General features: G+C 38.6%; 1 protein-coding gene across 2 annotated transcripts; it reads right to left on the reverse strand.

The window, feature by feature from the left end:
- Positions 1–4,419: 4,419 nt before the first annotated feature.
- Positions 4,420–59,993, reverse strand: cln5 (CLN5 intracellular trafficking protein). 2 transcript variants are annotated; one of them, XM_062533719.1, is made up of 5 exons: positions 59,642–59,993; positions 8,113–8,181; positions 7,825–7,999; positions 7,260–7,485; positions 4,420–5,412 (listed from the first exon to the last, which is right to left on the reverse strand). In XM_062533719.1, the coding sequence occupies exons 2-5, from the start codon at positions 8,139–8,141 to the stop codon at positions 4,925–4,927; spliced, it is 918 nt and encodes a 305-aa protein (XP_062389703.1). In that variant the 5' UTR covers positions 8,142–8,181; positions 59,642–59,993; the 3' UTR covers positions 4,420–4,924. The 2 variants fall into 2 exon arrangements, with proteins under 2 accessions (XP_062389703.1, XP_062389702.1); XM_062533718.1 differs by lacking the exon at positions 8,113–8,181 and having other exon boundaries at positions 4,422–5,412.
- Positions 59,994–72,089: the final 12,096 nt, after the last annotated feature.

Consider the following 72,089-nt stretch of genomic DNA (forward strand, 5'->3'; position numbering starts at 1 on the left):
GTGGTTGACACAAACATTCACGAAAATTAACCAAATTTGGTGGGCTTGTGTGTTATTGTTTTTGCTAGTCAGAGACAGAGCTCTGGCCTCGGGTGTGGCTTAGGGACTCTATAGCGCCACCTAGCACATTGCCTGTTGTGGTTGACACGTACATTCACAAAAATTAACCAAATTTGATGGGCTTGTGTGTTATTCCTATTGCTAGTCAGAGACAGAGCTCTGGCCAAAGGTCTGACTTAGGGACTCTATAGCGCCACCTAGAGCATTGTTTGTTGTGGTTGACACAAACATTCACAAAAATGAACCACATTTGATGGGTTTCAGTGTTATTGCTGCCGCTAGATAAAGACAGAGCTCTGGCCTCGGGTGTGGCTTAGGGACTCCATAGCGCCACCTAGCGCATTGTCTGTTGTGGTTGACACATACATTCACGAAAATAAACCAAATTTGGTGGGCCTATGTTTTGCTATAGCTATTCAGAGACAGAGCTCTGGCCGAGGGTGTGGCTTAGGGACTCTATAACGCCACCTAGTGTGTTGCCTGTTGTGGTTGACATATACATTCACGAAAATGAATCAAATTTGGTGAGCTTGTGTGTTATTACTGCTGCAAGTCAGAAACAGAGCTCTGGCCTAGGGTGTGGCTTAGGGACTCTATACTGCCACCTAACGCATTGTCTGTTGTGGTTGATACATTCACGAAAATGAACCACATTTGGTGGGCATGTGTGTTATTGCTACCGCTAGTCAGGGATAGAGCTCTGGCCTAGGGTGTGGCTTAGGGACTCTATATAGCGCCACCTAGCACATTGTCTATTATGGTTGACACATTCACGAAAATGAACCACATTTGGTGGGCATGTGTGCTATTGCTACTGCTTGTCAGGGATAGAGCTCTGGCCTAGGGTGAGGCTTAGGGACTCTATAGCGCCACCTAGCACATTGTCTATTATTGTTGACACATACACAACAATTAGGTACGCTTGTGTGTTATTGCTGCCACTAGTCAGAGACAGAGCTCTGGCCTTGGGTGTGGCTTTGGGACTCTATAGCGCCACCTAGCTTGTTTTCTGTTGTGGTTGACACATACATTGATGAAAATTTACCAAATTTGGTGGGCATGTGTGTTGCTCATGCACATGCCCACCAACAAGTACGTGTTGCTTTGTTAGATTCCGCAAATGTCACGGGTCCGCACCGCAGGTGCTCGGGCCCGCCATCGCCGCTTGCGGCTATATTTCTTCTTATTATTCTCTTTTCCTCTTAGCCCGTGCGGCCCTTTTTCACCAACTTGGTATGCTCCAAAACTCTTGTAATTTGGCAGCTACATGTGAAATTACAGTCGCTACTCAGAGACAGAGCTCTGGCCTAGGGTGTGGCTCAGGGACTCTATAGCACCACCTACCGAGCTGTCTGTTGTGGTTGACACATACATGCACGAAAATAAACCAAATTTGGTGGGCATGTGTGTTTCATTAATCTAAACAACTTTTACGTTTACACTCTATAGTAAATATTAGAAGAATTTGAGTTATGATTATCATTATGAATTTTGCACATCATGTATTTTGAAAAACTTCTCCTAGACGGTTTATCGAAATCATGTCATATAAGCACTAAAAGTATCTTGAGGGGTTGCCCGAGAGGAATTGCGAACAGATTTTTGAATTTCAAAAGTATATTGAAATGGCGAAGGTTTGAATCTAGGTGTCTTATAAAATAAACAAAAAGTTGGTGTTATAGGCAGAAAACAGTGACTAATTTGGATGAAATTTGATGGAGTATTAGTTAGTGTGTTTGTAGTGACAGTCATATACAAAGTTTTGAATTTGGTGTTGTTTGTGATTTTTAAAAGCGCATTAATGATTGTGGTGGATACAGTTTTAGCTAAAATATTTTGAAGCGAGTTGACGAATAATTATAATCATATCAACCTTATTGCAATTTTGACATTTTGACTTTAGCCATGTTCACAGTAAGTGAGTATTTAGGTTTATTTGTGTTTGCATGTGTCTTATACTCCATCCATTTAGCTGAGCAGGAGTAGGTGCTCTCTCTCTCAGCTGCATGTCTCTCTCGTCCCCTGCTAATTCTCTACACAGACTCACAGACACTCTCTCACCCCTCCCCCGTCATTCTCTCTCTCTCGCACACACACACGCACACGCACACGCACACGCACACGCACACACACACACACACACACACACACACACACACACACACACACCCTCCCTCCCTCCCTCCCTCCCTCCTTTCCTCTGGGCAGCCGTGGCCTACTGGTTAGGGCTTGGGGCTTGTAACTGGAAGGTTGCCGGTTCAATCCCCAACCAGTTCACCACTAAAGTGCCCTTGAGCAAGGCACCTAACCCCTCACTGCTCCCCCAGCACCGCTGGTTGGGCAGGCAGCTCACTGCTCTGGGTCAGTGTGTGATTCACCTCACTGTGTGTTCACTGTGTGCTGTGTGTGTTCACTAATTTGGTTAAATTGGGTTACATGCAGAGAAATAAATTTCCCTCACGGGATCAAAAAAGTGTATATTCTATTCTATTGATCCATTTGTCTCTACCCCCTCTGTCTGTGTCTGTCTAGCGTTATTGCTATCGATAGTCAGAGATAGAGCTCTGGCCTAGGGTGTGGCTTAGGGACTCTATAGCGCTACCTAGCATATTGTCTGTTGTGGCTGACACATATATTCAGGAAAATTGACCAAATTTGGTGGGCATGTGTGTTGCTCATGCACATGCCCACCAACACGCACATGTTGCTTTGTTAGATTCCGAAATGTCACAGGTCTCCGCACCGCAGGTGCTCGGGCCCGCCATCGCCGCTTGCGGCTATATTTATTATTATAGTTTTTTCCTCCTTACCTGTTTGCCCTTTTTTCACCAACTTGGCATGCTCTAAAACTCTTGTAATTTGGCAGCCATTTGTAGAATTGCAATCAAAACTCAGAAACAGAGCTCTGGCCTAGGGTGTGGCTCAGGGACTCTATAGCGCCACCTATCATGCTGTTTGTTGTGGTCGACACATGCATTCACGGAAATGGCCCAGATTTGGTGGGCATGTGTGTTCTATTAATCTGAACAACTTTTACATTTACACTCTATAGTAAATATTAGAAGAATTTGAGTTATGATTATGATTACGATTTTTGCACATCATGTATTTTGAAACACTTCTCCTAGACGGTTTATCGAAATCATGTCATTTCTTTTTTTTGGGCTTTTATGCCTTTAATTATAGGACAGTAGAGAGAGACAGGAAGTGAGTGGGAGAGAGTGTTGGGGTGGGATCCGGAAAGGACCACGGGGCGGGAATCGAACCCGGGTCGCCGGCGTGCGGTGCAGGTGCCCCAGCCAGTCGCGCCACGGCTGGGGCCGAAATCATGTCATTTCAGCAGTAAAATGATCTTGAGGGGTTGCCCAACAGAAATTGCGACCAGATTTTTGAATTTCAAAAGTATATTGAAATGGCGAAGGTTTGAATCTAGGTGTCTTCTAAAAGAAACAAAAAGTTGGTGTTAAAGGCAGAAAACAGTGACTAATTTGGATGAAATTATTTGATGGAGTATTAGCTAGTGTGTTTGTAGTGACAGTCACATACAAGTTTTGATGTTGTTTGATGTGGCGTTAATTCTGTCACTCAATAGCACATTAATAATCGTGGCTGACGCATAGTTTTACCTAAAATATTATGAAGCTAGTTTACAAATATTTATACTCATATGAACCTATGCTGAAATTTTGACATTAACCACATTAACAGAAAGTGAGTTATTTATGTTTTCATGAGTATGTGTCTCATATCCGCTTCTTTCAGATCCGCTCCTTCCTTTCCCAGAGACACGCACGCAGGCACCAGCCCCCTTCCCCCAGGCACCCCCCCTTCCCTCTTGTCTCTCTCTCTCTCTATCTTAGGCCCATCCCCCATGCCTCTCTGTATCTAAGCCCCATTCTCTCCCTACCTCAGTAAACATCATGAAAATGAATGACCAAAATTGAAATGAGTCAAGAATGACAGTGTGATGCAAAGTAAAAGATAAAGAAAATATCATAATGGTTTGTATGTTACTGCTACCGCTGGTCAAAGACAGAGCTCTGGCCTAGGGTGTGGCTTAGGGACTCTATAGCGTCACCAAGCACATTGTCTGTTGTGGTTGACACACATTCACGAAAATGAACCACATTTGGTGGGCTTGTGCGTCATTGCTATCGATAGTCAGAGACAAAGCTCTGGCCTAGGGTGTAGTTTGGGGACTCTATAGCGCCACCTAGCGTGTTGTCTTTTGTGATTGACACATACATTCATGAAAATTAACCAAATTTGGTGGCCATGTGTGTTGCTCATGCACATGCCCACCAACACACACATGTTGCTTTGTTAGATTCCGCCAACAACCACATGTTGCTTTGTTAGATTACAAAATGTCACAGGTCCGAACATGTCACAGGTCCGCACCGCAGGTGCTCGGGCCCGCCATCGCCGCTTGCGGCTATATTTCTATTTTATATTTAATCTACCAGTACAGTGCCGGTTCAAAACATGCTATTCATACAGAAAACCTGTTTGATTTAATTTGACTAATTTGATTATTTTTTGAGGTGACTGGCAAAAGGACACAGGCAAATTGTAATGGATTAATTTTTTTTCATGGCAACAATTCCCAAATCATTACAAGATACACAATTAATAATATGAACTAGCTTGCTAACCTTAGGTATTGCTTTGTCAGCACACCAACAGTAACACTACCCATGAATTGTGAGGCATTCTCGGCTGGTTTCAACACCTTTCAACTGGACAACAAATGTACATATCCATGACAGTAGACAAGGCTTGAGGTGGGGTTGGGGGAATACAGGGGAGTGAAGCATATTCACAATGCAAAAGTTAATTAAAAACAATATGATATGGATGCAAGTCACGGCAAAGGAATTTCCTCATATTTGATTTGAACATATGGTGGCTTCATGGGCAGGTGCCAATACTGAAAATTATAGAACAAATAGAAGCTCTTCCCCAAGATCAACTTTTCATAGGCATCAATGATGCTAATAATGGTATCCACAATAGACTGATGGGGCTGAAATGCATGGTAGAAGTTCCTTATGTCCCAAGCCAGAGATTTCATGGAGGCTTGACCAAAGATGGTATCTTCATCTCCCAAGTAGGTGGGCTCTCCACTGAACAAGTAGATCTTAGTATAGTTTGTTTGTGTTTTGCTTGTGAGCTTAGCACCCAACTCCGATAGCTTTCGATAACTTCGATGCACAAACTGGGAGCAGTCATAGGATTCAAACCATACAGTTGCATTCACACTTGGGTCAGAGCGTGCAGTCCAGGTTTCATAGTAAATCCCAGTCTCATTGTCCTCTTGGACCCAACGAGCCATGTCATTGAACTGGTCACCTGACAAAGTAAACAAACATCAGAAGTAAAAGCAAATCAGTCATTCACACAGTTTAAATCCCAGGGTTCCCAAGTCAAATGTAAAATTCCATGACTTTTCCATGGCTTTCCCTGACATGAACACCTGAATTATCATGACCTAATATAATATAATGAATAGTAAAATATTCCAACCAAAGATTTCAAAGCAGCTGTCTTTTACTTTTTTAGAGCAGGAGATAAAGAAATCTGAGCGCAGAAACCATCTTACGACGAGGCTCACGTGTGATTTATCACACTTTCGTATCACTCCAATTCTAGCGTAAGAATAAACGTGTGTTGATAAATGTGGCGGCTGGAAACAAGCGTAATTTAAATATCACGCCCATATGCTCGTTTTAATGGCCTCGCCCCTAGAATTTACAACATGAAGGTGCATTATACGTCCAAAAGAGATCATTAGTGATCTCGAGCCACAGTGACATCCAGCTGAACCTTGTTAATTTTGACAGCTAGAAGCTGTCATCAAGGAAGACCGGAAACTAGAGCGATTTAAGTGCAACAGATACTATAAATACATTCATTACACAACCATACGACACTGAAATTTACCCTTTGAAAATAATTTAAAATATATAATTCATAAATGTTGCGTTTGCCAGAGAAAGTATAATCATCTCCTATGGATATTAAGCCATCAATGTGTCAATATAATTTGATAATATAACATTACAGCAAATAGGCTGCACATGTACAGGAAAGGTGTTATGTCCTTGATAGTCGATAAATTCAACTCATCAACTTTGTAATCCACCGGCGATTTACTGCTGCACAGTGCTATGCCGCCTGAAAAACGTGCGTACGCGAGTTCAGACTAGACGTGAGATATGAGCGTATAGCACCGATCACGTTCACATTGATAAATGCCATACTTTGTGAGGAAACAAGCGTACGCCTGTTTTAGGTCGTACGCACGTTTCATAAATGAGGGCCACTGGCTCTAGCGCGCGGCGCAACTTTGATAGCACTTAGCTAGCCCAATGCATTCATTAGGATCCAAACAGAGATGAAGTTAGAAGCGACCAAACACCTCCATGTTTTCCCTGTATTAAAATACAGTTACACGAGTAGTCACACGACCAAGTATGGTGAGACAAAATAAAACGTGGTGCATTTCTAAGCAGGTAAGAGGGAAAACTATTTTGTGTGGCGCAGTAATATCCTCACTCTTGCACTTTCAGTTTCACCTTGGAGTGAGGATATTACTGCGCAGAGTCTAAGTGCTCCCAATGTTATTCCGCCACACAATGAAACATGAGAGGTATCAACTCGTCTTAATTAAGGGAATAACATGAAACGGTGAAAAAACGGTGAAGTGTTCCTTTAACGTTGGACTACCCACAACCATCCAAGAAAGCAGTAGCTAATAACCTGATATACGCAAATTCTGTGTGGAAATTACAAACGGTCCACAATGCAGCAGCTAGGCTCTTAACTGGTTCAGAGCCAAGTTTTATATTGTTTGGATAAGAAAGGCAAAATATATCATTAAATACAGTATATTGGTATATTGGTAAAAGAAGCACACATTGGCTTTTGCCGCTCTAGCTGTTGGCCTGGCCACTTCCCTCTCACACAGCACAGCGCAGGACCAGAGACAGAGCATTAGTAGTTTAACATGGGTAGTCAAGATGCAAGATGTTGATGACTATCGTGTCAACATTAAAGAGTGCTTCTAAGCGGTTTGCTTAAATGATTCTGCGGAACATAGTCACTACATAGCTTACAAACATGGGTAGGCTATCTCTTTTTATGTGCAATTCTACATCCATGGGTTTGGTATAGGTATAAAGAATTATAAAACCAACCTGTTATTTCACCCACTTTCTCCAAAGTTCCATTCTGTTTCCAATGCATATCATCAATCCCCTCAAAGAAGCATGCAGCACCTTGATTACACCAGAAGGGGGCACTGACACCTGGCCTAAGGTGAGGAAAGGTGCAGTTTCCCAGCTGGAACATCTCATACCACTCCATGGTGTAGTTTTTCCCAGTCTCTATGCTGCCGAATCCAATTGCATCATGCATGATGTGCTGTGGAATACAATGGTATTAAAGTTTTTCACAACCTTAATTTAAAGAGCAGGGCCATCTCTAGGCTTTCCCCCCGAAATTGCACTGCTCCTACTCTAGAGGCCACAGCTCCCACCCAGTTTGGCCTACCATCAAATGCTTGACCTCTGGAAAGATAAGACACAGAGGCTTCAGTAGAGACAATCAGAATAACTATGTGATGTACTGACACAGGGCAAACAGCTTTTGGGCACCACCTGACATATGGTCAAAATGTGCAGAACTGCTAGATGAGGCACAGCGGCAGTCAAAATGAGGTACTACAATAACAATATAGGGGTGAATCGACAGGCTACTTACAAATTTCCCCAATAGGTCGCCGTACTTAAATTCCCACACAGGAGCTTGGAGTCGAAACACTGAGATAATGTCAGAATCTCGCATGTAAGGTATCCGACTGTCGCCGTCACCAGTGGGACAGAAGGGATATAATGCCTGGCAATATGGATCCACTTCTGGACGTCGATCAAAGCGCCTGTATGTCACACACATCATTATTGAAGTTAATGGCAGCAAGAATACATGAATCAATTACAGGGTTTTTTTAGATGAATCTCAAAATAACCTTTTGGTTTAACAATAGCCTACCGGTGTTGTGTGCCTTCTGGTTTCTGCATCTACTGGTTTCCTTGCGTGTGCATGCACTGTGCTCATAGCCTACCACAACAGCAGAAGTTGTCAGATATTCACAAACAAATTCTTCAATTCTCCATAATGAGCTGTTTAATATAAGGAGCCAATCCAAAAGTACATAAGTAGCCACTTCCAAACGTTCCACGTTCCCCAAACGCAAATTTGGCTGCCAACTGACTGTCAGGAAACATGACACTGAAGGTTCGTATTGACAATTGAAAATCTGTAGTAGAATTAAAGAAAATGGTGCATCCCAAGGCTTCAACCTGCAAAACTGATCTGACAACTGGAATCAGAGAAAGTTGGAGCCAGATTGATGAAGAGTACTGATTGTCACTCATTAAGTCCATGCCTCAGAGACTGTAAGCTGTTATAAAAGCCAGAGGTGGTGCAACAAAGTACTAGTGGTGCGTTGAAGTGTTCTTTTGTCAATTTGTTTTTCATGATTCCATATTTTTTTCCTTGGAATTGAGTGATTCCATATTTTTTTCCCCTCTGGCTGGTCGAAAACAAGCAACTGTTACTGATTAACTAATTTTTTTCTTGATTTCCTTTAATGTTTCTTAAAGCCAGAAAGTTGCCATTTCAAATGAACTTAGTTTTGTGTCATGTCTGTGATCTGGCATTTTTCTAAAAAATAAAACAACTGGATTAACATCCTCCAAGACTGGTGATTCCATATTTTTTGCCAGGGGTTGTACTACGCATCTTGCTGAACCTAACCAGGCTTTCTTTGTTTAACCTGGATCGATAAATACGAAAGTCGCAATCAGAGTTGAGTGGTATTACGAAACTCACTCACGGATGAATTAATCAAACTAGGCTTTCAGCTCAGATCTGTGCGCGTTCTCGTGGTTGGGGTGACTTTGACCAGAGAATGTCTAATAGGGGGAGAGCGACCAATCGCTAAATACTTCCGCATGGTACTGCAACTAGAGGGCAGGAACTGCAGGTACAATGGAGTCCCTGTGATCCATTTGTATCGTAAGCATAGACTGTAAAAAATATGGACAAAGCGTCTGTGACGTCACCCATAGATTTCTGAAGAACGCAAATGAAGCCGTTTATGGGGGGTATGGGCGGCGCCATCTTGGGAAATATTGGGAAATCCTAACCACGCCCACAGTCTGGCCAATCCAATCAAATGGGTGAAAGGGCGGGTTTTGTGCGAGAGCTAAGCAGCCTCAGATCCGTTACGAGACTGGCAAGCTAGGCTACTGCTATGTTTACTGCGAAGCCACCGAAGTCGAAGACTGATTCTAACCCACCTGAATTTGCTGGTAAGTTGAACCGTTAAGTTCATGTATGTCTCTTTAAGGCATGTGTTCAGACATCTTATGATTATGTATCCTGCAAGCTAACCGGGTAAACTCATGTGAATAGTTAGTGCTAACAAGTTAGCCTACTACAAAGAATGAGCGGAGTTGTGTTTGCACCTTCTAGCAGGTGAAATAAGCTAGCTGTTAACGTTACGTTACCCCATTAACAGTAAACTATAGAGAAAGTTAGACTCCACTACGTATGATCCTACGTATGAAACGTATGATCCTGTGACATTGAATGTGGCGGTCATTTCATTGTAACGTTAACAATGATTTATGTCAACATCAACTAGCTCGCTTTATTCTGTCAAGTTATTGACAAAATCCTTAGTCTAGTATTAGTTGTACATCATGGATGTTATGTTTTAGCAATAATCATGGGTTTCATCAGGTCCCTTTCCACAGACCGTATTAATCAAACACCATGCTGTCTGCATTCATAGTCAAGGTGCTTGATTTTATACACCTGTGGAAAGGGACCTAATGAAACCCATAAATATACAAGGGTGTTGTGTTATGGATTATGCAATGAGTAAAACTAAATAACATTTTAGAGCAATGATTTGCACAATATGTACAGTTAAGCCCAAAATTATTAGCCCCCCTTATGAATTCAGACATAATCCTTTGTTTATACATGAAAATTACCATTTCCAAAAATGTGCCTAGTTTATATGATTACAGAAGCGCAAAGACAGTATGCCCACAAAGTTTGATGATCATTGTTTACTCATGCTCTGATTTGTGACAAGAAAAGCAAGAATTGACATGTTCAAAATTATTAGCCCCCAGACCAGTAATAGTCAATAGTGTAGCCTTTCTTTGCTTCAACTGACCTCTTTGAATAGTCTTTTAATAGGTTGGCACATATCTCTTAAGCACTCTTTAGCTCCAGCTCGTCCAAACTGCATGGTTTTCTTGGATGGACTCTTGCTTTAAGTACGTGCCACAGATTCTCAATGGGGTTGAGGTCTGGTCTCTGTGTAGGCTATTCCAGCACCTTGATTTTGGTATCCTTTAGGGCAGGGGATCCGGATCCGGCCCCCGAGATACTTTGTAGTGGCCCTTGAAGTGTTGGCTGATGTTATATATGAGCAAATCCTTATGATCGGTAGAGACGTAAATAGCTGGTGGAAAACTCGATAATGGAGGTGCAGTGATGGGCTACACTGCGAGTAGCGCCTATAAATAATGTTCTGTGTGGTGCGTTGCCGTTGTAGGCTACTTTGTTACTGGATATTATACAAAGAGGTGCCTTGCTTCGTTTTTACGCAGCATCACCAACATGTTGACGTGCGCCAAATCCAAGCTGTTTTCCTCAAAACATGAAGCATTTTTGGTGCATGAAATCTCACCGGTAGTGTGCCTCTCCAGGCTATCAAATCTTCGTTGACAGAAATGTTTTTTTTTTTGTGATCAAATGTTTATTAAGAGTGAATGATCATATCACACACCGAGAAACATACACAAAGCGTAATGAGCATGTAATGGCAGACTACATACAAGTAAGTACCCCCCCCTCTCCCTCCCCCTCCCCCCTCCCCAGATACACAAAACACAAACAAAGCCCACCCACAACCTAAATACAACATACACTCAAAAACAAGGCATGATAAAAGAGTAACCGCCCAGTCGTGACAAGGGGACATAGACAAACAACAACAAAACAAACTAGACAAGGACACAGACACACAAACAACAAGGGGAAATAGTTATAGACACTGGGATGAAATTATGCATAGCACTGGTATATCACCCAAGTACTTCCTTAAGAGAGTCAGCTGCCGTAAGCCAGCTATTAAGGGTCTTCTCAGTAGCTCCATGGACCCGAGCTGTTGACAGTTCCAGATATACTACATCTAGAAAAGTAAAGAGCCACTGTCTGATGTTGAGCACCTGAGGGGGTTTCCATCGTAGGACAATCATCTTTTTAGCGGCTGTCAGGCCAGCTAACACAACATGCTTAGAAAGTCTATCAATATTGAGTTCTGATAGATCATTCAGTATCAAAACTGCCACATTAACTGGAACAGACACTGATATCAGGTTAGACAGCGTGGCCGCAACACCAGCCCAAAACTGTGCGACTGGAGGACATTCTCACATCATATGGAGGAAAGTTCCAGGTGAATTTTGTGTACAAAAGGAGCACAAGGGAGAGTCTCTCACACTCATGTAATAAAGCTTGCGAGGGGTTAGATAGGTCCTGTGTATAAAATTGAAGTGTATCTGCTGGTGATCTGGATTACGAGAAGCCTCCTTAATGTTGACCCAGACATCCCCCCAGTCAAATTCTACATCCAAAGCAGGATAGTCTGCTCTCCACACTCTGTCAAGAGGCAAAACTGAATAAGAACACTCTAAAATATACTTATATAGTGAGGTCACCAAACCCTTGGTTTTACTTTGCGTTGTAATCAGTCTATAAAGGGGGTGTACAGGTAGGGGCCGTTGCCAAGGAACACCATAGGCTTTGAGGGCTGACCTGATCTGCAAATAAAAGAAAAAGGAGGAGCTTGGTAGATTAAATGAATTCCTAAGGTCTTGAAAGGAACATAAAGCAGTGTCACTAAAAATATCTCTTAAATGACGGATGCCAGTATTACTCCAGTATGAGGGGGAGATAGGTCTCCCTCCAATCAACAAACTTTTGTTGCGAAACAGTGGGGAAATTGTGTGCCATTTACAGGAGACCTTACATTCAGAACATTGGAAACTATGGGGCCAAAGCGCATAAGACTTTGTTTGTCAGAGACATTGGAAAAAAGTACATCTTCCAGATTCCATGGTCTCACTATATTGTTCTCTAAATCCCGCCAAGACACCGGTGTAGTGACATCATGCCAAATCAAAAGTGGACGAAGAACAAATGACCAAAAATAATACTTAAAATTAGGAACTGCTAAACCGCCATCCTCCCTGCTCCTGTGTAAAGTGGAAAGTTTGAGACGTGGCCGTTTATTATTCCAAATAAACTTGGAGACATCAGAATGGAGTGTCTTCCAATAGTTAGCAGGAGGGCATAGAGGAACCATAGAGCTAACAAAATTGATTCTAGGTAAAATGTTCATTTTGACCATTGCAATTCGGGCCCGAAGAGAAGCAGGGAGAGTGGTCCATCTATCCATATCAGCTTTAACCTTCTTATATATCTCAGAAAAATTGTGGGATGTGATGCGGTTCAAAGAGGGAAAAATCTGCACACCAAGATATTGAAAGTGTTGGACTACAGGGATATCAGCTGGGAAAGACATTGCTCTTGCAGCATTATTAAGGGGCAGAAGAGCCGATTTGGACCAGTTAATCTTAAATCCAGAAAGAGCACCAAAGTCCTCACAGACTGACAACAGATTAGGTATAGATTGCATTGGGTTTTCCATGAAGACTAGTATATCATCTGCAAATAATGCCACCTTGTGAGCAGTATCGTGAATGGAAATGGGCCTAATGTTGGCTGATTGTCGAATCATCTGCGCTAGAGGTTCAAGGGACAATGCAAAAAGAGACGGACTCAAGGGGCAGCCCTGTCGAGATGATCTGGAGACAGGAAATGAGGTGGAATATAATTGTCCAGTCAGTAGCTGAGCTGTGGGGTTAGAATATAAGACCTGAATCATATGAATAAAATTAGTACCAAAACCCATATGCTCCAGTACAGACCACAAAAAAGACCATTCTAGCCTATCAAAGGCCTTCATGGCATCCAGAGAAAGTACAGCTAAAGGTGTATTAGAGCTAGATGCAGCGTCAATTACATGTAAAAGTCACCTTACATTATCAGAAGCCAGTCGGGATTTAATAAATCCTGTTTGATCACAATGGACTAAAAAGGGCATGAATTGTTGAATACGTCGAGCAAGCAATTTGGCATATATTTTAAGATCTGAGTTTAATAAACTCAGAGGTCTGTAACTAGTACAATCCACAGGGTCTTTGTCCTTCTTTAATAGCAAGGACACAAGAGCTGTATTAACGTCTCTTGAAAAAGAATTATTTTCAATTGAAGCTGTTATCATCTCTAAAAGTAAAGGGCCTAATTTCTCCCAAAATAGCGAATAAAATTCAGGAGGTATTCCATCTATGCCAGGAGATTTGTTTGTCTGCATGGAAAGTACTGCTTCCCGCAATTCCTCTAGCGTTATAGGTTGGTCAAGACTCAAGGAATCCCCCATTGCTAATTGTGGCAAATCAAGCTGCCTGAGAAAGTCATCACATCTAATCTTATCCGGTAGAACCTCTGATTTATATAAGGTGGAGTAAAAATCCTGAAAAGCCTGGTTAATTTCTTTAGGATTTGTTGTAATGTTCCCCCTAGCAACTCTAATAGCAGAAATGTCTGAAAAACGGTCGTTGGATCTGATTTTCATGGCCAGTAAATGACTGGGCCTAGAGCCATGAAAGAAATAACGTTGCCTGGTTCTATGTATCAGGAATTCCGATTGCTGTCTCAAAATATTATTGATTTCTTTCTTGGTAATATCATGTTGGGCTTCTATATGTTCAGAATAATTACTCTGTAAAATGAAACTAAGTCTAGATAATTCTGCTTCTAAAGTTTGCAATTTAGCAGATTTCGCCTTACGCAAATTGGAACAAAATCTTATAGAATTACTTCTAATAAATCCCTTCACAGCATCCCATAAAATCCTAGGATCCTGTACAGAACCAACATTGAAAGAGAGAAACTCGTCTAGGTCAGTAATGAATTATGCTGTATACTCCTCATTCTTCAATAAGGAGGAATTAAAGCGCCACCTAGCGGCCCGCTTAGCCACGCAGCCAAGAGTAGTATGACACAAAACCCCTTTGTGATCAGACAAGGCGATAGGAAGTAATATCGCCGAGTTTATGGTTTCAAAGAGTTGCGGGGAAGAGAAAAGAAAATCAATTCTTGAAGACGACTTATGTCTGTGCGAAAAAAAGGAATAATCTTTCAAAGTAGGGTTAACAGATCGCCATATGTCTATAAGACTCAAATTCGTCACCAAAGATTGCAAGGCAACGGTTGCCTGCACTTGGTCCCCAGAGGCATTAGGGTTGGAACGATCCAAATTTGCATCCAAAACAGCATTCATATCTGTCCCAACTACAATATGATAACCTGTCAATTCCAACATTTTCTGTAACAACTGATCATAAAACCCTTTATCAAATTTGTTTGGAGCATACACAGAAGTCAGAGCAATTTTCCGTCCAAATAAGTCTACTTTAGCAATCACTATTCTACCCGCCATATCTGCCCAAACATCTAGCACTTTGATCGGGAGACAACGCCTAGCCACCACTGCCACCCCCCTAGTCTTCGTGTTGTTAGACGATGATGCAATAACATGATAGAATTTATTTGCAAGACGTTTGGAATCTTGTTCCAATAAGTGAGTTTCCTGCAAAAGCGCAAGGTCAATTTTCTTACGACGAAGCAACGTTAATACACTAGCTCGCTTATGTGGAGAGTTCAAACCGTCACAATTCCAAACTAAAATAGACAGCTCACCCATTATCACATAACGTCATTCTCATAAGAAAATAAAATAACAATACAGACTGGTGACCTCGGCAACAACCCCTTTCAATAGGCCAACCTCTGCATAAATACTCAGACAGTATCCCTCCTCTCCCATGTACATCCCTCCATAACAGTCTAGCAACTCGTAGAAATCCCCTTCTAGGCAGCGACAATGACGAAACAAACAGACGAACATCGACGAAACAAATAGAGTACATAGAACATACAAAATAAAACTGGCGGGTAAACAATTTAACATTATGCAGATCCGTGATCATGTCGGATATGGGGCAGCAGAATCTAGAGCTCAACCCCGTAATTAACATCAGTAAACAGAACCGAAGCGAGGCTAACCTGCCTTGGTTAGCCCAGAATGGCTAAACTAAATATGTAACAGTTAACGTTGTCTTAAACTACTATAGTTACGCTGTCTGAAGTCCAGGTCCCGGGATGCATGCTGTCAATCAAGTCCAAAGACAGACAAATCCAAGAATATCCGGGGTAGTTAAAAAACAGTCCAAAGAAGATAAAAATAAAAAATAGCTCAATCCAGCGCAAAAAACGTCAGCAGTGAGATGTAGGCAACGAACATACCAAGCTGAAATAAAAAATACGACTGAAAAGTCCAAGAATGATGTAGGCTATAGAAATGGGAAAAACAATGGGGAAAGTGGCTAAGTTAAACCACAAATAGCCGAAATCAGTTAAGAGTTGTTCAACTCAGTTAGCCCTGTAGCTCCACCTTGATCTTCATCCATTGCAGTCGATGGGGGTGTGACGGGGCCTGGGAGAGAGTAAACGAACTCTTCAGCATCTTTAGGGGAATTTAATAATTCCGTCTGTCCGCCCACTTTGACCCTTAGTGTGGCAGGGTAGCGAAGGGAAAATTCAACACCTTTAGCCCTAGCAGCGTCCATAGCAGGAGAAAAAGCCTGACGCCTTTTAAGGGTGAAGCCGCTGTAGTCGGGGGAAAAACGAATCCTCCGTCCATCCACCGTGATCGGGTTTTTCTTTGCTGCTCGAAGAATACTCTGGCAGGTGGTGAAACGCAGGACATTAAATATCATAGTGCGAGGACCTTAACTGTTCTTGTTATCGCCATAAATGCGATGTGCCCGCATGATTTCACCTTGATAATCCCCCAGGGAGGGGAACCACTCTGACAGAGAGTTGGTGAGAAATTGCACAGCGTTAGATCCTTCTATCCCTTCAGCTAAGCCTATAACGCGTACATTGCACCGCCTGCTACGATCTTCCATATCCGCTAGCTTGAGTTGCATTTGGTCTAGCATCGACTCATGGCTGCTTAGCACTGTAGAGTTGTCCTTCACCTTAGTTCGTATCTTCCCAATTTCCGCATTCACAGTCCCAATACTCTCTCTCAATGTCATTAGGTCCGTCTGGATAGCACATAGTTTCCCTTCAGTGTCTTTACCCATTTCCTCAAGCTGGTTAAAGCGGGTTTCAAGGTAGCCACGTTGCTTTTCCAGAACCGACTCTGCTATAGCTTCGACATCTGTGCGTTGTCCTGAACGAGTCACTTTCGAAGAAGACGCAGTTTTCTTACTCGAATCTGCCATCCTAGCTAAATAGGCAGTATTCAAATCAAAATCACATCAAAATAGGTCTCGCAAAGGTAATTTAAACGTCGAAATGTATAAATCAGGGTTGAGGAGCGCAAAACTATGCCGCCATCTTGTCCAACCGATCACGTGACTCCTCCGTTGACAGAAATGTTGAACTTTAATATTCATTATGCACATTTTTACAACATTGGAAAATGTTAAGAATGTTTGTCCTAATACAGAAACCGTATTAAAACAAACAAACAAAAATCCCCCCATTCATTTTCATACATTTTTGAAGACGCTCCAGGGAGCCACCAGGGTGGCGCTAAAGAGCCGCATGCGGCTCTAGAGCCGCAGGTTGCCGACCCGACCCTGAACTATACGATCTTTGCCTTGATTATCAATTCAGGCTGCATGGTAGCAGAGAATGTCTCGCTAAATACTTCCGCATGGTACTGCAACTAGAGGGCGATCGCGAGCAAGTGGAGAATGAATGGAGTTTCTCCTAAAATCCACTTTTCTCTGGATATAAGTTTTTGTGTAGAAATCGGAATATTGCATGCGAAAGGGGGGGTCAAAGAAAATACACCAGAGGTGTGGACTCGAGTCATGTGACTTGGACTCGAGTCAGACTCGAGTCATGAATTTGATGACTTTAGACTCGACTTGACAAAATATAAAAAGACTTGCAACTCGACTTGGACTTTAACATCAATGACTCGGACTTTCACTTGGACTTGCGCCTATTGACTTGTAAAGACTTGCTACTTCCCATAAAAAAAACGAAAGAAAAAAGATAAAATGTAGACACGGACTATATTTATGTGTGTGCGCCTGTGCGTGAGACAATGCGCGTATTCGGCACAAAATCCAATCAAATCACTTACTGTAGCCTAGATTGTTTTGATTCGACAGCGGACAACCACGCGGAACAAGCTAGACAACACAGGGCCAGACAACGGACGTGAATGCGCCAGCAAAATGATACCTAAGATTATTTCGTTAATTCGTTTGCCTACAAAAATTACGTGGAGACCAACAAGAAACGAATGACTGTGTAGAACTTGTTAAATTCCTCCCAGCTTCATCGACATATGCCTGGTAGGCTACTATGAAACCAAACTGGTAGCCTACCCTACTGATTCTGTTGTCTAATTGATGGATTTAACCACGATTAGGATTAGGCTTTTAAAAGGTGGAACATTTTCACCTCAAACGTGAGCTGTATCATATAGCCACTGCGTCTTTTTATGTACATTCACATTAAATCCATTCCACTAACATTATCAGGTGGAGAATAGGCTACCATAACGTTTTATTTTGAGCACTGGTTGTTACTCATTGGATACATATCAAACTCCATGTCATGGTAGAGTAAGTTAAGCACCCACCCAATTAAACATGACCAAGGAAAAAGTGAACGGGACAACAATGCCATGCCACGGTCACCTACCTAAATCATAGAAGTTAACATTGCTAGATATTTTCTATGACATCAGACATATTTTCTTTACATTGTCAGTTTTTTGAACATTCATTTTATTTAATGAAAACATATATCCTTGAACTATGTGTGACTATTTTTCTAACCGAATGAAACCTAATTACGTTAACGTACTTCTTAAAGTGACAGGCACTCAATTAGACCTACACACCACCCTGTAATATCATTAAAGACAAGTGTAATCAATATGAAGTATTCAAATTACTGAATATTTTTAGTTAAGAGTAATTATGCAGATCCTAAAATACTATAAATTGTTAACAAAATATGTCAAGTTTATGAATTCAAAATATGAAATAGACACAAGACAAACCATTTTCTGTGTGTGTGGACTGGAGGTTTGAGCAGAGACTAGGATTGCCACTGCTGTGAGTTATCTGTATCCCCCTTATGGCAATACGGTTTTGCCTACATTTTTGTAATGTAATAAACATGGTCACACGTTATAATACTATTTCAGCTTGTGTAGGCCTATCAGTGGTTTCTTAACAAATTGAACACATATTTTAACACATAGGGCCTATATTTCATTGAGAATGTGCTAGAGATACCATTTGACATTTCTGCTAGACAGATTTGCATCTCAATCTCTCCAGCACACACAAATTCAATTAACAAAATACCTGTTTCACTCGATTTTTAAAAAGACTCGAAAGGACTCGAAAGTCAGACAGTAGGACTTGGGACTTGACTTGAGACTTGTTGGCCTTTGACTTGGACTTGACTCGGGACTTGCCTGTCTTGACTCGGGACTTGACTCGGGACTTGAGGGCAATGAATTGAGACTAACTTGTGACTTGCCAAACAATGACCCACAATGTCCAAACAATGTCCCACCTCTGAAATACACACAGCTGAGTATTAGATTTTTTAAGTCCCTTATTTGTTCTAATAAGCCTTTCAAACATGTCAATGACGTCATTCATTAGCAGGATGCTAGTGTGTTATGGGCAGCAACGACCAAGCCTGTGAAAAACCAAAGGGCTATAAGTAATTGTTCATTCAACTTTCGACCTACAACCCATATTGAGCTTGCAGAAACTAAAATCCAATCTTCGATTTTTCAATGACAATCAGGTGAAACAGACCAATTTAGCCGTCTAGCCCCATAGACCCCCATTGTTTGATCACTTGCTCGTGATCGCCCCTAGTGGAACTGCAACAGGAACTGCAGGTACAATGGAGTTTACACTAGAAGCGCCGGGCCGTTCTGACCCACTTATACCTAGAAACGCCGCGCCCCGGTCAATTGACCGCTTTGACGACCTACTAGAAGCGCCGTGCTGGTGTGAACTACTTAAAGCGCGGCGAGGCGGTCAAAAGACCGCTGAGTCCTTAGAATGGGAGGCTGTTACTTACACATAAGTCCCTTTCCCACATGAGCGAGACATCCGGATGTCAAACGGATATCAAACGGGTGGCTGTATGTGGGAACGCAAAACTCGGGTATTTTCTTACCCGGAACTCACCCTACTAGCCCCCTAGTACTACTTCTAGATGTTACCCGGGTGCGCTTAGGTGGGAAGGCAGCCGGCACAGTTCTGGGTAGAGATGGGGGGCGTACCGATGACGTATAGAAATGCGCCCTTGCAGCCTGCTTGCAGCGTGAGGCAGAAAGTACAAATTGCCATGGTAACGATAAACATTGCCCTACGTATGAACACAGACGAGAACACCGGAGTACAGAAAACAGTGACATTTTGTTGTGTACGTACAATAAAAATTTAAACTGCAATCACGTTGTTGTGTTTGTTGCGGGACAGGCAGGATTATCCTTGCAAACGTGAATAGCTTGATGTGTTGTCGATTAGCTTGCAACTAGCTGTTTATTACAGTGGTTAGCAATTAACAGCTAATAGTTAACGTCGCTGTTATTTAGCATTGTTGCTTTTTGTAGGAGTTGGGAAGGAGGCTGGAGCCTCAGACCTCTGTGTGCTGATTATATATTTTCCAGGTGTGTCATTATTTTCTATTAATTTGTTGTGTTGGATGTTTATACCAGAGAGGGTTGAAGTAGAGCTTTGTTTATACTGTGGTCCTGGCGTTAGCTATTTTTTCCTCTATGCTAGCTCCCGCTGACTAGCGAGCTAACTACTTCTGTTGTTTCATGATGTAAGTTCGCATCATCCAGGCAACACAGCACAACAACGCATTTATTTAGCGTCATCTCCCTCCCCCTGCATGTGCTGACATTGCCCCACCCCTCGCGGCTCCTACTCGGGTCTAGTGTGAACACAATTACCCGTATCTCACTCGGACATAAAGCTCATGTGGGAAACGTCCGTGTCGTGCCTCTACCCGGGTAAATATGTCTGGGTAACTTCTAGAAGTTATGTGGGAAAGGGACTATAATGATAGCTAGATGGCGCTTCGTGCACGAATCAAATCGTTTGGTCATAAATTCAGTTTGCACTAAGCGCGTCATTCGTGTCAGACCGTGTTGTTGATAGTCTGTAGTTGTTTCATTATGACATACAGCACGTTTGTGTTGATTTGTGTTGTTTGAGGTGAAAACTCTGGAAGAGTTCTTGAACAAACCTTAAGCAAACTTGACTTTCAACTTTTTCATAGTATTTCATTTTTTATATTTCGTTTTTACATTTTGTAGCCTATGCTACGTAGAAATGTTATTTTTTTTTTTTTTAAGTATATTTTTTGGCCATTTTATGCCTTTATTGATAGTGACAGTGGAGATAGACAGGAAGTGAATGGGAGAGAGAACGGGGGTGGGATCCGGAAAGGACCACGGGGCGGGAATCGAACCCGGGTCGCCGGCGTGCGGTGCAGGTGCCCCAGCCAGTTGCGCCACGGCTGGGGCCGTAGAAATGTTATTTTAAAATGGAGGCATGCGTTCTGCGATAGGAGCCTGACCCGACGGGAGGGGAAGGATGAAAAATGTCGACCCAACACCAATTTTCATTCATTTAGGGAGAAGCATCTTAGGGTCTAGCTACCTCGGAGGGAGGGAGATAGAGAGAGTTATGCTGAGCAGGCATATGCGCGAGTGAAAGATATTCTCCGTTTTGCGAATGTGTAGGCTATGTTTGCGATGTCTGCTGAAAAAAAGCTATAGGCCTATTGTTTCTACAATTTAAGCTAACTTCTATGTGAATTCGAGATTCAGGATTGAGACACACATTTAAACGGGGCAGCGAAGTGTGGGCGTAGCCAACTGGTAAGAGCTTCAGCCTCATGATCCAAGGATTGCTGGTTCAATTCCCGACCTATACAGGGCTGAAGTTCTTTTGAGTAAGGCATCAATAAAGTAGGCTATATTCTATTCTATTCTTTTCCATTCACACAACTACACGCACGCTGGCGAATTCGAACATTCTGAAACGCGCATATGCGATGAAACATGATTGCGCATTCTTCCACGAGTTGCCTAGCCAGCCTACAGCCTACAGGGGACAGAGAGAGGGGGTGGGGAGGCAGTTAATAGTCCTCAATGCAGCGGTGATGTCTGTAGCCTAGACGAGTGTATGGGGGAGGGGGAATGATAGGTTTCAAATAGGCTATTTGCAATGGATAGTGTGCTATGTATAGACCCCGAAGCCATTTGCTTTGAGAATAACCGCTGGCTGGTGAAGTTGTTGGATGGCTAGCTGGCTCAGCCAAAACCTAAATGGTGCCTGCAGCCGCCAAAGTTTTCATGACTGATAATGGCTTTAGTTGCCACTTCATGTCTACAGATGTCTATATTGTACTAGATCTCAACACACAATGTTATTGGATTATTTTGGACAACGTTCTGCACATTTCACTTCATTGTAGACTGCATGCGTTGTGAGCAGTGCAGCAATTTCTAGGGAGGAAACGGTGGAAGTCGCAGCCTAATAGCCTGGTCCTATCGCGTTCAATGCTGTAAATCCGTCTGTTCCAGAATATTTGGTTCATATCATCAATCTTTGGTTTGGTGTTTGTGCAACCGCGGGCCCTGAAGATTTTTCGCGTGTCTCTATGATATAATTATTTGTATAGATGCAAAAAGTCTAACTGGCTTAGTCAAAGTTTGTCAGGTGGCGGCTCAATTTGGCTCAGAAAATTATTGGCTGGCGAAATTATTTTTCGTTAATGGTAAACTCACTCTCGCTAATGGTAAACTCACTCTCGCTCTTCGGTCAGGTTAAGCAGCCATGGGCAGTGTGGCCACGAAAAAGAGAAGATGCACTTTTAATAGCGAATGGACCGCAACATAGCCTACTCTTGGCAAAGACCTAGAGGCGAAGCAGAGAGAGCATTTTGCATTTGCGTTTTTCTCTTTGGCATGGTGAAGAATACGATGTGAATACGGTGACCACCTGTCCCGCTTTACGTTGTACTGTACAACAATTTTACCCTTTGTCCCGCCTCACACAAATTGAGCATCTGTCCCGCTTTTTCATTCGACCCTAGCCAATTGAAAATAAATACACAGATACGTTCATAGGCGTAGTGTTAACTTAGGTCCAATAGTTATAGCGAATGGCGAATAGCGAATGGACCGGCCTACTTTCGTCTTTCCCCCGATAGGGAAATGCGTTCAACATATATTTGGTCTCAACGTCAGCAGCCACCCAGAATTTGATGCCAAATTTGTCTGGTTTATTGGCCATATATTGTGTAAAGCGACAACGCGCCTTGATCGGGAACAGCTGTGCTGTTTCTTACAAACTTATCGAAAATCTCTGATATCATCCAGACTCAATCTAAAGATGAGTTAAAAAGAGATGCCCCGGGAATCGAACTCCGGTCGCTCGCGTGGAAGGTCAAATATTTACCCCTAGTCCAACTGATTCACGTGTGTATATGAGCAATGAGAGAAATACTAGCATATTGAGCCACCCGCCGTCGCAAAAACCTGGAATGAATATCATAATATAAAATAGTTTGTACAATAGTAAACTATTTACAGCAAATATGTAAGAAAATGCTTAGCCTACATTAGTCTGAGCTTTAAAGATAGGCTACAACTAGGCCTATAGAAGATATACAACTTAGAAGATATAGAACTATGAATGTACGTAGGCATACTAAGTTAGCCTGACTCTCGCCAGACCCTTGTAGTTCTGCCATGCTCCACCAGAGGCGTTTCGCTGAGCTCCACACAAGGGTCTGGACGCGAGGGCAATCCAAACCCCTGGGCCAGTGCTCAAAAAATAAGCAACCAATCAGGAGCTCCGAAGCGAGTGTTTGATTCAAATAACAATGGCGGCACGCAGCGAGGAGTCTTGTGCTGACATTGATTCTGCTATTTCAACCGTTTTGTCGAATCTATCGAGTATTCATTGTTTAAAAGATTAACAGAGAATAGTTTTGAAGACATTTATTGGTGGCAAGGATGTTTTTACTCTTCTTCCGACCGGGTTTGGCAAGAGCTTGAAGAAGCCTAGCACGTCATTCAAGATAACAGGTAAGTGGTTTATCGAATCACATGCGAGGATGTTTTACAAGGACCCGCCTTCAGAAATACATCTCCTATCGAGAAGTCCCAGATCCTTGTGTGAAGCAGACAGCGAACTACAGGATCTGGCGAAAGTCAGGTTAATACTAAGTAGGCTAAGCCCAAATAAATGCATAAGAAAGGTTTGCCCACAGATGAATGATTTGGCCTAAATTAATTTAATAGGCTAGGCCTACGACGAATTTTATGACGAAGCTTTATGCCTAATAGAACAACGTCGCGCAACGTTTTCAAAACAAACTTTTTACCACTGTAAATCGCCTCCATACACTATGCCATGTAAAGGAAAAATAGTTATTAAAATAAATAACATATATAATAGGCTACATATTGCACATATATAAACTATATGTTTTATTATATTATCCTCATGCCCGACTGACAGGAAATTTATGGGAACCCTTGCGACATCTGCTGTGAGAAAAGAGAATAGCAGCCTGGAAAAACATGGCCGAACGTGAGACTCGCATTGTTGTGAAATAAGTAATACCAAAATAGCTCTAAACTAGCTTGTACCGGTGTGCTTTTGATCATGTAAAAATACTGGGTGATAAAACACGCATATTTAGGAAAAGTCGTGAGCGTAGGGTCCTGGAATGTAATCGAGTGAAAAGATTTTTTTTTTTGTAATCACTGCGGTCAAATGACCGCAGCCCGGCAGTTCTAGGTATATCTAGGTCAAACCTACACGGCGCTTCTAGTAATGCGCGTCAGCGGTCAAATGACCGGCGCTTGGCGCTTCTAGTGTTAATAGCGAGTGCACCGGCTCTCCATAAATGGCCTCTGGTCTATGGATGGTACTTGATTACACCTGTGGAGAGGGATAGCCTACGGTTGCTGCGCGCGCACCCAACCTCTGGATGTTTACAAATATTGAAGGGGTGTATAGATTATATACAGTACAGGCCAAAAGTTTGGACACACCTTCTCATTCAATGAGTTTCCTTTATTTTCATGACTATGACTATGAATATTGCAGATTCATACCGAAGGCATCAAAACTATAAAGAACCTAGAATATAAGACATGTTTTCAGTTGCTTCACATTTTTATGTTAAGTATATAATTAGAGTGCATGAAAATGCACTCTACTGTTATCCGGTTTCTTCTTATTAGAGTGCATGAAAAATGCACTCTACTGTTATTCCACTTATTAGAGTGCATGAAAAATGCACTCTATTGTTATCCGAATTATTCTTATTAAACTTCTTCTTCTAACGCTTTTTACGCGTTTAATGCAGCTTCAACGGTTTAACTTTGAAACTTCATTCAAACTGTGTTGCGTAGATCTCACTTAGGTGACTTCAGCTTTGTTTTTTTCAACTTTTCAACTTTTCAACTTTTTAAACTATTTAATTAAAACTATCAAAATTTCCCCATAGACTTAACATTGTGATTATGACATCACAATTCCGATTAGAATCCTATGCTAGAACTCTCTCTCCCAGGCTTTTAGAATCATATGCCAGAACTCTCAGGCTTCTAGAATCCTACTGTATGCCAGAACTCTCTCTCTCAGGCTTTTAAGCATGCAGTCTGGCTCTGATAAGACTACAGATCCTGCTCAACTGTTCCCTGTGCCCAAAACTGTTTCAAACTAAAAATCCTCACTACCATAATTCACTATCAAATCATTCAACCATTTAAACTACTCAACTATTTAACTGTTCAGCAATTTTAAATGTCAGTTGTCATCAACTATTTAAACTACTCAACTATTTAAACTACTCAACTATTTAACTGTTTGGCTATTCAAACTGTCTGTTTTCATCAACTATGACTCCCTCCAACTGTTTCTACTGCCTGAAACTAAATTCACTATTAATTAATTCAACTATTTAAACTGCTCAACTATTAACTGCTCTACTATTAAGTGTTTGGCTATTCCAACTGTCCGTTTTCATCAACTATGATTCCCTCCAACTGTTTTTACTGCCTGAAACTTTTCAAAATAAAAGTCCTCACTCAAATAATTCACTATTAATTAATTCAACTATTTAAACTGTTCAACTATTTAACTTTTCATCCATTTTAACTGTCAGCTGTCATCAACTATGACTCCCTCCAACTGTTTCTACTGCCTGAAACTGTTTCATAATGAAAGTCCTTACTACAATTATTCACAATTAAAGAATTAAACATTTAAACTGTTCAATTAATCAACTGTTCAGCCATTTTAACTGCCAGTTGTCTTCAACTATGACTCCCACCACCTATTTCCTCTGTCCACAACTGTTTCAAAATAAGTCATTAGTGTCCTTATTCCGTATTTAATAATGTAACTATTTAAACTATGCAACTATTTAACTCTTTAGCCATTCCGAATTACAGTTGTCATCAGCTATGTATCCCACCAACAGTTTCCTCTGCCCACAACTGTTTCAAAATAAAAGTCCTCACTACCATAATTCACTATCAAATCGTTCAACCATTTAAACTACTCAACTATTTAACTGTTCAGCCATTTTAACTGTCAGTTTTCATCAACTATGACTCCCTCCACCTGTTTCTACTGCCTGAAACTGAATTCACTATTAATTAATTCAACTATTTAAACTACTCAACTATTTAAACTACGCAACTATTTAACTGTTTAGCTGTTCCAACTGTCCGTTTTCATCAACTATGACTCCCTCCAACTGTTTTTACTGCCTGAAACTAAATTCACTATTAATTAATTCAACTATTTAAACTACTCAACTATTTCACTGTTTGGCTATTCCAACTGTCAGTTTGCATCAATGACTCCCTCCAACTGTTTCTACTGCCTGAAACTGTTTCAAAATAAAAGTCCTCACTCAAATGATTCACTATTAATTAATTCAACTATTTAAACAATTCAACTATTTAACTGTTTAGACATTCTAACTGACAGTTGTCTTCAAATATGACTCCCACCACCTATTTCCTCTGCCCACAACTGTTTCAAAATAAGTCATCAGTGTCCTAATTCCGTATTTAATAATGTAACTATTTAAACTATGCAACTATTTAACTCTTTTAGCCATTCCGAATTACAGTTGTCATCAGCTATGTATCCCACCAACAGTTTCCTCTGCCCACAACTGTTTCAAAATAAAAGTCCTCACACAATAATTCTCTATTAAATAGCTCAACTATTTGAACTACTCAACTGTTTAACTTTTTGCTCATTCCAACTGTTAATTGTCATCAACTATGACTCCCCTTAACCTTTTCTGTACTTCACCTCTATCTTTGTCTCAATTTTCATGCACTCGTAATTCCCTGGAATTGCTTTCTCTAGTTCTTATTATAGTTCTTATTCTTCTTCTAACGCTTTTTGTGCGTTTAATGCGGCTTCAACGGTTTAACTTTGAAACTTCATTCAAACTGTGTTGCGTAGATCTTACTTAGGTGACTTCAGACATGTATTTTTCAACTTTGTAACTTTTATACTTTTTAAACTATTTAATTAAAACTATCAAAATTTCCCCATAGACTTAACATTATGATTATGACATCACCGATTAGAATCCTATGCCAGAACTCTCTCTCCCAGGCTTTTAGAATCCTATCCCAGAACTCTCAGGCTTCTAGAATCCTACTGTATGCCAGAACTCTCTCTCTCAGGCTTTAAAGCATACAGTCTGGCTCTAATAAGACTACAGATCCTATTCAACTGTTCCCTGTGCCCAAAACTGTTTCAAAATAAAAATCCTCACTACCATAATTCACTATCAAATCATTCAACCATTTAAACTACTCAACTATTTAACTGTTCAGCCATTTTAACTGTCAGTTGTCATCAACTATTTAAACTACTCAACTATTTATACTCAACTATTTAACTGTTTGGCTATTCCAACTCTCCGTTTTCATCAACTATGACTCCCTCCAACTGTTTCTACTGCCTGAAACTAAATTCACTATTAATTAATTCAACTATTTAAACTACTCAACTATTTAACTGTTTGGCTATTCCAACTGTCAGTTTGCATCAACTATGACTCCCTCCAACTGTTTCTACTGCATGAAACTGTTTCAAAATAAGTCTTCACTAAAATAATTCACTATTAATTAATTCAACTATTTAAACTATTCAACTGTTTAACTGTTCAGCCATTCTAACTGCCAGTTGTCATCAACTATGACTCCCTCCAACTGTTTCTACTGCCTAAAACTGTTTCATATTGAAGGTCCTTACTAAAATTATTCACAATTAAAGAATTAAACATTTAAACTGCTCAATTAATCAACTGTTCAGCAATTTTAACTGCCAGTTGTCTTCAACTATGACTACCACCACCTATTTCCTCTGCCCACAACTGTTTCAAAATAAGTCATCAGTGCCATAATTCCGTATTTAATAATTTAACTATTTAAACTATGCAACTATTTCACTCATTTAGCTCAACTATTTGAACTACTCAACTGTTTAACTTTTTGCCCATTCCAACTGTTAATTGTCATCAACTATGACTCCCATCAACCTTTTTTCTACTTCACCTCTATCTTTGTGCTTGAATGATATTTGAAACATTATCTAACAATATTTTACTGAGCAGAAATGTTTGAATTTTCATGCACTCGTAATTCCCTGGAATTGCTTTCTCTAGTTATTAGAGTGCATGAAAAATGCACTCTATTGTTATTCCACTTATTCTTATTAGAGTGCATGAAAAATGCACTCTACTGTTATTCCACTTATTCTTATTATAGTTCTTATTCTTCTTCTAACGCTTTTTGTGCGTTTAATGCGGCTTCAACGGTTTAACTTTGAAACTTCATTCAAACTGTGTTGCGTAGATCTTACTTAGGTGACTGGAGACATGTATTTTTCAACTTTGTAACTTTTATACTTTTTAAACTATTTAATTAAAACTATCAAAATTTCCCCATAGACTTAACATTATGATTATGACATCACCGATTAGAATCCTATGCCAGAACTCTCTCTCCCAGGCTTTTAGAATCCTATCCCAGAACTCTAAGGCTTCTAGAATCCTACTGTATGCCAGAACTCTCTCTCTCAGGCTTTTAAGCGTACAGTCTGGCTCTAATAAGACTACAGATCCTATTCAACTGTTCCCTGTGCCCAAAACTGTTTCAAAATAAAAAAAAACCTCACTACCATAATTCACTATCAAATCATTCAACCATTTAAACTACTCAACTATTTAACTGTTCAGCCATTTTAACTGTCAGTTGTCATCAACTATTTAAACTACTCAACTATTTATACTCAACTATTTAACTGTTTGGCTATTCCAACTCTCCGTTTTCATCAACTATGACTCCCTCCAACTGTTTCTACTGCCTGAAACTAAATTCACTATTAATTAATTCAACTATTTAAACTACTCAACTATTTAACTGTTTGGCTATTCCAACTGTCAGTTTGCATCAACTATGACTCCCTCCAACTGTTTCTACTGCCTGAAACTAAATTCACTATTAATTCATTCAACTATTTAAACTACTCAACTATTTAACTGTTTGGCTATTCCAACTTTCCGTTTTCATCAACTATGACTCCCTCCAACTGTTTCTACTGCCTGAAACTGTTTCAAAATAAAAGTCTTCACTAAAATAATTCACTATTAAAGGAATATTTCGGTATTTTACACTTTAAGCCCGTTTTCTGTATTGCCTAGCATGACAACGAGTGTTTGACACCGAAATCTCGACGATTGAGCCTGTGTGTGCATTTCGGCACCTTTAAAATGTTCTCTGTATGGCCTTAACATTGCTCCCTATGTGCATAAACTATTCTGTCCTTAAAACACCCCTAAACGTTCGTTTTTTTTAATGTGCAGCTCACCGAGTGGTTATGGTCTTCAACGATCTTCTATAGCAAGTTTGACAGCGAAATGTAGCTTCAGTCATAGTTTATCAGGGATTTTCGAAATCCCGGAAGTAATTTTTCAGATAACTCACAACCGTGTTTGCCTAATATAACACAACATAATTTGAATTTCACTGCGAAACTTGCTATAGAAGATCATTGAAGACCAGTAACCACTCGGTGAGCTGCACATTTTTAAAAACGAACGTTTAGGGGTGTTTTAAGGACAGAATAGTTTATGCACATAGGGAGCAATGTTAACGCCATACAGAGAACATTCTAAAGGTGCCGAAATGCACAAACAGGCTCAATCGTCGATATTTCGGTGTCAAACACTCGTGTTCATGCTAGGCAATACAGAAAACGGGCTTAAAGTGTAAAATACCGAAATATTCCTTTAATTTATTCAACTATTTAAACTACTCATCTATTTAAACTGCTCAACTATTAACTGCTCAACTATTAAGTGTTTGGCTATTCCAACTGTCCGTTTTCATCAACTATGATTCCCTCCAACTGTTTTTACTGCCTGAAACTTTTCAAAATAAAAGTCCTCTCTCAAATAATTCACTATCAATTAATTCAACTATTTAAACTGTTAAACTATTTAACTTTTCATCCATTTTAACTGTCAGCTGTCATCAACTATGACTCCCTCCAACTGTTTCTACTGCCTGAAACTGTTTCATAATGAAAGTCCTTACTACAATTATTCACAATTAAAGAATTAAACATTTAAACTGCTCAATTAATCAACTGTTCAGCCATTTTAACTGCCAGTTGTCTTCAACTATGACTCCCACCACCTATTTCCTCTGTCCACAACTGTTTCAAAATAAGTCATTAGTGTCCTTATTCCGTATTTAATAATGTAACTATTTAAACTATGCAACTATTTAACTCTTTAGCCATTTCGAATTACAGTTGTCATCAGCTATGTATCCCACCAACAGTTTCCTCTGCCCACAACTGTTTCAAAATGAAAGTCCTCACACAATAATTCTCTATTAAATAGCTCAACTATTTGAACTACTCAACTGTTGTTGACTCCCTCCAACTGTTTCTACTGCTTGAAACTGTTTCTTAATGAAAGTCCTTACTACAATTATTCACAATTAAAGAATTAAACATTTAAACTACTCAATTAATCAACTGTTCAGATCAACTGTTATTTAAACTATGCAACTTTTTAACTCTTTAGCCATTCCGAATTACCGTTGTCATCAGCTATGTATCCCACCAACAGTTTCCTCTGCCCACAACTGTTTCAAAATGAAAGTCCTCACACAATAATTCTCTATTAAATAGCTCAACTATTTGAACTACTCAACTGTTTAACTTTTTGCTCATTCCAACTGTTAATTGTCATCAACTATGACAACAATTTTCATGCACTCGTAATTCCCTGGAATTGCTTTCTCTAGTTATTCTTATTCTTCTTCTAACGCTTTTTGTGCGTTTAATGCGGCTTCAACGGTTTAACTTTGAAACTTCATTCAAACTGTGTCGCGTAGATCTTACTTAGGTGACTGGAGACATGTATTTTTCAACTTTGTAACTTTTATACTTTTTAAACTATTTAATTAAAACTATCAAAATTTCCCCATAGACTTAACCTTATGATTATGACATCACCGATTAGAATCCTATGCCAGAACTCTCTCTCCCAGGCTTTTAGAATCCTATCCCAGAACTCTCAGGCTTCTAGAATCCTACTGTATGCCAGAACTCTCTCTCTCTCAGGCTGTCTCTAATAAGACTACAGATCCTGCTCAACTGTTCCCTGTGCCCACTATCAAATCGTTCAACCATTTAAACTAGGCTACTCAACTATTTAACTGTTCAGCCATTTTAACTGTCAGTTGTCATCAACTGTTTAAACTACTCAACTATTTAACTGTTTGGCTATTCAAACTGTCAGTTTTCATCAACTATGACTCCCTCCAACTGTTTCTACTGCCTGAAACTAAATTCACTATTAATTAATTCAACTATTTAAACTACTCAACTATTTATACTCAACTATTTAACTGTTTGGCTATTCCAACTGTCCGTTTTCATCAACTATGACTCCCTCCAACTGTTTCTACTGCCTGAAACTAAATTCACTATTAAACAATTCAACTATTTAAACTACTCAACTATTTAACTGTTCAGCCATTTTAACTGTCAGTTGTCATCAACTATTTAAACTACTCAACTATTTATATTCAACTATTTAACTGTTTGGCTATTCCAACTGTCCGTTTTCATCAACTATGACTCCCTCCAACTGTTTCTACTGCCTGAAACTAAATTCACTATTAAATAATTCAACTATTTAAACTACTCAACTATTTAACTGTTCAGCCATTTTAACTGTCAGTTGTCATCAACTATTTAAACTACTCAACTATTTATACTCAACTATTTAACTGTTTGGCTATTCCAACTCGTTTTCATCAACTATGACTCCCTCCAACTGTTTCTACTGCCTGAAACTAAATTCACTATTAAACAATTCAACTATTTAAACTGTTCAACTATTTAACTTTTCAGCCATTTTAACTGTCAGCTGTCATCAACTATGACTCCCTCCAACTGTTTCTACTGCCTGAAACTGTTTCTTAATGAAAGTCCTTACTACCATTATTCATAATTAAAGAATAAACATTTAAACTGCTCAATTAATCAACTGTTCAGCCATTTTAACTGCCAGTTGTCTTCAACTATGACTCCCACCACATATTTCCTCTGCCCACAACTGTTTCAAAATAAGTCATCAGTGCCATAAATCCGTATTTAATAATGTAACTATTTAAACTATGCAACTATTTAACTCTTTAGCCATTCCGAATTACTGTTGTCATCAGCTACGTATCCCACAAACAGTTTCCTCTGCCCACAGCTGTTTCAAAATAAAAGTCCTCACTAGAATAATTCACTATTAATTAATTCAATTATTTAAACTACTCAACTGTTTAACTTTTTGCCCATTCCAACTGTTAATTGTCATCAACTATGATTTCCATCAACCTTTTCTCTACTTCACCTTTATCTTTGTGCTTGAATGATATTTGAAACATTATCTAACAATACTTTATTGAACAGAAATGTTTACGTTTTCATGCACTCGTAATTCCCTGGAATTGCTTTCTCTAGTTAGAGTGCATGAAAAATGCACTCTACTGTTATTCCACTTATTCTTATTATAGTTCTTATTCTTCTTCTAACGCTTTTTGTGCGTTTAATGCGGCTTCAACGGTTTAACTTTGAAACTTCATTCAAACTGTGTCGCGTAGATCTTACTTAGGTGACTGGAGACATGTATTTTTCAACTTTGTAACTTTTATACTTTTTAAACTATTTAATTAAAACTATCAAAATTTCCCCATAGACTTAACATTGTGATTATGACATCACAATTCGATTAGAATCCTATGCCAGAACTCTCTCTCCCAGGCTTTTAGAATCCTATGCCAGAACTCTCAGGCTTCTAGAATCCTACTGTATCCCAGAACTCTCTCTCTCTCTCTCAGGCTGGCTCTAATAAGACTACAGATCCTGCTCAACTGTTCCCTGTGCCCAAAACTGTTTCAAAATAAAAATCCTCATTACCATAATTCACTATCATATCGTTCAACCATTTAAACTACTCAACTATTTAACTGTTCAGCCATTTTAACTGTCAGTTGTCATCAACTGTTTAAGCTACTCAACTATTTAAACTATTCAACTATTTAACTGTTTGGCTATTCAAACTGTCTGTTTTCATCAACTATGACTCCCTCCAACTGTTTCTACTGCCTGAAACTAAATTCACTGTTAATTAATTCAACTATTTAAACTACTCAACTATTTAACTGTTTGGCTATTCCAACTGTTTGTTTTCATCAACTATGACTCCCTCCAACTGTTTCTACTGCCTGAAACTAAATTCACTATTAATTAATTCAACTATTTAAACTACTCAACTATTTAAACTACTCAACTATTTAACTGTTTGGCTATTCCAACTGTCAGTTTGCATCAACTATGACTCCCTCCAACTGTTTCTACTGCCTGAAACTGTTTCAAAATAAAAGTCTTCACTAAAAGAATTCACTATTAATTAATTCAACTATTTAAACTACTCATCTATTTAAACTGCTCAACTATTAACTGCTCAACTATTAAGTGTTTGGCTATTCCAACTGTCCGTTTTCATCAACTATGATTCCCTTCAACTGTTTTTACTGCCTGAAACTGTTTCAAAATAAAAGTCATCACTCAAATAATTCACTATTAATTAATTCAACAATTTAAACTATTCAACTATTTAACTTTTCAGCCATTCTAAAGTCCTTACTACAATTATTCACAATTAAAGAATTAAACATTTAAACAGCTCAATTAATCAACTGTTTTAACTGCCAGTTGTCTTCAACTATGACTCCCACCACCTATTTCCTCTGCCCACAACTGTTTCAAAATAAGTCATCAGTGTCCTAATTCCGTATTTAATAATGTAGGCCTAACTATTAAACTATGCAACTATTTAACTCTTTTCCCATTCCGAATTACAGTTGTCATCAGCTATGTATCCCACCAACAGTTACCTCTGCGCACAACTTTTTAAAAATAAAAGTTCTCACACAATAATTCTCTATTAAATAGCTCAACTATTTGAACTACTCAACTGTTTAACTTTTTGCTCATTCCAACTGTTAATTGTCATCAACTATGACTCCCCTCAACCTTTTCTCTACTTCACCTCTATCTTTGTCTCAATTTTCATGCACTCGTAATTCCCTGGAATTGCTTTCTCTAGTTATTATTCTTCTTCTAACGCTTTTTGTGCGTTTAATGCGGCTTCAACGGTTTAACTTTGAAACTTCATTCAAACTGTGTCGCGTAGATCTTACTTATGTGACTGGAGACATGTATTTTTCAACTTTGTTACTTTTATACTTTTTAAACTATTTAATTAAAACTATCAAAATTTCCCCATAGACTTAACATTATGATTATGACATCACCGATTAGAATCCTATGCCAGAACTCTCTCTCCCAGGCTTTTAGAATCCTATCCCAGAACTCTAAGGCTTCTAGAATCCTACTGTATGCCAGAACTCTCTCTCTCAGGCTTTTAAGCATAAAGTCTGGCTCTAATAAGACTACAGATCCTATTCAACTGTTCCCTGTGCCCAAAACTGTTTCAAAATAAAAATCCTCACTACCATAATTCACTATCAAATCATTCAACCATTTAAACTACTCAACTATTTAACTGCTCAGCCATTTTAACTGTCAGTTGTCATCAACTATTTAAACTTCTTAAACTATTTAACTGTTTGGCTGTTCAAACTATCAGTTTTCATCAACTATGACTCCCTCCAACTGTTTCTACTGCCTGAAACTAAATTCACTATTAATTAATTCAACTATTTAAACTACTCAACTATTTAACTGTTTGGCTATTCCAACTGTCAGTTTGCATCAACTATGACTCCCTCGAACTGTTTCTACTGCCTGAAACTGTTTCAAAATAAAAGTCCTCACTCAAATAATTCACTATTAATTAATTCAACTATTTAAACTATTTAACTATTTAACTGTTCAGCCATTCTAACTGTCAGTTGTCATCAACTATGACTCCCTCTAACTGTTTCTACTGCCTGAAACTGTTTCTTAATGAAAGTCCTTACTACAATTATTCACAATTAAAGAATTAAACATTTGAACTGCTCAATTAATCAACTGTTCAGCCATTTTAACTGTCAGTTGTCTTCAACTATGACTCGCACCACCTATTTCCTCTGCCCACAACTGTTTCAAAATAAGTAATCAGTGTCATAATTCCATATTTAATAATGTAACTATTTAAACTATGCAACTATTTAACTCTTTAGCCATTCCGAATTACAGTTGTCATCAGCTATGTATCCCACCAACCGTTTCCTCTGCCCACAACTGTTTCAAAATAAAAGTCCTCACACAATAATTCTCTATTAAATAGCTCAACTATTTGAACTACTCATCTGTTTAACTTTTTGCTCATTTCAACTGTTAATTGTCATCAACTATGACTCCCCTCAACCTTTTCTCTACTTCACCTCTATCTTTGTCTCAATTTTCATGCACTCGTAATTCCCTGGAATTGCTTTCTCTAGTTCCAACTATTCTTATTATTCTTCTTCTAACGCTTTTTGTGCGTTTAATGCGGCTTCAACGGTTTAACTTTGAAACTTCATTCAAACTGTGTCGCGTAGATCTCACTTAGGTGACTTCAGCTATATATTGTTCAACTTTGAAACTTTTATACTTTTTAAACTATTTAATTAAAACTATCAAAATTTCCCCATAGACTTAACATTGTGATTATGACATCACCGATTAGAATCCTATGCCAGAACTCTCTCTCCCAGGCTTTTAGAATCCTATGCCAGAACTCTCAGGCTTCTAGAATGCTACTGTATGCCAGAACTCTCTCTCTCAGACTTTTAACCATGCAGTCTGGCTCTGATAAGACTACAGATCCTGCTCAACTGTTCCCTGTGCCCAAAACTGTTTCAAAATAAAAATCCTCACTACCATAATTCACTATCAAATCGTTCAACCATTTAAACTACTCAACTATTTAACTTTTCAGCCATTTTAACTGTCAGTTGTCATCAACTGTTTAAACTACTCAACTATTTAACTGTTTGGCTATCCAAACTGTCCGTTTTCATCAACTATGACTCCCTCCAACTGTTTCTACTACCTGAAACTAAATTCACTATTAATCAATTCAACTATTTAAACTACTCAACTATTTAACTGTTTGGCTATTCCAACTGTCCGTTTTCATCAACTATGACTCCCTCCAACTGTTTCTACTGCCTGAAACTAAATTCACTATTAATTAATTAAACTATTTAAACTACTGAACTATTTAACTGTTTGGCTATTCCAACTGTCAGTTTGCATCAACTATGACTCCCTCCAACTGTTTCTACTGCCTGAAACTAAATGCACTATTAATTAATTAAACTATTTAAACTACTCAACTATGTTTGGCTATTCCAACTGTCAGTTTGCATCAACTATGACTCCCTCCATAGATATATATATTGACTAGATGTCGCCTTGAGCTTCTAAGCATACGTCAACACCGGCGCCATCTTGGAGCGGGGATTCTGAAGCTCTAAACTAGTTCACCCGTGTTGTCCAGTGTTACATATCTAGCTACTTTTGGGCATCCCGAGTGATTAAAATCTTATCTATTAACTAGCGACAAATTCGGCGACTTTTCACAATGATGTCAAACTCCGTTTCTCAGTTGAAATGTCAGGAAATCACTGTTAAAGTGGCTTTTCCGTTTGTGAATTAGTAGCCTAAACTACATCACTCGCCAAACGCATCGCCACATGATTATAAAAGTAACGATTGGCCTATGTAGTATCAGACCGTGTTAAAGTACAGAAGTAAATGTTCAAACAACTTACCATCTAACAACAGCAACTTCTGGTGAGATTACAACCTGAGTCAACGAGACAAGCAGCAGCCTCAACCATAGCCCTCCATTGTAAACCTGGTTGAGTTCACTCAGAGTTCGTTTAGCGGCGGTCGTGAGCTAGCATGGTGAGCTAGCGCAGCATGAATGGGATTCAATGGGGCTAGACGGGTAAGTTTATCTTCGTCATTTTAAAAAGCTTAGTTTTTCTCTGGACTCGGCGTAAATACACGTTTGTCAGTTGAAACAAACCAAAACACTACGAAATCGCTTGAGATTTTGACGATTTATGGTGATTTAATGTTCGATAGATCTTTGCCTGTATTGACGCCAATGCATTTAAGTGGAGTAGAACCCCGCTGTACGATGGCGTCTCTATTGACGCATTCCTTCCTATGAACTGCAGCAGTCAAGGCGACATCTAGTCAATATATATATCTATGTGACTCCCTCCAACTGTTTCTACTGCCTGAAACTGTTTAAAAAATAAAAGTCCTCACTAAAATAATTCACTATTAATTAATTAAACTATTTAAACGATTCAACTATTTAACTGTTCAGCCATTCTACCTGTCAGTTGTCATCAACTATGACTCCCTCCAACTGTTTCTACTGCCTGAAACTGTTTCATATTGAAAGTCCTTATTACAATTATTCACAATTAAAGGTAGGGTATGGAATTAGCTTTGTTGGCCATTTTTGCAAAATCACTTGAAATCCTATTCCTAACCCACTTATAGCCACTAAGTTGGAAGCACTGAAATGGAAATTAAACACGTCAATCATCTGCGGAACGGGCAGGGCTCAAAACTCCAGCCAATAGTATTCCTCACCCCATACCATCATTTCACAGCTCGTTCGTCAATCTAACGTCTTCCTCTTCCTCACCGCGCGTGACCCTTTCGAAAGCTGGTGACCGCGAGTCAGTGCTGAAACGAAACCAACTGCCTGCTGCTTCACGTCCATGTTCCCCTCTTGTTGTATGTGTCACTTCATTTCTATACAAACTAAGGCAGCGGATACCTACGGAAACTCAATCACCCACGCAATAAAATAAGCTATGTAGCAAAAATTACATTTTACCGTGACAAGAAGAGTGTTGTAAACATGAAATCGAAACTTAACAGCTTGGAGCTACAGTGGAATAGGCGAACCAACGGGCCAGCACTAAACTCGGATATTTCAGGAGATAATCGCCCTGGGGTGCGTTTCTAGAAGAGTTAGCAACGGCGTTGTTAAACCACCGTGGTGCGACGCAACTTGCGATCAAACAACGACAGTGTTACACCTGTTTCCAGAAAGCATCGTACTTGTGTCGCAATTCGCTACCTCCGGTGTTCGAACACCGTTGTTCCAACAACGTTGTTGAGGATGCAACGGCACATTTCATTGGTGGAAAAAGTGTCAACGTATAATACCCCACCCACTAGAAATTCTCTGTCACTGGATGCCTATCACTTGTCTTTTATAAATCCTCCTTTTCTTCCTCGATCCTCTTCCTCACTGAATGATGGGGCGGCAACAATGGGATAGAGGACCGAGGATCGAGGAGGGATGTTGAGAGGCACCCTCTATGTGTCGACGTGCCTAATTTAAACCCAAAGTGATTCATGCTGGCATTATCATTGCTATCAGGAAAAAACGTAAACCTATGCAAGCACATAGCTGCTTAAGCTGTCCAATAGGCTATATGTACTTATTTGTGTGAAATATCTAAAAAATATATGTACAAAATATATATGGCCTAGACTAATTACAAATTATCACAATACTAAATCAGTGTCTGGTGGTTCAGCTGTTGCATGTCAGTACATTGCGCGCGCGGCCCAAGTTCGCATCTTACCTCTCCATGTCACTTTTGAGTAAGAGCAGGCATACCACACACAACAATAGGTTAGACCCTAAATATATTTAATTGCTTTACATCGAGTGGCCAGGAACACGACATCAGTTTAATAGTTCCACGACATTACTTATTAGGGTTATTTCCACGTTTCACTAGTCAGAAACAAAAGCATGTGTGATAAACCACCTGCCTTAACCACTATACTAATGAACGGTGTGCTTGACCCGAGGGTTTGTAACCTAACATAACAGCCTACCAAAACGCAAACCAACACGCAAATGAACGCAAGGTAACACACGTAGCAAGAATGAGCCCAATGGTATTTTAATTTATATAAGCCTACAGTATAGCGCAATCATTGAGTCACGAGAAAACAACAACTTAATGATTTTTGGTTGGGCGCTTGTGATTTTTGGTCAGGCGATCTTGCACTGACGACATCACCAACTGGAACTCCCAAGGTACGACACAGGTGCGACTGCCCAGGGGCAGTAGTTCAAACGACCAAACTTTGCGTCCTTGTTTGCGATTGAGAGTTTGAACTACCTTTTCTAGAAACACCAAATTCAAGAACGACGGAGCGAACTCCCAAGATTGCGACGCAAGTTAGCAAACAACGCTTTCTAGAAACGCACCCCTGGTAAGAACAAACCAGATTCTGTTCAAATATACACACCTATGGCTACTGAACCATATGTACTACAACCCTTTGGAGGTGAATAAAGAATGTAATTGGGGAAGTTGATGTGAGTGATTGTATGGAGACTAGAGCTCATAGTGCTGTAGACGCCAGGCATTTCATTTAGCTCTCGCGCTGCGCATTTGAATTGTCGCTCGTGCATGGAGGGCGGGACTTGAGGTTGTATATGTTCAAACTCTGCCGTCCGTTTTGCGAATCCCGTACCCAACCTTTAAAGAATTAAACATTTAAACTGCTCAATTCATCAACTGTTCAGCCATTTTAACTGCCAGTTGTCTTCAACTATGACTCCCACCACCTATTTCCTCTGCCCACAACTGTTTCAAAATAAGTCATCGGTGTCCTAATTCCGTATTTAATAATGTAACTATTTAAACTATGCAACTATTTAACTATTAAACATTCCGAATTACAGTTGTCATCAGCTATGTATCCCACCAACAGTTTCCTCTGCCCACAACTGTTTCAAAATAAAAGTCCTCATACAATAATTCTCTATTAAATAGCTCAACTATTTGAACTACTCAACTGTTTAACTTTTTGCTCATTCCAACTGTTAATTGTCATCAACTATGACTCCCCTCAACCTTTTCTCTACTTCACCTCTATCTTTGTCTCAATTTTCATGCACTCGTAATTCCCTGGAATTGCTTTCTCTAGTTCTTATTCTTCTTCTAACGCTTTTTGTGCGTTTAATGCGGCTTCAACGGTTTAACTTTGAAACTTCATTCAAACTGTGTCGCGTAGATCTTACTTAGGTGACTGGAGACATGTATTTTTCAACTTTGTAACTTTTATACTTTTTAAACTATTTAATTAAAACTATCAAAATTTCCCCATAGACTTAACCTTATGATTATGACATCACCGATTAGAATCCTATGCCAGAACTCTCTCTCCCAGGCTTTTAGAATCCTATCCCAGAACTCTCAGGCTTCTAGAATCCTACTGTATGCCAGAACTCTCTCTCTCTCAGGCTGTCTCTAATAAGACTACAGATCCTGCTCAACTGTTCCCTGTGCCCACTATCAAATCGTTCAACCATTTAAACTAGGCTACTCAACTATTTAACTGTTCAGCCATTTTAACTGTCAGTTGTCATCAACTGTTTAAACTACTCAACTATTTAACTGTTTGGCTATTCAAACTGTCAGTTTTCATCAACTATGACTCCCTCCAACTGTTTCTACTGCCTGAAACTAAATTCACTATTAATTAATTCAACTATTTAAACTACTCAACTATTTATACTCAACTATTTAACTGTTTGGCTATTCCAACTGTCCGTTTTCATCAACTATGACTCCCTCCAACTGTTTCTACTGCCTGAAACTAAATTCACTATTAAACAATTCAACTATTTAAACTACTCAACTATTTAACTGTTCAGCCATTTTAACTGTCAGTTGTCATCAACTATTTAAACTACTCAACTATTTATATTCAACTATTTAACTGTTTGGCTATTCCAACTGTCCGTTTTCATCAACTATGACTCCCTCCAACTGTTTCTACTGCCTGAAACTAAATTCACTATTAAATAATTCAACTATTTAAACTACTCAACTATTTAACTGTTCAGCCATTTTAACTGTCAGTTGTCATCAACTATTTAAACTACTCAACTATTTATACTCAACTATTTAACTGTTTGGCTATTCCAACTCGTTTTCATCAACTATGACTCCCTCCAACTGTTTCTACTGCCTGAAACTAAATTCACTATTAAACAATTCAACTATTTAAACTGTTCAACTATTTAACTTTTCAGCCATTTTAACTGTCAGCTGTCATCAACTATGACTCCCTCCAACTGTTTCTACTGCCTGAAACTGTTTCTTAATGAAAGTCCTTACTACCATTATTCATAATTAAAGAATAAACATTTAAACTGCTCAATTAATCAACTGTTCAGCCATTTTAACTGCCAGTTGTCTTCAACTATGACTCCCACCACATATTTCCTCTGCCCACAACTGTTTCAAAATAAGTCATCAGTGCCATAAATCCGTATTTAATAATGTAACTATTTAAACTATGCAACTATTTAACTCTTTAGCCATTCCGAATTACTGTTGTCATCAGCTACGTATCCCACAAACAGTTTCCTCTGCCCACAGCTGTTTCAAAATAAAAGTCCTCACTAGAATAATTCACTATTAATTAATTCAATTATTTAAACTACTCAACTGTTTAACTTTTTGCCCATTCCAACTGTTAATTGTCATCAACTATGATTTCCATCAACCTTTTCTCTACTTCACCTTTATCTTTGTGCTTGAATGATATTTGAAACATTATCTAACAATACTTTATTGAACAGAAATGTTTACGTTTTCATGCACTCGTAATTCCCTGGAATTGCTTTCTCTAGTTCTTATTCTTCTTCTAACGCTTTTTGTGCGTTTAATGCGGCTTCAACGGTTTAACTTTGAAACTTCATTCAAACTGTGTCGCGTAGATCTTACTTAGGTGACTGGAGACATGTATTTTTCAACTTTGTAACTTTTATACTTTTTAAACTATTTAATTAAAACTATCAAAATTTCCCCATAGACTTAACCTTATGATTATGACATCACCGATTAGAATCCTATGCCAGAACTCTCTCTCCCAGGCTTTTAGAATCCTATCCCAGAACTCTCAGGCTTCTAGAATCCTACTGTATGCCAGAACTCTCTCTCTCTCAGGCTGTCTCTAATAAGACTACAGATCCTGCTCAACTGTTCCCTGTGCCCACTATCAAATCGTTCAACCATTTAAACTAGGCTACTCAACTATTTAACTGTTCAGCCATTTTAACTGTCAGTTGTCATCAACTGTTTAAACTACTCAACTATTTAACTGTTTGGCTATTCAAACTGTCAGTTTTCATCAACTATGACTCCCTCCAACTGTTTCTACTGCCTGAAACTAAATTCACTATTAATTAATTCAACTATTTAAACTACTCAACTATTTATACTCAACTATTTAACTGTTTGGCTATTCCAACTGTCCGTTTTCATCAACTATGACTCCCTCCAACTGTTTCTACTGCCTGAAACTAAATTCACTATTAAACAATTCAACTATTTAAACTACTCAACTATTTAACTGTTCAGCCATTTTAACTGTCAGTTGTCATCAACTATTTAAACTACTCAACTATTTATATTCAACTATTTAACTGTTTGGCTATTCCAACTGTCCGTTTTCATCAACTATGACTCCCTCCAACTGTTTCTACTGCCTGAAACTAAATTCACTATTAAATAATTCAACTATTTAAACTACTCAACTATTTAACTGTTCAGCCATTTTAACTGTCAGTTGTCATCAACTATTTAAACTACTCAACTATTTATACTCAACTATTTAACTGTTTGGCTATTCCAACTCGTTTTCATCAACTATGACTCCCTCCAACTGTTTCTACTGCCTGAAACTAAATTCACTATTAAACAATTCAACTATTTAAACTGTTCAACTATTTAACTTTTCAGCCATTTTAACTGTCAGCTGTCATCAACTATGACTCCCTCCAACTGTTTCTACTGCCTGAAACTGTTTCTTAATGAAAGTCCTTACTACCATTATTCATAATTAAAGAATAAACATTTAAACTGCTCAATTAATCAACTGTTCAGCCATTTTAACTGCCAGTTGTCTTCAACTATGACTCCCACCACATATTTCCTCTGCCCACAACTGTTTCAAAATAAGTCATCAGTGCCATAAATCCGTATTTAATAATGTAACTATTTAAACTATGCAACTATTTAACTCTTTAGCCATTCCGAATTACTGTTGTCATCAGCTACGTATCCCACAAACAGTTTCCTCTGCCCACAGCTGTTTCAAAATAAAAGTCCTCACTAGAATAATTCACTATTAATTAATTCAATTATTTAAACTACTCAACTGTTTAACTTTTTGCCCATTCCAACTGTTAATTGTCATCAACTATGATTTCCATCAACCTTTTCTCTACTTCACCTTTATCTTTGTGCTTGAATGATATTTGAAACATTATCTAACAATACTTTATTGAACAGAAATGTTTACGTTTTCATGCACTCGTAATTCCCTGGAATTGCTTTCTCTAGTTCTTATTCTTCTTCTAACGCTTTTTGTGCGTTTAATGCGGCTTCAACGGTTTAACTTTGAAACTTCATTCAAACTGTGTCGCGTAGATCTTACTTAGGTGACTGGAGACATGTATTTTTCAACTTTGTAACTTTTATACTTTTTAAACTATTTAATTAAAACTATCAAAATTTCCCCATAGACTTAACCTTATGATTATGACATCACCGATTAGAATCCTATGCCAGAAATCTCTCTCCCAGGCTTTTAGAATCCTATCCCAGAACTCTCAGGCTTCTAGAATCCTACTGTATGCCAGAACTCTCTCTCTCAGGCTTTTAAGCATACAGTCTGGCTCTGATAAGACTACAGATCCTGTTCAACTGTTCCCTGTGCCCAAAACTGTTTCAAAATAAAAATCCTCACTACCATAATTCACTATCAAATCGTTCAACCATTTAAACTACTCAACTATTTAACTGTTCAGCCATTTTAACTGTCAGTTGTCATCAACTATTTAAACTAGGCTACTCAACTATTTATACTCAACTATTTAACTGTTTTAATTAATTCAACTATTTAAACTACTCAACTATTTAACTGTTCAGCCATTTTAACTGTCAGTTGTCATCAACTATTTAAACTACTCAACTATTTATACTCTATTTAACTATTTAACTGTTTGGCTATTCCAACTGTCAGTTTTCATGAGTCCTCACTTAAAATAATTCACTATTAATTAATTCAACCATTTAAACTACTCAACTATTGAACTGTTTGGCTATTCTAACTGTCAGTCCATCCATTGGCGTACTATTGATAATTGGGCTGATTAGGCTACACTATATAGTATAGCCTATAGTGTATTTCTAAATACATTAGGCCTATATTATTTTCTTTTTGTGTATTTTCTACCATCATTTTGATTGCTGTAACTATTTTCTTTTAGGCCTGAACAAGCAGAGGGCTAAATAAACTGCATTTTTACATACTTTCACATGGACTGTAGGCACACACTCCACATTATACTCTCTCCTGCTATTTACTAAAACATTTTTCTTGATCATTCTTTTTTCACCCTCGCACAGAAAAAACGGAACACCGAACGACATTTCACTACTATGATCCTTGTAGCCTAATCTACTTTATGTTTTTTTTTTTTTAATCCCATTATAACTGATATTTTTATAGTTTATGTTTTTTTCTTTATTATAATTCATTTCACTATTATTGTTTATTTTAAAGAACTTTGGATCAACTCTGTTAGTGTGAAATGTGAAATTAGTGTGAAATGTGCTGGCCTGACTTGACTTGGACAACCTTTTCAGTCTCTCTCAACATCCCTCCTTGATCCTCGATGCTCGGTCCTTCAGACTCGTTCCCACTGATCTATAACTATCTAGGTCAGTCAGGACGAGGACCGAGGAAGGAAGGGAGGACCGATAAAAGACGAATGAGAGGCACTCTATGACGTCGGTCAGTCGCGCGCTTCACACTGTTGAAAGGAGCTTTTCAAACTCAACTGAATCTCTCGTCCTGACCTCCTGTACTTCGCTACACTTGTTATTATTCTTCTTCTAACGCTTTTTGTGCGTTTAATGCGGCTTCAACGGTTTAACTTTGAAACTTCATTCAAACTGTGTCGCGTAGATCTTACTTAGGTGACTGGAGACATGTATTTTTCAACTTTGTAACTTTTATACTTTTTAAACTATTTAATTAAAACTATCAAAATTTCCCCATAGACTTAACCTTATGATTATGACATCACCGATTAGAATCCTATGCCAGAAATCTCTCTCCCAGGCTTTTAGAATCCTATCCCAGAACTCTCAGGCTTCTAGAATCCTACTGTATGCCAGAACTCTCTCTCTCAGGCTTTTAAGCATACAGTCTGGCTCTGATAAGACTACAGATCCTGTTCAACTGTTCCCTGTGCCCAAAACTGTTTCAAAATAAAAATCCTCACTACCATAATTCACTATCAAATCGTTCAACCATTTAAACTACTCAACTATTTAACTGTTCAGCCATTTTAACTGTCAGTTGTCATCAACTATTTAAACTAGGCTACTCAACTATTTATACTCAACTATTTAACTGTTTTAATTAATTCAACTATTTAAACTACTCAACTATTTAACTGTTCAGCCATTTTAACTGTCAGTTGTCATCAACTATTTAAACTACTCAACTATTTATACTCAACTATTTAACTGTTTGGCTATTCCAACTGTCAGTTTTCATGAGTCCTCACTTAAAATAATTCACTATTAATTAATTCAACCATTTAAACTACTCAACTATTGAACTGTTTGGCTATTCTAACTGTCAGTCCATCCATTGGCGTACTATTGATAATTGGGCTGATTAGGCTACACTATATAGTATAGCCTATAGTGTATTTCTAAATACATTAGGCCTATATTATTTTCTTTTTGTGTATTTTCTACCATCATTTTGATTGCTGTAACTATTTTCTTTTAGGCCTGAACAAGCAGAGGGCTAAATAAACTGCATTTTTACATACTTTCACATGGACTGTAGGCACACACTCCACATTATACTCTCTCCTGCTATTTACTAAAACATTTTTCTTGATCATTCTTTTTTCACCCTCGCACAGAAAAAACGGAACACCGAACGACATTTCACTACTATGATCCTTGTAGCCTAATCTACTTTATGTTTTTTTTTTTTTAATCCCATTATAACTGATATTTTTATAGTTTATGTTTTTTTCTTTATTATAATTCATTTCACTATTATTGTTTATTTTAAAGAACTTTGGATCAACTCTGTTAGTGTGAAATGTGAAATTAGTGTGAAATGTGCTGGCCTGACTTGACTTGGACAACCTTTTCAGTCTCTCTCAACATCCCTCCTTGATCCTCGATGCTCGGTCCTTCAGACTCGTTCCCACTGATCTATAACTATCTAGGTCAGTCAGGACGAGGACCGAGGAAGGAAGGGAGGACCGATAAAAGACGAATGAGAGGCACTCTATGACGTCGGTCAGTCGCGCGCTTCACACTGTTGAAAGGAGCTTTTCAAACTCAACTGAATCTCTCGTCCTGACCTCCTGTACTTCGCTACACTTGTTATTATTCTTCTTCTAACGCTTTTTGTGCGTTTAATGCGGCTTCAACGGTTTAACTTTGAAACTTCATTCAAACTGTGTCGCGTAGATCTTACTTAGGTGACTGGAGACATGTATTTTTCAACTTTGTAACTTTTATACTTTTTAAACTATTTAATTAAAACTATCAAAATTTCCCCATAGACTTAACCTTATGATTATGACATCACCGATTAGAATCCTATGCCAGAAATCTCTCTCCCAGGCTTTTAGAATCCTATCCCAGAACTCTCAGGCTTCTAGAATCCTACTGTATGCCAGAACTCTCTCTCTCAGGCTTTTAAGCATACAGTCTGGCTCTGATAAGACTACAGATCCTGTTCAACTGTTCCCTGTGCCCAAAACTGTTTCAAAATAAAAATCCTCACTACCATAATTCACTATCAAATCGTTCAACCATTTAAACTACTCAACTATTTAACTGTTCAGCCATTTTAACTGTCAGTTGTCATCAACTATTTAAACTAGGCTACTCAACTATTTATACTCAACTATTTAACTGTTTTAATTAATTCAACTATTTAAACTACTCAACTATTTAACTGTTCAGCCATTTTAACTGTCAGTTGTCATCAACTATTTAAACTACTCAACTATTTATACTCAACTATTTAACTGTTTGGCTATTCCAACTGTCAGTTTTCATGAGTCCTCACTTAAAATAATTCACTATTAATTAATTCAACCATTTAAACTACTCAACTATTGAACTGTTTGGCTATTCTAACTGTCAGTCCATCCATTGGCGTACTATTGATAATTGGGCTGATTAGGCTACACTATATAGTATAGCCTATAGTGTATTTCTAAATACATTAGGCCTATATTATTTTCTTTTTGTGTATTTTCTACCATCATTTTGATTGCTGTAACTATTTTCTTTTAGGCCTGAACAAGCAGAGGGCTAAATAAACTGCATTTTTACATACTTTCACATGGACTGTAGGCACACACTCCACATTATACTCTCTCCTGCTATTTACTAAAACATTTTTCTTGATCATTCTTTTTTCACCCTCGCACAGAAAAAACGGAACACCGAACGACATTTCACTACTATGATCCTTGTAGCCTAATCTACTTTATGTTTTTTTTTTTTTAATCCCATTATAACTGATATTTTTATAGTTTATGTTTTTTTCTTTATTATAATTCATTTCACTATTATTGTTTATTTTAAAGAACTTTGGATCAACTCTGTTAGTGTGAAATGTGAAATTAGTGTGAAATGTGCTGGCCTGACTTGACTTGGACAACCTTTTCAGTCTCTCTCAACATCCCTCCTTGATCCTCGATGCTCGGTCCTTCAGACTCGTTCCCACTGATCTATAACTATCTAGGTCAGTCAGGACGAGGACCGAGGAAGGAAGGGAGGACCGATAAAAGACGAATGAGAGGCACTCTATGACGTCGGTCAGTCGCGCGCTTCACACTGTTGAAAGGAGCTTTTCAAACTCAACTGAATCTCTCGTCCTGACCTCCTGTACTTCGCTACACTTGTTATTATTCTTCTTCTAACGCTTTTTGTGCGTTTAATGCGGCTTCAACGGTTTAACTTTGAAACTTCATTCAAACTGTGTCGCGTAGATCTTACTTAGGTGACTGGAGACATGTATTTTTCAACTTTGTAACTTTTATACTTTTTAAACTATTTAATTAAAACTATCAAAATTTCCCCATAGACTTAACATTATGATTATGACATCACCGATTAGAATCCTATGCCAGAACTCTCTCTCCCAGGCTTTTAGAATCCTATCCCAGAACTCTAAGGCTTCTAGAATCCTACTGTATGCCAGAACTCTCTCTCTCAGGCTTTTAAGCATAAAGTCTGGCTCTAATAAGACTACAGATCCTATTCAACTGTTCCCTGTGCCCAAAACTGTTTCAAAATAAAAATCCTCACTACCATAATTCACTATCAAATCATTCAACCATTTAAACTACTCAACTATTTAACTGTTCAGCCATTTTAACTGTCAGTTGTCATCAACTATTTAAACTACTCAACTATTTAACTGTTTGGCTATTCAAACTGTCAGTTTTCATCAACTATGACTCCCTCCACCTGTTTCTACTGCCTGAAACTGAATTCACTATTAATTAATTCAACTATTTAAACTACTCAACTATTTAAACTACGCAACTATTTAACTGTTTAGCTGTTCCAACTGTCCGTTTTCATCAACTATGACTCCCTCCAACTGTTTTTACTGCCTGAAACTAAATTCACTATTAATTAATTCAACTATTTAAACTACTCAACTATTTCACTGTTTGGCTATTCCAACTGTCAGTTTGCATCAATGACTCCCTCCAACTGTTTCTACTGCCTGAAACTGTTTCAAAATAAAAGTCCTCACTCAAATGATTCACTATTAATTAATTCAACTATTTAAACAATTCAACTATTTAACTGTTCAGACATTCTAACTGCCAGTTGTCTTCAAATATGACTCCCACCACCTATTTCCTCTGCCCACAACTGTTTCAAAATAAGTCATCAGTGTCCTAATTCCGTATTTAATAATGTAACTATTTAAACTATGCAACTATTTAACTCTTTTAGCCATTCCGAATTACAGTTGTCATCAGCTATGTATCCCACCAACAGTTTCCTCTGCCCACAACTGTTTCAAAATAAAAGTCCTCACACAATAATTCTCTATTAAATAGCTCAACTATTTGAACTACTCAACTGTTTAACTTTTTGCTCATTCCAACTGTTAATTGTCATCAACTATGACTCCCCTCAACCTTTTCTCTACTTCACCTCTATCTTTGTCACAATTTTCATGCACTCGTAATTCCCTGGAATTGCTTTCTCTAGTTATAATTATTCTTCTTCTAACGCTTTCCTGCGTCTAATTCATCTTCAACCGTTTAACGTAGAAACTTCATTCAAACTGCGTTGCGTAGGTCTTACTTAGGTGATTTGAGCTATATATTTTTCAACTTTGTAACTTTTATACTTTTTGAACTATTAAATAAAAACTATTAAAATTTCCCCATAGACTTAACATTGTGATTATGACATCATAATAGGGCAATTAGAATCTTATGCCAGGTGGCCAGTCCAGGTGCAGCAGCTCTCTCTCTCTCAGGCTTTAAGCATACAATCTCATTAAGACTACAGATCCTGTTTCATACTTCCTCTGTCCACAACTGTTTCAAAATAAAAGTCCTCACTGCAATAATACACTATTAAATCATTTAACCATTGAAACTACTCAACTATTTAACTGTTCAACCATTCCAACTGTCAGTTATCATCAACTATGCCTCCAGTCAACTACATGAAACCTCCATGTACCTAGCAACCAACATAGCAACCATTAAAATTAAGCGTTTATGACCGTTTCCATAGCAACCAACATGATTTTACTACAGTAACTTCTTTATTCCTGATAGTGGCCACCATAGATACCCTATCAACAAATGTTTCAAAATAAAAGTCCTCACTAGCAAGTTAGCTAGTTAGCATGGTTAGCATTGTTAGCATAGTTAGCATTTTAGCATAACTGCTAGAAATGGTTAGCTAAGTTAGCTAATCAACCTGGTTAGCATTGTTAGCATAGTTAGCATTGTTAACATAGTTAACATTTTAGCATAACTGTTAGAAATGATTAGCTAAGTTAGCTAATCAGCCTGGTTAGCATTGTTAGCATTGTTAGCATAGTTAGCATTTTTAGCATAACTGTTAGAAATGATTAGCTAAGTTAGCTAATCAGCCTGGTTAGCATTGTTAGCATAGTTAGCATTGTTAGCATTTTTAGCATAACTGCTAGAAATCATTAGTTCAGTTAGAACTGTAATGTTTAAGCTTTAAACGGTCTACCTTCACACTATCAGCTTTCTTTAAACTATGCAACCACCATGTTTACCCTAGCTACACCTTAGTAACTATATCTTCATTATCTACTCTATCTATACATTTTTGCATTTTCATGCACTCGTAATTTCCCTGGAATTACATTCTCTAGTTCCACATGTGTTAATTCAAAGTAGCCACCTTTTGCTTTGATTACTGCTTTGCACACTCTTGGCATTCTCTTGATGAGCTTCAAGAGGTCACCTGAAATGGTCTTCCAACAGTCTTGAAGGAGTTCCCAGAGATGCTTAGCACTTGTTGGCCCTTTTGCCTTCACTCTGCAGCCCACACGGTGGTTGGAACCAAAGATCTCAGATTTGGACTCATCAGACCAAAGCACAGATTTCCACTGGTCTAATGTCCATTCCTTGCGTTCTTTAGCCCAAACAAGTCTCTTCTGCTTGTTGCCTGTCCTTAGCAGTGGCTTCCTAGCAGCTATTCTGCCATGAAGGCCTGATTCAGGCAGTTGTTCAAGAGATGTGTCTGCTGCTAGAACTGTGTGGCATTGACCTGGTCTCTAATCTGAGCTGCTGTTAATGTGCGATTTCTGAGGCTGGTGACTCGGATGAACTTATCCTCCGCAGCAGAGGTGACTCTTGGGCTGTGTCCGAAACGGGCAAAAATGCTGCCTTCTAAGATATCTTACAGGGGAGCGAGGCATCGTGTCACGTCCGAAACAAAAACGCTGCCCTCTAAGATACCTTGGATTTGCCCAGTTTTGAAGGCAGCATAGATGTATCCTTCATGCTGCCTTCAACGTCCAAAAGTTCTATTTAACTATGATGTCAGTGAACAGTAAAATGCTTCCATTCACCTCTTTGTATTTACCTTGCAAAAATCACGATAGGTCTGTTTACACGTCTAAAGCATGTTTATACTTCAAATTTCGACTCCTCTCCTCCACAACACCATCCCCTGGGTCTTAACAAGTGAACCGCGTTGGCTGGTCAGGTTTTTAAAGCATTTCCAGAAATTGTCCGGTCATTACACATCAGTGGCAATTAATTTGCAATGACTAGCATGCTAATAGCGATTTACGCTAACGCACCTAAAGCACAGCTGTTGGTAACATAGCAACGGCATTCTATGTTGATATCTTGCTAGGCTGTCCGAAACAGCGTTTTTAGCTGCTACCTTGTTGCCTTCTACGGCAACTCACTCGCTAGGCAGTGAGGCAGTAGGCAGCTGCGTTCCTTTCCTGGGACGGACAGTTTCTTTGTAGCGCTTGATGGTTTTTGCGACTGCACTTGAGGACACTTTCAAAGTTTTCCCAATTTTTCGGACTGACTGGCCTTCATTTCTTAAAGTAATGATGGCCACTCGTTTTTCTTTACTTAGCTTTTTTCTTGCCATAATACAAATTCTAACAGTCTATTCTGTAGGACTATCAGCTGTGTATTACCCCTGACTTCTGCACAACACAACTGATTCCCAACCCCATTTATAAGGCAAGAAATCCCACTTATTAAACCTGACAGGGCACACATGTGAAGTGAAAACCATTTCAGGTGATACCTCTTGAAGCTCATCAAGAGAATGCAGAGTGTGTGCAAAGCAGTAATCAGAGCAAAAGGTGGCTACTTTGAAAAACTAGAATATAAGGCATATTTTCAGTTGTTTTACACTTGTTTGTTAAGTAGCCTACATATTTCCACATGTGTTAATTCATAGTTTTGATGCCTTCAGTGTGAGTCTACAATGTGAATAGTCATGAAAATAAAGGAAATTCATTGAATGAGAAGGTGTGTCCAAACTTTTGGCCTGTACTGTATATATATGCAATCTATACACACCTTCTCTACACACCTTCTCATGCAATGAGTTTCCTTTATTTTCATGACTATTGACATTGTAGACTCACACTGAAGGCATCAAACTATGAATTAACACGTGGAAATATGTACTTAACAAAAAAGTGTAAAACAACTGAAAATATGCCTTATATTCTAGTTTCTTCAAAGTAGCCACCTTTTGGGTAACACTTTATAATAACTACACACAATTGATCATTTATTAAGCATTTGTTAATTATTAGTTAATGGTTTGTTCATCATTAGTAATTTATTGTTCATGCATAATTCATCATCAGTAAAGCATTTGTTCACAAAGTTATGAATGGTTTGTTCATAGTAGCCTAAAAAAACAAATGTTTGTAAATAAATGGTTTATGTCTTATAAATAATGAAACAACCATTTATAAATGAAATCATCTCCCTATTATGAACTAGTTACAAACAATTAGTAAATGCTTTGATCATCATTTGTAAAGTATTACTCCTATGTTAATTCTCATACTGTAATTCATGATTAACTCATGAGTTACAAGTGGTTAGTTAATGATTTTTGTGAGCTCATCTAAAGTGAGGACTGTATATGCCTTGCTACATATTTACAAATGAGTTATAAAGGTTACAGTTGCATTTATTAAGACACTTTCATCCAAAGAGACTTACACTATCAATGAAATCAAAGAGCAAGGCCACAATGGTGGCACCCAGGGATTGAACCCCCAATATCCTTAGGCTTACAGCATGCTAGCCCAATGCCTTATCCACTACACTACGCCTGCCCATGGCTATTGTTTCTATAAATTCAGAAATATAAAACAGATGCGCGTGTTTGCTATGAACAAACATTTATAATTGTGTTTATAGGCATGATTTACAGATGAGTTAATTTAGGAATTATGCTTCAAAATTAAGAAGACAGCATTTGATAACATGCTTAACAAGGTGTAGTAGAAGACACTCTTGCATAGTTTTATGTGTTTTTAACTGAACGGATGTTATGTTCTTCACTTCACAACAAACAATCAATAAACACCAGAGTAAAGTGACAATGTTTTTACTTGGTTAACTTCACTTCAGTATACGTCAGTCAATTATTTACTTGTATGCTTTAACTCTCTAACTATTGTATCAATGCACTGCTTAGTGCTACATCAAATGTAGTCATACGCATAACAGGAAAGTAGTCCTCTGAAAACAACTAAAAGTAGATCCCATCTGTGTCAGAATAGTAGCAGAGGTAGTATAGTGGTTAAGGAGTAGGGCTATCATTCTGTCGCCTGTTCAGTTGAAGGTTCGAATCCCAGCTTCTGCGGTTGTGTTTAATTTAATTGACATTATTGTGTATGTCGCTCTGGATAAAATTGTCAGCTTAATGAATGAATGTGAACGTAGTATTTACAACTTATTTGCAAATGTGTAGCAAGGCATAAAAAGTCCTCACTTTAGATGAGCTCAGAAAAATCATTAACTAACCACTTGTAACTCCTGAGTTAATCATGAATTATAGTATTAGGAAGTGGTTTATAAAACATGTATTCACATCCTTACTAATCCTTAGTGCATATGTAACAACTGTTAAATAATGAATAGTATTTCATTAAAAAAAATGTATTGCATGTTATATTAAGTATTAGCTACATATTTTAGAAATTGGTTTGTGAACAAACCAATCATAACATTGTGAACAAATGCTTAAGTTATGATAAATTATGCATGAACAATTAATTACTAATGATGAACAAACCATTAACTAATAGTTAACAAATGCTTAATAGATGATGAATTGTGTGTAGTTATTATAAAATGTTACCACCTTTTGCTCTGATTACTGCTTTGCACACACTCTGCATTCTCTTGATGAGCTTCAAGAGGTAGTCACCTGAAATGGTTTTCACTTCACATGTGTGCCCTGTCAGGTTTAATAAGTGGGATTTCTTGCCTTATAAATGGGGTTGGGAATCAGTTGTGTTGTGCAGAAGTCAGGGGTGATACACAGCTGATAGTCCTACAGAATAGACTGTTAGAATTTGTATTATGGCAAGAAAAAAGCAGCTAAGTAAAGAAAAACGAGTGGCCATCATTACTTTAAGAAATGAAGGCCAGTCAGTCCAAAAAATTGGGAAAACTTTGAAAGTGTCCCCAAGTGCAGTCGCAAAAACCATCAAGCGCTACAAAGAAACTGGCCGTCCCAGGAAAGGAAGACCAAGAGTCATCTCTGCTACGGAGGATAAGTTAATCCGAGTCACCAGCCTCAGAAATCGCACGTTAACAGCAGCTCAGATTAGAGACCTGGGGCCTCATTTATAAAAGTGTTGCGTAGAAACCATTGTTCATTTGATCTTAGATCATTTCTGATATGATCGTACGTGTGATGCAGAGAAAACGAACGTACGCACAAAAAAACGTGCGTACGCCACTCTTGCAGATGTGGCCATTATAAATCGCACATGAACGTGAACTTGTGTGCAGCCGGGTGATTTTAGGTCTCCGCCTTGTAAACGCCCCCTCATCAATATCATTAGCATAGGCTTTAATGCAATCGATGGCTGAGTTGTACCTAAAATACATTGAAAACTGTAAAGGCCTAGCCTATGCCATCTGATGTTAACCTATGTTTATGCGCTGTTAGTTCGAATAACTAATTATAATTTTCCAAGCAGCGCTTTCTGGAAAGAAATATGCATCCGTGTCCATTGTCCTCTGCTTGCTTTTATTCCTTCTGCTTGCAGTAATGTAGCAGGCAATGTGTGGCAAATGTAGTAGGTTTACTTTGGTAATAGAACATAGTAGGCTACCTTATGAAGGAAATACCTACAGTACGTACATCATACTCATTTATACGTTATGGTACAGTTTGGCTACGTTTCCAATATGACCCCGGGTTAGATAGTGCCCATGTAGCCTATGGCAGACTAAATTATAAGCGAGATACTGTATGTCATGTAGATCGAACGTTTTTTTTTAGGATAGGCTATGTTTTTACTGTATAGCGAAGTGTAGTATAAGTAGTTCACCGATCATTCTTCATTCATTCTGCGCGTCGGGATTCAAGCTATTATCGATGTCAGCGACTGTTTACTTTCAAGAATGTCCAGTGACCTTTAGGCCTACCTTTATATATTTTCATATTTTAGCCTGCATTATCCAACTTGTCATTATCCACATATTGCCATCTGGTCTTGGGCACTGCCATCAGACGCATTCTATGCAACTCATTGCAACTCGGCCGCAATTATGAAGATGCAAAACTCTGCTTTTCAGAGGATAGATTATGTCTATTTGCGATGTATAGATGATGAAAAATACCTGTCCATATAGCCTACATTAAAATATGAAATATATAATATTAAAATATTATCTTTCTGTTGTGGAGCTTTGAATATCATGAACGCAAGTCATATTTCCCTCTTCTAAACAAGCGTAAATGGACACTTTATGGCCAACATCGATGGGAACATTAAATATATAGATGACTCTATGGCCTGCCTGTTTTTTAAATGCTATGAAATAGATAAGATATAGCTTAGGCATGGCACGGGTCTATTGTAAATAGTTATTAAGATGTGCTTTTTGTCTAAACAAATGTATGTCAGTGAAGCAGATTACAATATTTTATTTTCTAATTTTATTTTGGGATGGAAATTTTGTTTTATTTTCTTCATACTTTAAGGTGAATATGAAAATGTCCTGCGGTGTGACCGTAACATTAGTGAAGCATGAAGCATAAACATTCATAAAATGAGCCAAAAACATCTAGAGCAATTTATATATATTTCGGCATTATTTTGAACATATTTACTTCATAAATTTAATGTTTAAAGAAGTACAAAACTATACAATAATGTTTACAACAAATTCAATTTCGTAACAAAAATGCTGTCCTGCGGCGTGACATGGTAAATCAGGTTTTTCTACAGAAAATTGCATGGACAACTATATGGGCCTTTGGGTCAAGCCCCCTATCAACCACCTCTCCAGATATTTGAGAGTGCTGAGAACGTTTCAGGTGAGTGTTAATCTCCCTCGAATTCCACAAATTCCATTATTTCTGTCAGTCTGTGAATGTGTCCATTTTTGTAGTCCTGTGGTGTGACAGTTTTATTTTGAGGAAATATAAACTTTTTTATAAAAAAAATCACGAATTAAAGTTTAAAATAATATATGTATTCAGTTAACATAATGCCCAAGATCAGTCATGTGTAGAAAGGATTCAAAATGGCCACAATGGTGTAAATGTCCTGCAGTGTGACAGTCATGTCCTGTAGTGTGACAAATATGTCAGATATGTTGCTAGATCCTTGTCTGTGGTTTTTAAAATGTATGATGCATGAGGTATTTGTATCCTTGTGACATGATTGTTTATTGAATATAGAATGTCAACAATGACTGGTAATTGGTTTTAAAGTATGTTTTATGCAATTTTTTATATAGGAATGAGGACAAGGACAAGGAGGAACTGGTAAATGTTAAACCAGGATGAAGCGGCATGGACAGAGGAATGCTTTTCAGGCCACAGAGAAAGAATATGGCATTTACTACTCTCAAAGTGATAATTTGGGTGATTTCAGAGCCTGAGGCCTATAGTAGAATCGCAAAAGTAGCTAATCTGAACTGGCTAGTATTCAACAAATACCTTTACTATTTCTCCTAAAAGTATGTCCTAAATAAAATTTCTCTTAAAATATATTTTTCAATGGCTTGTTTATGACTTTCCTGCATTGTAAAGGATGTAACACTACCATTAACAACCAAAACCATGCATTGTCAAGCTCTAAACTAAGTGTAATGTTTCATTGTAATCACATTAAATTGCCTCTTCTATATCTTCATGCAGATTCATTTGAAAAAAAGAAACATTGCAAAGATACTCCATCAAAGATACTCCATCTGTTGTGCATTCCATGACCAGTATTTGCTATGTAGCCTGTCGCCTTTCTTATTCATTTATTTATCTCTCGTCCTTCATGGTACTCATGCGGCACATGCCCTCTCACCAGCACAGAGGCGTCACTCATCAGACAATCACTGTAGTCACTGCAAGCAATATTGTGCACAAGAAACTATGTCTGCCATAGCAATGGAGCTCTTATATTAGGAGTTGTCATTATTCCTTCCTAAAAGTTGGTCTCAACAGGTTTTAGCTTTCAAGAGAAAATCCTTCTTCTTGACCATTGTTGTCGTTTTCTGTTCGTCTTTTAAAGTAATTGCGCTGTCACTAACTTGTACAACAAGGACAAAATAGCTGCATCTAAACAGCTAGCTTTTCTACCAGCCAACTCAAACACACTTAGGTGGATGACAAGGTCTGTTGCTCATCTGTCCATCATCGTATAATCGACATCAACAATTTGATTGACCCAAACACTGGTTCGGGCATACAGACTTCTCAATGTGGCATCCCCAGATGAAATTTCCCAAATTCAAACTTTGTGGGTAGGGTAAATATGGGTTAGTTTCATGAAACATGAGGTATTTAGATTTTACTGAGAAGCATTAATGAGATTTTATACATTTTGCATAAAGACAAAAATCAAAATGAATCTCCTACTTTATGGCACAAATATAATGTGATAGAAGTGACACCTCTTAAAGGATGACTACTCAACATGTCTTGTTCATGCTTTTTGTTCAAATTAATGTACTGAGAAACAATATTTGAAGGAGATGTTATATATTTGGACTCAATTTAAGATAGAAATGCAAATAGATTTCTTTGTTAAAGGCACATTTTACAAATAATCTTTATACTGAATCTGATATCGTCCTGTGGTGTGACGCCATGTCCTGTGGCGTGACATCACTTAAAATACAATTAAATTACTTTTATAAGGGTTCAGTAACTCTAATAATAACATGCCTTTCTCAACATTGCATAATATAACTATCAAAAGAAAAACTAACTTTTTCATCAAAGATTTTTCATTTTACAAAATATTTCCACTAGAGTGGGCAATAAAAGAGGGTACAAGTAACGAATGGAATTGAAAAACAGCTGTTAAAAATGACCATATGCAGAATTTTAATGATAATTCCTAAATAGGGATTCTTTAACTTTAATTAAAGCTGAATAATATATTTGAAATCGATTATATATATTATTTAACTTTACTGTTGAGTAATGTCACACCGCAGGACAATTTCTATGTGGGGCTGAGTGAAAAGCTTAAAAAAAAATAGTAAAAGGAGAAGAAATATCTATCGAACAATAACAGTTACATGAAATTCAACATTTGAACATTACAATTTTATGTAATTCTCAGGAAAATTAGAACTTTTTTTAAAAAAATGCTGTTTCACCCTTATTTGTCATCTGCCCACTTACCACTTACAACTTCTGCTGATATTGATCATGCATATGGTAGAGAACTACATGAGATTGTTGGTCTTCTTGGAATTTTGAGAATTCATCGCATTTGGACCTCAGATTACTTGCAGTACCCTGGCACTACCACAAGGAAATGGTCGTAGCCTACGTCAGGTTGGAACCTGACGTGGAGATAAGCACTTTTCCACGTCAAAGACGGTCTCTATAAATATGAGCGTTGGCATGGATTTGACCGTACGCACGGTCTTAGATCAAATCTGTGCGTAAGAACGTTTTATAAATGAGGCCCCAGGTCAATGCCACACAGTTCTAGCAGCAGACACATCTCTAGAACAACTGTTAAGACGAGACTGCCTGAATCAGGCCTTCATGGTAGAATAGCTGCTAGGAAACCACTGCTAAGGACAGGCAACAAGCAGAAGAGACCTGTTTGGGCTAAAGAACGCAAGGAATGGCATAGACCAGAAATCTGTGCTTTGGTCTGATGAGTCAAAATCTGAGACCTTTGGTTCCAACCACCGTGCATGTGGACTGCAGAGTGAAGGCAAAAGGGCCAACAAGTGCTAAGCATCTCTGGGAACTCCTTCAAGACTGTTGGAAGACCATTTCAGGTGACTCTTGAAGCTCATCAAGAGAATGCCAAGAGTGTGCGAAGCAGTATTAAAAGCAAAAGGTGGCTACTTTGAAGAACCTAAAATATAAGACATTTTCAGTTGTTTCACACTTTTTTGTTAAGTATATAATTCCACATGTGTTAATTCATAATTCTAATGCCTTCAGTAGGCTATTAATCTACAATTTTCATAGTCACTATATATAGTATGAAAATAAAGAAGGTGTGTCCAAACTTTTGGCCTGTACTGTATAGCTATGTATTTCGTCCGAGTAATAGTGTAGAGTTCACAGCGCAGACATGAAACGCGACTTCAAATCCGTCTAACTTCTTTATGAATGTCTGACAACAGATGTGGTCAACGCGAGCACGCACAAGGAAATCAGTAGGCCTAGGTGGAAAAATCAGAAGCACACAACACTACTTTGCAATGTATAATAGGCCTACTCGAGTTCGGTAACGATAACGCTATGTTAAGTTAACGTGAAAACGCTAGTAATGACCAAACGTTAGCCAATACGTCTTACCTGTACGGTACTGGCCATTTCCTCTTCCCATTACGAAGATGTGATGTTACTTGCTCCAATGTCTGAGTAAGTAAGTAGGCATAAAACAACGTGTATTTCATATTGGGATGTGTGGCAGAGAAGTTTGCTGTAATCAGCTGGTTCTGAAGTTGCGTTTACTTCCGTATAATCTAATAAACATCCGTGTCACGTTGTCTCGGTCACGAGATTCTGGGTCTTCCTCGATGTCTCCTTGGTCCAATTAAGGCAGGAAATAACGCTGCAATTCAGCAACGTTTAGTTGTGTACGGAAAGTTCTGTTGTTCGCACAAGTGAAGCGCGACAATAATGATGTAGCCTAGCCAAAACGAGAATCAAACAGGGCGGAGCTATGGGTTTTGCATGTGGATAGGATCAGTGTTAGCCTACTACTATACTGGTAGCGTTAAGCCAGTATAGAGCCTACAGAGGTTGCACAGGGTAGTCCAACTCCTCCAGAATGGTAGGCTACACCAATACTTTCCGTTGCCAAAAAGATTGCTGCGTCTCCCACTGCAGTCTCAAGAGCATGGAAGATATTCCAGGAGACAGGCAGTTGCTCTAGGAGAGCAGGGGTGCGTTTCCCGAAAGCATCGTAAGCCTCAGATGACCGTAAACCCAGCTAACAATTTCTGGTTAGGAGAACGTTTTTAGAACGTTTTTTTCCTGGTTAGGAAAACGTTGCCTGAAAGTTGCGAAAGTTGCCACAAGGTTCCCCAGGAAAGTTTTCTTGACGAAAATACAACGTTTTTTTCTGGTTGTTTATTTTGGTTAGCAGAACGTTCTCCTACCCTTTAGGGAACTTTACTATATTTGGTTGCATTAACGTTCCCCTAACCTCCCAGCAACAAAGTGTAAAGGGGGAAAAAATATGTAGAATTATCGTGACATCGAGGCATGGCTCCGCTGTACACTTGCCGTCTGCGGCGACAGCCTATCTGCAACCTGGGAAAGCGAACGTCTCTGATGATTAAGGCAATGACATTATAGGCTACCACACGCATGTCAATTCACTTACCAATAGCTGCTTGATGAACTGCGACGAATACGGCTTGCTATCATTACTAAGTGTCAGCTAAGTATTTAAATGCGGTTAGGTCTAATTCTTTCTTGTCTACGGTGTCTTTTCCTATAATAAACGATTAGTCAGATCAAAACATAAGCAGAGCAGGCGCTAGCCTAACACACTGTTTCAACATTCAAAACAGGCTGTTTTTATTGCATCGTATGCCATTAAAAGTCCTCGGTTCAGAATTATGATGGATTTTGGTTTATTTTGTTTTAAATTGGGACTGGGAATTGTGGGATAGGCTGAGTGAATAGCACAGTAACATAGGCTGTAACTTGGACTACGTGTTAATATAAAACAATTCTCCCCCGGGAACATTGTGCTGTTTAAGATGCAGTCTCAACGTTTGAGAAAGAATTCATTGGAGTCCTCATCATCATATTTTCATAACAAATAAAGCTTTAAAAACATGAATGCATTTGAGGTGCCACTCTAATCGATTATGGATTAATCCAAAACTATTCGTCAGATTAGTTAGCATGAAATCGTTGTGTGCCTGCCTGGACTATGGCTAGCTAGCTCTTCCACCCGGTTTACCCTGTAGGCCTACAGTGTTTTTTAAAAGCCTGTTGGACTTAATGGAACAAGTGCATGGAGAACGATGTGAAGAATGTGATCGATACCATACAGCCAGCCTACGTGAGTAACTTTATCTCTGTGTTATCCAAATGTCTTAAAGTTAGCGAGGTTGAGTCTGCTAAAACACCAACACCCCAGAACTCACGGACCCGAGTTTCTAGCTTCTTCTCGCGCTGGCCCCTTAGCTGACGTACGGACTGGCTCTGGTCGGCCGAATATCAATCCAACAGAGGGGGGAAGAATAGAATAGGGCTATATGTCGATTTTGCAACAAATTATTCCGACTTTGCAGTGTGGCTGCTGGCCGTGTTCAATTGGAAACTCATAGAAACTCTGGGGCGATTTTCATCAATCAACCCCACGCACATAACCAGAGAATACCGATATGGTTATACAAATAAGATACCTAAAAACAACTAAGTAGCAACGTTGTGTGAAAAGAGAAATGCAACCAGAATATAACGTTTTTTTCTTTAGTTGTAATAACGTTCGGAAAACTTTGATAACCTGGAGCTAACGTTCTCTCCAGGGTATTAGAAGGTTACTGATCAACTAACCACAGGAGAACCAGCGGCTAACGTTATTTGCTTGCTGGGATTCAACCAGAATATAACGTTTTTTTCTTTAGATGTAAAAACGTTAGGGGAACGTTATTTGTTTTGACAACCTGGAGATAACGTTCTCTAAACGTTATTAGTAGGTTGCTGAAAAACGAACCATAGGGGAACCAAAAGCTAACGTTAGTGAAAGTTAGCAGAACGTTAATTGTTTGCTGGGAAGTCCCTCTTACGAACGTCTTAAGGTTTTCCGACTGTTTCCCGAAACCATCGTAACTTGAGCATCGTGAAAACACTCGTAGCACTATAGTCAGTTTACTTTTTCGTTACATTTTTTTGGGTGCATATGCCTTGAAAGTGTTTTGTGTTTTCTACCACAGCATTGGCAAGAGCTGTTTCCACACTTACTGCTTATTCATAAGACCCACCAGTTTTTTTTTATTTTTTTAAACTTGTATCATGGTAAACAGTCAATTCCACAGCCAGCAGCATTGAAAAGGTTCTTGATTGAGGAATAAATGAAGGCGTTTTCTGCCATTGTTTTTAAATACTTAATAGTTACTTTTTTATCAGGAACTATGAAGTATTTTAATAATAAAGGGCTAAAACCTTAATCCTCCATAAAGGATAGCTACTATTATATGTACATGTTAGGTTTGGAAGTTTGTGCAAATTACCGCCTATTTCAGTATAGCCTATAACCCAGTAAGCACAAGAACGTCTGCAAGGCGTCTTGCAGATGTGTCCGAAAGGTCTGGAAGGCGTCTTGCAGATGTATTCTAGAGAGCGTTTGCTCATCTGGCAGACGTATCTGAGACGTCTTGCTAAGTTCTTCAAACAGCGTTTAGCAGCCGTATCCCAGATGCTCATCAATACGTCATAATAGGACATCCATCTCCCTAACGTCTTACAAAGATCTTATAAAGGTATTAAATATGATAAAGTTCTAGAACTACGACACACATTCTCAGTGAGATGCCGCCGCTGTTTGTAAGATCAAAATAAGACGTTCTAAATGGAACGCGATGTAATTAAGCTGTTCAGATCTTTTCCAGGCGTCTCGGAGACGTATTTGTCTCTATTTGTGCTGACTGGGAAGCCTCATTTGCATATTCATTTGCATATTTAAACATTACATTTCAGAAAACTTGTAATACAAAAAAAATCTTGTCTTAATGTAAGTGAATAGCGTGAAGTGGTGATACATAAAAGTTTAAAATGTTACCTTATCTACCAGTATAGCATTATGGTGTTTTTAATGCAATAGTAGGCTACACCATTTTCAAGACCCAAAATGACTGCTTTAATGACTTCTGAAAATTGTCAAACAAAGATTTCCTGATTCTTCAGGTTCTAAGGATTCCAAAAATATATAGTTTTCATAATCCCCCAAAAAATTGAACGAATGAATTGGTCTGAACATAGTGTCCTGGACTAGTGTTCCAGAGTGCTCGTTACGGTGCAGTCAGACGCTTGCGTCTGCCAACGTTCGTCCGTTAGTTTCCCATTCACTTTACATTGGCTGGACTTCATTTCATGCCGCACTGAATTGTGGGTCCAGTGCGTTGCCTGGGATACGTTGCCTCCGCTAAAAAGTTGAGAAATTTTCAACTTTTGACGGATCGCGCAAGCGCCAGCCAATGAAATTCCGTGTATGCAAATTTTCGAACACTGACAAACCAATCAGTTCGCGTTTATGGAAATGTGACAAAATGAGGCATACGTTGGCGGACGCAAGCGTCTGACTGCACCGTAAGAGCGTCTTAACGCTATGCCTCAGTGGAGTCACCAGCAGGATATGCAGGGTTATTACAACTAAGGATATAATGATCCAACTTACGTTACCATTCTTTATTGTATTTACTTGTGATGATTCAGATTTTAGCATGCAAATAGCATTCATTCAATGGACATATGATGTTATCAAAACCGGACAAAAATAGGCTAGGCTACAACCAAGTTATAAAACGAGACGTTGCCAGAAAGGTTTGCCATTATCTTTTTGTGTAGCCTTTTATTTTTTATTTTTTATTAGGCTTGTGAGGTAAAAACAGAGAAAGGAATATGTGGCTATACACTCTAAACCCAGATTTAGTTCCAGTGTTGGTCAAGTTACTTGGAAAAAGTAATTAGTTACTGATTACTGATTACTTGTCCAAGAAAGTAATCCCGTTACTTTACTGATTACTTTTTCCCAAAAGTAATTAGTTACTTTACAATTACTTTACTTAGTTACTTTTCAAAAACACACTAAGGCTACACAACCTGAATATGCTATAAAGCAATACACCTTTCAGCCTAATTTTATTCTTTTTGCATATTCCATCATATAAAATAGAATCAAATGCAGTGTTGTGCATAAACGAGTTCTGTGAACTATGAACTGCATGCAACACATTTGTAAATAAAGAACGTGAATTCCTTCAGATTATGGGAGAGCGTCACTGCTGAGTTTCAATTAAACGTTGCGCAGTTAACCTGCATGTCACGCTCCAATCTTTCATCGATGCTGCGGATGTAACAGAATACATGCTGCATTGTTGCAACAATATTCGGAACGGGTGCGCTGTCGTTGGTAAAATAAAAACAGTAGCCTAAGTCCTGTGACAGCGGCCGCATTCTGCGCCACCCCTCACTCAAACATACATAGATTCTGTAGCCTATAATTAACCGAAGAGTCGGACCTCCGTCTGGCAAACCTCATAGGCTACCGCAGGGGTTATGTCTGAAAGCGACTACAGAGAACGCAGATGATACAGGCTCTATTATTTACGGATATTTTGCTCACTGTCTCGCAAAGACTCCGACGGTACAAACTTAATTATGTCCACCGAAAACAAGTTCGAACATCAACGACCCCAATTTCGATTTTTGAAAAGACATTTGAGTTGAAGCATCAGTCCAGAGTGAAAGCATAAGTCATCGAATGAAATGAAAGTAGAAAGAACAATAAAAGTGAAGTAAAGATAACCAAAAGAAGTCCAAGTCCCGAACTATGGGAAAAGTTTAGGAAAACCCCAACTCACGTAGGCTATTAAATGCAGCATGGTCATGCTCTCTCCCGCACTCTGTTGTCTCGTCTGTTGTTTACATCTCTCGCAATGCGTTGGACATTATACTGATTGTCACCAGACAGTCTCACAAAGCAATTAAAATCGCAGTTTAGTAACGCAGTAACGCAGCCTAAAGTAATGGTAATCTAATTACTGATTTTGCCATTGTAATCCCTTACTTTACTCGTTACTTGAAAAAAGTAATTGGATTACAGTAACGCGTTACTTCTAACGCGTTACTGCCCATCACTGTTTAGTTCTAATTAATCTTTTAGGTTGTCATTACTAATGTTTGTGTGTTTTGCGAAAACTCTCCGTCATAACTAAAACAAATTAGTTGATTGTAATATTTAAGAGAAATATGCAGTGCACTGATCATGTTAAGTGTACACAACTATAAAGTTTATGTTTTTGCAAGGCAGAGGAGGGGTCTAATCAAAATTCTGCCCACCATGCCACCAACCGTTCTTCCCGACTCAAACACGTCTAAGTCATCACAGTCTATCTTCATCTTGCTGCTGTTACAACATTAAATGGTGGGTGAACTTTCTGATTAACTTTGTGACAAATTATGATGAAATTATCCAAAATACTGTTCAGTTGACAGATAGTTACCTAAATGTTCGTTTGTGTGATTAACTTACAAACTGTGAGAAAACTCCAGTAAAGTTGGCTTGGTTGTTAGCATGCTAGGTAATTCGGTTAGATGTTAGCTCATAGCTACCCATTGGTGTGTATGGCAGATCATAGTTTATAATATTAGCACGTGTATTTTTGTGTAAATATACTTGTCTTGCTGCTTTAGATTTAGCATAACTCAGACTTTATCGTTGAAATTGGTGTTTCTGTCTGTAGACAGTTGCCTAACAATAGCAGCACACGTTGGTTAGCTTTTGGCTAACGTTAGCTGAAGTACATTCATGGTGATGATTTAACAGACTTGTTTAAATGGAGTAAACGATCATGGACTAACAGTTTGTTTTCTTGTGTTCTTTTGTTTGATAGGTTCTTCATCTGGGAGATACAGTGGATGTGGACTATTTACGAGTTTTGATGCTGGTTGTTAATTTATCAAGGCCTAATAAAAAGCATTCCTACATTGAGATGAATTCAATGAATACAATTAATTTAATACAGTAATCTCATCATGAAACAACAATACAGAACTTAGTTTATAGCCTATTTTAATGAGCCTTTTTAATATTCAAACCGTAACCTATAATATTTATTTATTTATACAACTGCAATTCCTGAAACAGATCATTCAAATGAACTAAAGATTTTAAGTACAGACTACTAATGTAGTTTAATTGGTCTACAGCATCCACATAAGATTATTTGTTGACACAACTTAACATGTTTAGTTTTATGTTTTGCCAAAACTAGAATGGTTTAAGGCAATCGGTTTCCACGCAATGATCTAGTAATGACAACTAATTTGGGTTTAGTGTAGTCTGTGCTGCGTCAAAATCTAATAGGCTAGGGCTATGTTATTTAAGCCTACACATTTCCTTATTTTGTTATCAACCTCCTTAGCCTATTCAAACGTCTGCTTAAGTGGTACCTCGAAACATTATTGCACAGGCAGCACACCGTGCTCTCACAAGCAGGTTAGCAAAGTACTGGCATGAACGATGCAGGAGTAAGCTAGCCGAAGCCTAATGTTACATAGCCTATCTTCCAACAAACATAAAAACGGGGCAACAATCTAATGTTAAATAATAAAAAGTATGTATGCGTGTGGTATATGGCCTTGGCTACTTGGAATGCTTACATGCAGGTGTCAAAGGTTTTCTATTTTCGTATTGATGTTAATTAATGTATAGATCCGAAATTCGTGCAGTCACCTGACATCACCATCAAATTAGAGGATATTTCCAAGTACTTGTGGCTGCAGACTGCAGGAAACCGGAGTTGGATGTCCAACTCCGCCCACATCCAAGTCGGCCATATTGACTATGCCTACGTCACATGCTCAAACCAAGGGGGCAGGCATATTCCCGGAAGTAGAAACACGAAATGAGCTGGTGATCAACGCTCTGCTAACTCCCTTGGACGGCCATAGATTTCAGATTTTTTTGCGATCCCATAACTTCATGTAACATGTGCCCTTTGTCTCCCTTATAGCTTCTGTGTATTCTATATAGGGTATCGAAGGCAAAATTAATTCACTTCTTCCCCGTATATTACGTTGGTTTCCCGTAAAGAACTATTTTAGCATGTCGGTTGTAGGGAAGCTAACGTTCAAGGGGAGATTCCCTGTAATGTTTGGATAAGAAGCTGAGTGAGCCTGCACGAAAACCATGACGGAAAGTCATTCGCAAGAACAGTGAAAATGCGTGTAGCCTACGGTAGCCTACTGTTTGATAGGGTAAGGCATTACCTAGAGGCAAGTAAAGATAATAATAATATTAAAAACGAATGTTAACAATTTCAGAGGTTTTCGATCTATCAGACGAGTTACAGCAATGTGCAGGACGGCTAACGTCACGAAATGAGTATGAGTCTGCGCAGTACGACGGAAAGTAAACGGAATTTTGTTTCAGCCCCCTTCCATTGAGAACAACGTCTGTTTGTCCATTTCTTTTAGGTCTATGGCTCAAACATGTGTCCCTCTCCCTGTTTAGCGAACTAACAGTAAAGGAAGGATAAACCTTGCGTTCTTGATGTTTATTTTCGCTCTATTAATTAACTATTGCATTAAAATTGTGTGATGACTTTAGTTTACATGTAAGTGGGGTGTTTTTGCTGCCGTCGGCGTAATTATCTACCGAATAATACTTAAAATGTTCAGGAAGTCGAGGGGTCGAATCCAGAGTAAAATATTGGTGAATAAAGTGAATGTTATTTTTATTTTGCTTTCAAGTTGTGATTTTGTTGGAGTGGCATAGATATCACTAAAATACTCCCCATACTTACTGAAATTCGCCAATAAAACATGCATTTACAACTATTTATCACTCCATTAGCAATTCTAGTTGTTTACATTTCACACCATTAATTAATCTTGCAAACAGCAAGTAACTAAAAAAACGTATAGCCTATTGGGTGTGTTCCATGAGTCAAACGTTTTCTACACATATTTAATGTCCAGAAACAAAATTAACAGCAATATTGAAAATTAATATACTTATATATATACAGTAGCCTATATGTCAAAGTCTGTAGGACTATTGACTTTGTATCATACACAGGCAAGTGTGAGGTGTGGGCCAGGTACACCACTTTAGTGAGTCTGTCCTCTAGCTAAAGGGAACATATGGAACAACAACACAAACAACAACAATAATAATATGCAGCAGGAAAGGGTAGGGTGGTGGGCCAGGGTGCCTCCCTTTAGTGAGTCCATCCTGTGGCTAAGGTAAGGGAAAGGGTGATATTTGATAAGGAAGACAAGGAGGAACAATATAAGTACATAATATAAGGCTACAGTATATAAATACAAATATACAATCAAATTATCATAATAAAGAAATTCTTGTGCCACCATTGCAATAAGGAGGGGTAAATAAACAGTAGGTAGATTGTGTGGGGGGGCACACATAGCCACACTATTCATATATGTACACATTATACAGTCATTCACAAACACAACCAGCATAAAATATAAATAAGCCTCATGGGTATGGGACATGTGTGTGGGACATCGTGTGGTGTGGGTGGTGATGCTCTGGTAGCGCTAGCCAGAGGGAATGAGCTGGATGGCTGACATCTTTGATGATGGACGTAGCCCTTCTCTGACAGCGTGTGGAGTACATCGTTTGAAGCTGAGGGAGGTCAGCCCCAATGATATTGGATGCAGTCCTGGCAGTCCTTGACAACACTTTCAGGTCATGAGCAGACAGGTTCAGTGTGCCTCAGTAAACCCGGTGGCGTAGATGGTAATCCCTGAAGCCTCACAGTGGTCAAAGAAAACATTATAGGTTATAGTCTTCTTGAAGCTCAAACATAAACATAAAGCAGTCTTTTGCCTCATCGTCCCCATTTAGTAACACCTGATGTCTGTCCTCTTCATGGACAAAAAGGCTGGGCATGTTGACCTAGGGGTCGGCAACCTTTGAGACCTCCAGTGCCAACTTCAAAATTTCTAGTCAATGAGTGTGCCACTATCAACAATAATGGTTAAAAACACACACACAAACAACGGGAATATACTTCTACAAATTGGAATTTTACTTTAAATTGAAAATGTGCTAATAAAATAAAAATGTAATTGTTATTATTATTATTATAGCCATGCATAACAAACGAAACGGCCACAACATTTTATAGGCAACAGCAGGCCTATTTAACTAAACCGTGTGGGCTGAGGCTAAAATGAATCATAGGCTATATGTCTCAATTACAAGGTATATCTTGCCTACCAGTCAGTGTGATCCCTGTCCTTGCTTTTCTTGGCTGAGCTTTTTTATCTGGGGTTAGTAGTTTGTCACTTTGTCAGTATGAGATTTTCTTTTTTGCTGATGCTGGTGGCGCGTGCCAGTGATTATGCCTCGGCGTGCCAGCAGTGGCACCCGTGCCATAGGTTGCCTACCCCACACGGTCGGTTCCACTTACAGATGTAGTAGTCTGTGAAACAGAAACATAGGCTACTCACACATCAACAACTCTACTCTACAGAAGGTGTAAAACAATGTTAAAGTGTTTAAAATCCTACCTCCATGATGTACAGCATGTTGCATGTGGTTATGATATGGCCCTTGAATTTATATTCATGGTGGAAAATTTGCAGCACGGGCATCTCTATCCCCTCTAGATATTTCTCGGTGGCAGGACAGGAAGTGTGTTGGGTGCTGAAAACATTGACACATTATAAATGTTATTTAACATGATAGTAAAGGGGCTTATGCATGGACCTCACCTTATACAATACATATTTTCTGCGCATGCCATGCTACTGGCGTAATAAAAGTATTACTTTGAACATTAGCGGTATCTCTTGCAATGACTAAAACTATGCAGAGAGAATTATCAGGCTAATTTATCAAAGTGAAATGATAAAATTACTACTTAGCTAACGTTAACGTTATGTAGATTGTCCAACACTGGAAACTGCAGCTTGTCAAGTTGGACACTCGCGCACTCGACAGTAAAGCTCACACTAATCTTGCAAATGTTTTAAAACGGGAGAGACGTGTAGGTTTACACAGCGGGACAAATACAGCATGAACTCAATTTTACGAGATACATCTTTGCGGTTGGAAAAAGATATCGCCTGCTAAAGTTAAATTGACAAGATAACAAGCTTTTATCTACTGCATCTATCTATCTTACATTATACAACATGCAAGTAACATCAAATGTCATAGATATTTTAACCAGGTCAACGAAGCAATGTTGTTATGAGCATAAAAGTATGTATTTTTCACTTACCGCTGTAACTGTAAAGTCTGCCGTTAGTAGAAAAGCTGCTGTTTGCGTTTGGGCATGTGACGTAAATCAACATGGCCGACTTGGATGTGGGCGGAGTTGGATGTCCAACTTGCTTGTACTGCAGTCTGCAGCCGCAAGCTACTCGATATTTCAGAACTTTTATCGTGGACAGCTCCCCTTAAGAGCATCTTAACAGCAGTGCACGCGCGTTCACGCTACGAGCATGTTCGGGAAACAGTCGGCAAAACCAAACGATCGAATGAAGATGAATCGTAGAAAACCCTCGTAAGAGTGTCTATCCATCGTTATCGGGAAACGCACCCCAGGGCAGAGTGGTAGAAGGTCCTTAACCCAGTAGCAGGACCAGTATCTGTTCCTTTGTGCAAGGATGAACAACAGTAGGAGCTTTGCTAGAGCCCTACAGAATGACCTCCAGGCTCCAGCAGGCCGCTGGTGTGAATGTCTCAGACCACATTGTCAGAAACACACTTCATGAGGGTGACCTGAGGGTCTGATGGCCTCTAGAGGGACCTGTGTTCCCAAAAGCTTGGTTTTCCAATTAACTCTTTCATTGATTTTTAATATTTTTTTTCCATTCTATAAAATCTATTATGCTCCTTGGCACATTGACCGACTGACCCCAAACCTTTTTAATATAATACACACTGCTCCCCTACACATGCCACAAAGCTCGGTTTTCCATTTAACCCTTTCATTGATTTTTAATGAATGTTTTAATTCTACAAATCTATTATGCTCCTCGGCAAATTGACATAATCACCTCTAACCTTTTTAGGATCAAAGAAACTGGGTCCCCACACATGCCACAAGGCTTGGTTTTCCAATTAACCCTTTCATTGATTTTAAATATTTTTTCCATTCTATGAATTTATTATGCTCCTTGGCACATTGACTGACTGACAATAAACCTTTTACATACGAGTCATTCCGTGTGAAATCAGACAAAATCCAGGAAAATGGTTGCAGCACCGACTCGAATTTTCTTCAAAGTTTGTCTACACAATGTTTAGGTTCCATAACTAAAATCTGTAAAATATTTTTGTTCAATTCTATTGTTTTCATTGTCTTTTTGCCCTTGCCTTTTTACACTCTCTAAATGACCTTATCTTGGAGGCCATGTTAAGGCATTCATATCTTAAAAAGTATCAGGCTGACTAAACTTTATAGAATGGAAGACAAGCATGTTCTCAGTAAGATTCAATGATTAAATGTTTGTACCACCACAGTCTCATTGGTTGTACAGAAGTCCCTAGTTTCTGAAAAAACATGCAAAAAAAGTGATATTGAGGGTCTCAAAACTCTTTTCTTGGGACACACAAGCCAAAAATGAGTATTTTCTCAAGAAATATAATCCATTGTTAATGTTGTCTAAAAATGTGAAGTCTCCAAAACATATGGTCATGACAATAATAAGGATAGAACAAGACGTGTTTGTATTTTTGTGTCATGTTCATACACCTGAAATGCTATGTGGGGTAGGTGGTAGGACCATGAACATTTTTGTGGAAAGCACAAAGTATGTATGGACATCACACGAGAGCTCGTGGACTTTCCTTCGTGAGGAACTGGAAGAGGTTAGTGTTCATAACAGTCTTCTTTTATAAACGTCGGGTTCGTGAGCCAAGTTGTTGGTGGTTCGTTTTATGTGTAGACACCTAGAGCAAGCTTCTGACGAGGTTTGCCGCTGTTTTGAGCAATGTTAGTGGTTTAAAAATGCGATTTTGACTACCCGTAGGAATAGCTCCCGTGCTTCCGTGTGAGGTCTCGCGAGACATTTC

This window comes from Sardina pilchardus, chromosome 4 (assembly GCF_963854185.1).
Source record: "Sardina pilchardus chromosome 4, fSarPil1.1, whole genome shotgun sequence".
In the NCBI taxonomy this organism is placed as follows: Eukaryota; Metazoa; Chordata; class Actinopteri; order Clupeiformes; family Clupeidae; genus Sardina; species Sardina pilchardus.

Bases quoted from the DNA above. Each gene is read 5' to 3' on its own strand.
- cln5 (XM_062533718.1), bottom strand. From the start codon at position 59,742: ATGAAATACACGTTGTTTTATGCCTACTTACTTACTCAGACATTGGAG. The intron at 7,486-7,824 runs GTAAGTAGCCTG...TGTATTCCACAG, and splicing joins GCGACCTATTGGGGAAATTT to CACATCATGCATGATGCAAT. The intron at 5,413-7,259 runs GTTGGTTTTATA...TTACTTTGTCAG, and splicing joins GAAAGTGGGTGAAATAACAG to GTGACCAGTTCAATGACATG.